The 72,089-nt window shown below is 39.1% G+C and overlaps 2 protein-coding genes, 1 long non-coding RNA gene and 1 pseudogene across 3 annotated transcripts; all 4 read right to left on the reverse strand.

The window, feature by feature from the left end:
* Positions 1 to 7,952: 7,952 nt before the first annotated feature.
* On the reverse strand, positions 7,953 to 34,678 carry LOC115735027 (annotated as a pseudogene).
* An 8,941-nt stretch (positions 34,679 to 43,619) lies between these two features.
* Positions 43,620 to 45,200, reverse strand: LOC125312629. Its single transcript, XR_007196700.1, has 2 exons — positions 45,041 to 45,200; positions 43,620 to 44,999 (listed from the first exon to the last, which is right to left on the reverse strand). It is a non-coding gene; the product is annotated as an uncharacterized LOC125312629 (long non-coding RNA).
* Positions 45,201 to 45,505: 305 nt separating this feature from the next.
* On the reverse strand, positions 45,506 to 48,254 carry LOC115735060. The gene is made up of 2 exons (XM_030666107.2): positions 47,957 to 48,254; positions 45,506 to 47,924 (listed from the first exon to the last, which is right to left on the reverse strand). Exon 2 carries the CDS (start codon positions 47,841 to 47,843, stop codon positions 46,440 to 46,442), a length of 1,404 nt encoding a protein of 467 aa, XP_030521967.2. The 5' UTR covers positions 47,844 to 47,924; positions 47,957 to 48,254; the 3' UTR covers positions 45,506 to 46,439.
* Positions 48,255 to 50,054: 1,800 nt separating this feature from the next.
* On the reverse strand, positions 50,055 to 55,232 carry LOC115735061 (isocitrate dehydrogenase [NAD] catalytic subunit 5, mitochondrial). The gene is made up of 7 exons (XM_030666108.2): positions 54,946 to 55,232; positions 53,775 to 54,095; positions 53,534 to 53,695; positions 53,364 to 53,438; positions 52,751 to 52,860; positions 52,601 to 52,673; positions 50,055 to 50,543 (listed from the first exon to the last, which is right to left on the reverse strand). The coding sequence occupies exons 1-7, from the start codon at positions 55,147 to 55,149 to the stop codon at positions 50,352 to 50,354; spliced, it is 1,137 nt and encodes a 378-aa protein (XP_030521968.1). The 5' UTR covers positions 55,150 to 55,232; the 3' UTR covers positions 50,055 to 50,351.
* Between the last annotated feature and the right edge of the window lie 16,857 nt (positions 55,233 to 72,089).

Below are 72,089 nucleotides of genomic sequence, written 5' to 3' on the forward strand. Positions count from 1 at the left end.
TTTCCCGAAAAGGACTTCAAAACCTGGGTCATGAACCTCATGAATGTCGATGGTGCATTCAACAATCCGAATGGCATGACTAGCCATTCATACAGCCTATCTTTCGTCTTGAATGATGTCATCCATTCATCTCCGGGCTTGATTTTGATTTGATGATATCCACTTTTCAAATCCAGCTGTGAGAAGATAATCGCACCAGAAAGTTAATCCAAGAGATCATCAAGGCGAGGAATAGGAAATCGGTACTTGATGGTGATCTTGTTGATCGCCCTACTGTTGACACACATCCTCCAAGAATCATTCTTATTAGGTACCAAGAGAGCTGGAACGGCACATGGACTGAGGCTTTCTTGTATAAAACCCTTATTCAGGAGTTCTATAACATGTTGATACAATTCCTCATGTTTAGTCGGACTCATTCGGTAATAAGCTAAATTCGGTAGGGAGGCTCCGGGCATCAAATCGATTTGATAGTGAATGTCTCTTATAGGAGGGAGACCTACTGGTAAGTCCATCGGGAAAATATCTTGGAACTCTTCCAAAAGTGGCTAAACTTGTTGGGGGCATGGAAGAAACAACGTCATTCTCCACACCTATTTTATGAAGTAAAATATACATAATGCGAACCCCTTTCAAAGCACCTTTCACATCCTTCATCGTAAGCAACGTAGGGGATGAAGAATTTTCAACCGTAGGAGTTTTTAGAGGCTCCTTACTAGGTGCTAATGTAATTCTCTTCCCTCCAAACTCAAAAGAGTACGTGTTACGATAATCGTCATGAGTAGTTCTCCTATCAAATTGCCATGGTCGTCCAAGAATAACATGACTAGCATCCATCGGTAGAACATCGCACCATATTTTGTCATAATAAATAGAACCAATGGACAGATTAACAAGGCAACGTTTGGAAACGGTTACCTCAGTACTTTTTGTCAACCACGACATTTTGTAAGGCGTGGGGTGCGCCTTCAATTCCAACTTCAGCTTGTTTGCCACTACCTCAGAAATTATATTCTCACAACAACCAGAGTCAATCATTAATTGACATACCTTCCCCTTTATTGTGCGGGCAGAATGAAAGATATTAGTGCTCAGCCACCTCTCTTCGATATCATCACGAGGAGTGAGGAAAATTTTTCTCACCATGAGAAGCTTGCTGGAATTAGCATACACTATTTGTTCGTCAATCGCAGCTTCTTCGTCATCATTCAACTCTTCTTCGAGCGGATCCTCCGCATGCTCATCAGAATCATTATCCATCAAGAGGGCTCCGTCGGCTAGTCGATTCTTGTTAACTCGACAATTGCTAGCATGATGACCCAACTCCCTACAAGAATAGCAACGTATATCGGACGTTGTTGGTTGCTTCGAAATGTTGGGCTGAGTGGAAGACTTGCTAGTGGTTTGCGCCGTAGCCTCAACAACTTTGGTTGTATCGGTGGTACTCCTAGCGGTTCGACTCGACATGGTTGAGAACTGTTGCCTCCTAGAGCGAGAACGCTCCACTTTGAGTGCTCGTTGGTGTGCATCTCCTAAGTCTCAAATGTCGAGGAGTTCCAAGGCATCTTGAATGTGAAGTTGAAAACCATTCAAGTACTTGTTCACAAGCACCTCCTCCGGATCCTAGATGTTGTTGCGAATCACCAATTCGTTGAATTCGTTGGTGTACTGGTCCACTGTTCGCGTACCTTGTCTCGGATTTTGGTACTGTCGGTAGAGCTCCCTTTTGTATCCTTTAGGTAGAAAATATTTTCAGATCTTGTCCTCCATTTTTCTCCATGAAATGATTGGCACTTTGCCAATGGATTGGCGGGTTTGCTTTTCACGCCTCCACCAAGTGATGGCCTCGCCTCGGAATCGCATAGCGATGATTCCGACTCGGCAATCTCCAAAATACTCCGATGCTCAAAAACTTCATTCACAAGTGTCAGCCAGTCAACAATTTCATTAGAAGAATCATTACCTGAAAATTCTGGGACATCTTTTTTAACTTCCTTTTCCCACTCCGGTTTGCGAACGTTACGTACGCGATGTTGAGCATTCCTCCTACTGCGAAAAGATTGAACACTCTCTAAAGATGAAGAGTCACCATAGGAATCTTCGATCCTGGAATGGGGTGGAGGATTGTTTGCTTCCGCCCTCGGACGCTGAACTTCACGCGTCAACTCGTCAATTTGTTGTTTCATGTGTTGCTGTAAATTGTCGGCGAGCGTGTGCACTTCATCTAGTGGGATGGTTACGCCACCATGACGTCTTGCTTGTCTTGGGGGCATTATTCTCTCCTGCAAAGCTATGATACCAAATGATGCAGCTTAGGATAGGCTACTCGAACAAAAGGATTAGGAGAGGAACTTGCACATGCGGACCAAAACAAACAGTAATTACAGTCTTCGATGGTTGCTCTTCTAGGCATCCAAGGAAGTTGATAGGACAACGATTCTTCTAGATCGATGACTGCAACTCTTCAAGGATGTAGATTTTTAAAAAACCTCCAACTCTTCAAGGATGGAGTGAAAACTCCTCTAGGTTTTCGGGGGAGGTATGAACTCTTTAAGGTTCGGGATAATTGCATAAAGCAAATTTTCATTAATCAAGATTGTTTGTCGTCTACAGCAATTAGATGGCATTTTATAGCCAAAGAGACGCAAATGAAAATACTAAACACAAATCTAGAAATTGGAGAACATTAAGAACGTAGAAACCATAAAACATTAAAGTTCTTAGAAACTAGAAACCATTAAGAGCGAGATATTTCCCAACGTCTTCCTAACTATCCCAAGGTGTCTTCAAGCTTCCGATGCATAGGAAATGACAAAGCCTTTATTACGGGGTGGACTCGCGGATGCGGTTTCTGATTTGTGTTCTTTCGATATCGGTAGGTCTTATCAAGCTTGAATGCGGGTTGATCTCCTTAATCGAGTGAGCTCGTCTTCGATGCGGGCTGCATCATATTCTTCGATGATATTCGTGTTTATTGCAAGGAATTGGCCCCTCATCTTGGTCTTCTTCGCCAAGTATATGCTACTACGTGTCACCACCACCTGGCGGTCAAACACTCGAAGTGCAGCTTTGCCACGCCCACTATTTAATTCCTTGGACATATTGTTTCAGCGCATGGTGTCTCCGCTGTTCCTACAAAGCTTGAAATGGTTCAAAACTGGCCAATCCTAACAACACTCAAGCAGGTGCATGGTTTCTTGGGGTTAATCAGCTATTATCGTCGTTTCATCCCCACTTTGCGACGATAGGCACCCCCCTCACGGACCTTCTCACCAAGGACGGGTTCGCTTGGTGCGTATAAGCCGAGCACGCCTTCATCTCCCTCAAAGACGCTTTGAGTCATGCCCCGATATTGGCACCGCCCGATTTTTCCATTCTCTTTATTGTGGAGACCGACCCCAGCAGCGTAGGAATTGGAGCAGTATTGATGCGGTTCGAGCATCCGCTGGCCTTCTATAGCTGCAAACTTTCACCCTCATGCGCAGCAAGTCAACTTATGTGCGTGAGTTGTTCGTAATACAATGCGCCGTCCAAAAGTAGCGTCAATATTTGCTTGGGGCTCACTTCATTATTCGGACGAATCGTAGGCCGTTGCACCATCTTCTTAAGCAAACCACTAGACACTAGAACAACAATAATTCCTCTCGAAATTGGTCGGCTTTGACTACCCTATTGAATACAAGTTGGGCAAGAAAAATGCAACGGCGGATGCCTTGTCAAGGGTTTATGACGACGTCAACTAGGAAAGTGCACTTTTGACATTATCATGTCCTGTGAATGCTAACCTTGACACCCTTTGTGCCGAGCTACTGCTAGACCAGCATACAAAGAGCATCATCGATGGCCTCCGGCATGCACCTAACTCCCACCTTGGGTGGTCTTACTCATCAGTTCCGCTCCGCCACTATGGCTGCTTGTTCTTACCAGCAAACTCTTGCCTTGTGCCCTTCCTTCTATCAAATTATCACTTAAGCTTACACGGTGGTCACTCTAGGGTACAACGGACCTTACAACGCATCTCCGCATATTTTCGGTGGGACAGCATGCGCAAGGACATCGCCAAGTTTGTCCAAGCATGCGATGTTTGCCAAAAGTGCAAACCAACCAACCATCACCTCTACGGGTTACTTCAGCTCATTGCTCCACCCGACTCATTATGGATCGATCTCTCTATGGACTTCATCACACATTTACTATCCGCCGGGTATATAGCCATATTAGTGGTCATTGATCATTTTTCCAAGGAGGCCCACCTCGCTTCACCGCCGCTTCGCTACACCGCCACCAAGGTGGCCCAAGTTTTCTAGACTATAGTAGGAAAACTACACAGCATACCTCACTCCATTATTTCCGACCGTGACCCAATTTTTCATAGTGCCTTTTAGAAGGAGTTGTTTAAACTCTAGGGAACAAAGCTGCACTTCTCATCCACTTACCACCCGCAATCAAACGGACAAATGGAGCATGTCAATCATTGCATTGAATAATTCCTTCATTCATTTGTTCATGATAACCCTCCAAATGGTCCAAGATACTTAGCTAGGCAGAGTACCACTACAACACCACATTCCAGGCTTCTACCGATATGACGCCCTTCGAGGTGACATTCGACCGAAAACCTCCCTCCCTCTTGGCCTATTGTGTGGGCACCAATGCCGTCGAAGCGGTCGATCATGACTTGCACTCACGTGATATAATCTTGTCTCGGTTACATGCCAATTTATCCAAAGCTTAGGTGGTCATGAAAACCCAGGCAAATAAGCACCATATTGATATTTCTTTCAAACCAAGCGATATGGTGCTTCTTTGCCTTCATCCTTATTGCCAGCTGTATGTTCGCAAAAACTCAGCCCACAAGCTTGGGCTTCCCTACTATGGTCCGTTCCCTGTGGAGGAACGCCAAGGACAAGTGGCTTCTCAACTTTCCCCGCCAGCTTCTAGTCACATACACTCGGTTTTCCTCTGTTCACTACTCAAATCATATACGGCTTCACAATCCAATAGGGTACACCCACTCCCAAATGCAGCTGTTGATCACAAACCCATTCACAAGCCACTAGCATTTTTGGGTTAACAAGTTATTATGAAGGACTCTAAGCCGGTCTCATAGGTGTTAGTTCAATGGCGGGTTCTCACGCCCGAAGACTCCAGTTGGGAGGATGAGCATCTCTTGGATAATACTTGACTTAAGGGCAAGTCGTCTCTCTATGGGGGAAGGAATGTTACATCCTAAGGACTGCAAGTATATTCACGACACAAAAACATGCCTAAACAAGGCTAAGGAGGATCGCATTCCATTTATAATGAGGATAGTAATCAGCATTAATAAGGATAGCTATCAATCGGTTTCTATCTATAAGGATAGCCATCAATCGGTTTCCATTTATCAATTAGTTTCTATCTATAATTGATATCCATATGTGTACTCGGCTATTTAAGGGGGCCATTAGGTTATACTAAAGAATCAAGCAATTACAATTCTATTCCTACCTCTCTTCCTTCTTTCTCCTTCTCTTTTCTATTCCTGCTATATCAACTATTCTCTTAAATGCAGCCCTCCCTCCACCGGTCCACCGTTGCTGCACGCCACCATCCCGATGGTCCCGTGCAGCTTCCCGACACCATCAATGTCTACAGAAGCTCCAGCATGTCACCACAGTAGCCTGATGTCCAACCGCACGTCCGCCGTCTCGATGCCATCCTACCGTCCTACTATACCCCGCTCGCCCGTGGCACCAGGTGCCGATCAACCACTGTTTGGTGGTTGATCAACCCCATTTTATCTTTAAAACGATATCTAACCTAGCTGCTACTTTGTACTAGACTTCTTTGCTAGTTTGGAGTTCATTTTTGCTGCAAGATCAAGCTAAAAGGAGCTATTTTTTGGGCGAATTCACAGCTAGCGCATGTGCAGACTTTTAAGTAATACAAGGTAATTTTCTTTACTTTGATTTGCAAATATGTGATCGATTGATTTGAGTTTGTACATATTTATGATTTTTTTGTGATTCGACATATTTTTGTCATCAAAAGTTGAAATATAAACTCTTCTTGCTAAACAAGTATCGAATCCCGAGTTTGATAATCGAAAGGAGCAATCTTTGCAAGTTTGACCACAAAGTCTCAATTTTTATCATAATATTCGGAAACAAGATGCTTTAATTGAATTGATTCATGTCTTTAGGCATAATTTTTTGAATAAAAAAACCCTAAATCTAAATTAGGAAAGTCTCTTTCCTAATGGGCAACGGTTTTCCTAAATTGGACATGTCCTATCTGTGACTATTAGGATACGATCCTCCGATTTAGTGAAAAACGGGAATTTAGCCAATCCAATCTATGTCCATTTAGATCCAACTCTCTATTTTCGATAAGTCGACTTTGGATTTATGCCATAATTTTTTGAAAAAATACAAAAGGTGGATATTCATGTTGATCTTGATTGCTATCTTGCTTTACTTGGAATTTCGGACCCCTCTTGATTGATAGTGTTTTGATTTTAATTCCATGTATCTAAGATTCCTAAAAGATTTAGAAAGATATGGTTTCCTAAAAAACGTATCTAAATAAAATTTTTAGGAAGATTTGGTTTCTTAGAAACCTCATCTCATTGGAAAATTTGGAATATAATTAAGATAATGAAATCTTCATGCTTATCTTCAAATGGCTGAAAATTCACATAAAAAGTGCAAAAAAGCTCAGCTCATCTTGTGTAATCTCATGCATATCTCAAGTCGATAAAAAATTTTGGAGAGGAAGTGCAAAATTTTGTCATCTTGCCATATCTTATGTTATATTCTTGCACATCTTATGTCATCCATACATATCTTGAGTATTTCATGTCATCTTTGCATCATCTCATTGCATATCTTATGTTATCCATGTTTGCATTATTATATTTTGCATATTCCACATATTCCAACGCATAACATTTTTGTGTATCACCCTTCTCCCACACCATATTTTTCGAAAAAAATCATTTATGCATGTCATATTTTTGTGCCACATCGTATTTCCATTTATCACATAACACACCTTGTCATGCTATATTTGTTCTTCTTTATATCATGTCATGACATGTTATGCAGTATGGAAAGTAGTGCTTAGTCTTTTTGTGTCTTAGGACAGTTAATTACACTTGCATGCTTAATCTATTTTGCTTGCATAATTGTTTTGCATGCTACTCATATTAATTGCATGATAGGTTGGAGTAAATTGTCTTGCATTTTGTGCCATGTTTCGTATTTATCTTGCATGTTTTAAATTGATTAGTTAATCTTAAAAATATGGAAATATGGTTTAATTTTGCATGACCTTGCATATCATCCCATCATCTAAGTAGAACTCTCATTGTGTTCATACCATTCATACATTACATTTAAATAAGTGAAAACATAAAATCACCTTATTTGATCTTAAACTAAAATCGATCGATTGAGTTGCCAAAATTAGGATTTTTCATGAAATTTAAAATATTGAAAGGGCATTAGTTTTAATTAACTAGTGTAACCAAGTCTCAAAACTTAAAATCTTTAGTTTGTAGAATTAAAATAATTCTCCTTCTATTTTATTTAAGTTCCTAATCAACCTACCAAAAGACGATTAGTGGCGGTTTCAAACTTTAAATCATCTATATAAATCAAAGTTGCGAATTGGTAGGGTTTGGGAGAGTCCGTAATAGGCTAATCATCTAATTTATGTAATAATACATTAGCCTAAATTTTTAGTTCGTGACAAAGATGAGAGGAAGAAGAGAGAACAAGCGTGACTAGTTGGAAAAGATGCTCAGACTGTTGTCATGATAAATCAAATCAACCATACTTTAGGAAACGGTAAAAATCCAAACTCCATCTCACCAAAAACCACAAGGAGCTTTTACATGTGTTTTTTGGGCTATAATTGCCCTTGTCTATCTCTTAAGTAACCAATAAGCATACAAATTTATTTTATCCTCAAAACTTCCACCAAACGTCGAAGACTCCACATAGCCGATCGATTAGTTTGTTGAGCGAATCATGGCTCGAGCCACCTTCCTTCACCGCGCGCCTGGCCATTCTTCCTAGGGCTTGGGCCCTTTCCCTAGCCCTCCTCCCTTCTTCTCCACCCATCAACTCCCTCACACCGTGGCAAACTTCTTCCCAAGGAACACACAACCTTCGACCCGACCCGTCTGCCCAATTTAATTCGATTCCTGCCCCAAGCCCATTTATGACTTGCTTCACGTTCAACGGTTGTTCGCTACCATGGGCCAAGCCAAGATCGGCACGTCTGCCGATATGCTCTCGAGAACCGAGTTCCAGCTACAGTGGCTCAGGAACCCCCTATTGACTTGTGACCCAATATCTGCCGCTGGTCAACCCATTCCCTTTGCTATCAACCCCTTGCTTGATTCAAGCCCTCCTCCACACCTTTGGGTACACACCAGGTCGCTGACCGGATGACCCTTATGAACCGAACGCCCGATTCCTTCAACCCGAATGCAATTTCGTCCAATTGTGTGTCCGTAACATCGGCCTGCATCCCGAATGAGACGTACAATACGGACGCTGGGGTGACTTGGTCGTTGAGCCATTCCATTGCACTAGTACTGTCCTTTATTTGACTAGAGTTGGGCTTTTCACAATCTTTGAGCTTCTTATCATCACCACACAGGAAAAGAGGACCTACACACTAAGCATTGGCTCCTTTACGATAGAAGGACTCAAAAGATGAGATGTGGCTTCTTTCTAGTTCCTCGAAGCTGTTGACAACCACCCCCAACTATTCACATCAGCCTTGGCAACTTTCCACAAGAATCGAGAAGCTGGATTGTTTGGATCCAAGTTCCTTATCAACTCCGGGACGTCCAATATGGCCAGGTCGAACGGGACCCTCATGCTTGGGAGATCTAGGGAACTAGGGTCCTGGGAAGCCGAAGGCTTCAAGTGAGGCACGTATTGGCATAAGTATTTAGAAATGGCCATGGTGAGGACACTCATCCCATGGAACACCAGCCTAGGGACACCGAAGGCTTGGCACGACTCGAGGGTCCAACCGAGGAAGAAATTGGAGATGACGCATAGAGGAAGGCCGGCCTCCGAAGCCGACATCGACGCCAGGACATCCTCGAAAGGATTCTTGAGCTGCCTGGTAGCGTTGAGGAAGGCAAAGTGCAGGCCCATCAACGAAAGTTGGGAGGTGTTTTTGCAGCCTTCTAGGAGGCCATAACCCTCGGATGGGAATGGGATTTCGACGGCATGTATTGTAGGGGAATTTGGTAGGTGTTGGGTGATTGATTTTGCATTTGAAGGGAAAAGTACACTAGAAGTGCCATAACTTTTGTACGGCATTCACTTGAGTGCCATAACTTTCACAACGTTCACTTAAGTGCCATAACTTTTAAAAATTGTTCACTTGAGTGCCATGTTGACGTGGCAGCCGGAAAAGTTATTGTAGACGCTGGAAAGATGATGTAGTATGCCGAAAAGCTGACGTGGCACGCGCAGAAAAATTACTGTAGTACTCAAGTGAACGATTTTTGAAAGTTATGGCACTTAAGTGAACGTTTTGAAAGTTATGACACTCAAGTGAATGCCGTACACAAGTTATGACACTTCTAGTGTACTTTTCCCGCATTTGAAGGAGTTGTGATAATGGTCACTTTGATATTCCTGCGAAAGAGTGCTTTGGAGAGGTCTAGTATGGGCAGTGTATGGCCTTGGGCCATGAAAGGGAAGATCACAACATGGGGTTGTCGTTGCTAGATGGACATTAGAGAAGGCATTTGCTTTATGTTGGATCTGATGTTTTGAGGGGATTAACGTTCGAGGGGTGTTCTTGTTTTTGGTCTTTGTGGAAGGCGTATGGGTTTATGCATGCATATATAGAGAACCATGCACTACCGAGCGACCATATTCAATTTATAGTTTATTTTTTCTCTCATAGGAATGTGGGTCAATATTAGCCCGTGGTTAGCAAACTAGAATAAATTGGTACGCCGACCAAGGAATTATTTTTGCACGAGAGCTTTCGTCTCTTTCTGTTTCTGCTCTATTCTCGTCCCACCAAATGTCCTTCATGGATCAGATCTACAGTTAGAATTACTAAAAAAGTATCAAAATATTTGTAATGATTCCAATTGTAGACCAGATCCATGATGGACATAAAACTCGTTCCTTTAATTTTGAAACCTTTGGGTGCGCATGATAACACTTCTACTTCTTAATTTATTTGCCGGAAGTCAATCTGGCAGAGAAATCCGTTTGGTAAAAATACTTCCGAAGTAGAAATCTGTTTGGTAAAAAAATTGACTTATGGTAGGATTTTTCACTTATAATAGGATTTTTTGCCAATTTTGAGAAGTAAAAAATTTTCACTTCTGGTCCAACTTCTCGACTCCGGAATCACTTCTTGGACCACACTCGCCTCCGTCAACCACCACTCGCCCACCGCCGCCACGGCCACCCGCCGGCCCGACCCCCGCTACCGCCGTCGCCCACCTACTGCTGCCGCCGCCTCCGACCTCCAGCCACCGCTGCCGCCACCCGCTCGCCAACCGTCGAAGATTTTTTTTAATAATATTTCAAAAATAGAAATTTTCAATACTTACAAAACAAATTTCTCTTAGCAGAAGTCAATCTACAGCGGAAGTAGAAAAATCAACTTCTAGTCAACAGTTAATTTCTAGTAGAGAGAAGTGTTACCATGCTCGCCCTTTGATTCCGGCGAGTCACGAGGCATATATGCCCACATGGGATTGGCGTCTCGTCCAATACAATATGTCCGTATGCAGTTAATGTAGCAGTAAATAAAAAGAGTCAATGGTTTTCAGTGAATTGTGCCATTCGGCTAGTTACGACAAGATGTTTTATTTATTTATTTGGTCAAGGAAGCATTTCTTTCATTACTAAGTAGGAAATATACCAAAATAGTGTTCAAAATCATAACATAACAAAGACCAAACAAAGAAAAATGGTTTAGACGGCCTATTCGAGTCGAGAGGGTCGGCCCAACGAGCCTTTGCCACCCAATCCGCAGCCCGATTTGCTTCTCAAGGACAAAAAGCTAAGAAAACGCCATTCAATCGGCCCAGGCAAATCTTGCATTGCATCACCACAGACCGAGCAGCCCAGGCAGTTTCTGTCTTCAAAAGAAATGCAAGATAAGAATAATTGAGAAAAGACGAAAAAAAAGAGAGATTAAAAAGGTCAAAGATTATTAAAAAGAAATGCAAGATAAATAAGAATAATTGAGTTAAGAAAATGATATCAGATATCAACAATTACGGGAAGAAGAAAGCACACTGGAATAGTGAATAAAAAGATGAAAATGAGACGCACAAAATCAAAGCGCAAAAGAGTACTTAGTATTTAAACTAGTATAACATATGTCTGAGAAGCGCCCAATATACTCCACTATGAGGATTGGAGTCAATGACCATTTCTAAAATAAAATTCAACTTACTAGTCAAAAATGGTGTATGAATTATAGTTTTTTTTTTTCTAGTAAACATCAGCATATATATGAAACATTGTTAAGCAAAATTTAAAAATATAACGATGTAAAAATTTGCAAATGAGTATTGAAATAAACATTACAAGTTATTTATATGAACAAACATCGGCGTTGTAATAGTACCCACTGTAATTCATCTCACGACGAAATGTCTTTCACCGAAATTAGTTCTTCGGCTTTTAAACGTAGGAAGATGGTCTTGTAGCAAATCCAAATAAGAGTCATCCAGAAATTCAGGAAATCAACGCGTAGAAACTTCAATAAAATTATATAAACGTAAATTGAACTGGAGTTTGACTCAACGGAACAATCTAGAAAGGACGATTCTACAAACAGACCAACGCATACAAACTTTGTTGGAGTTTGACTCGACGATAAAGTCTTAACACGCTTCAACACTACACTAGAGTTTAACTTGACGACAGAGTGACTAGGATGAAGATAAATTCCAAAGTTTGCCTTGACAACGAGATTTCGAAAGCCATCAAAGAAATTTAAAGTACAATGCAGAAAGTAAAGATAAAGATAAAGTGGTTTGATTTGCTCAGGGGCTGTCTTGATGGATGCTTGGTGGTACTTACAATGGTTGAATGGCTAACTACTCTTCGACAATTATAACTTTTGAAGCGCCCTTATCGATTGCTTCCTCATTTGCTGTTCTTCACGAACCGCTTGACCAAGTCCTCGAGCAGTTATTTCTAGCCCAAGCCATGAACCATGTAGTTCTTCAATGACTTTCAGCGGTTTGATCCTTCTCTCCTTCATCCCCATCGATCGTGCCCACGTTCTTTACTCATCATGAATCTCATGACTGAGTATTCATGTGGTTGTACTAAGGCTTGAGTAACTATAGATGGCCATTCTCCTGCCGAATGTTTAAATCGTGACTATCTACTAAATCTGGCGCGTATACCAAAAGATACTTCAAATTATTGGCGGTATTTATCATCTGTTGCTAGCGTCGAAATCTGCAACTATTTCACTTCCCTCATCGTGTTTTGTTAGTTGGACACATGGCATTAATTTATGTCATTACCAATAAGCAATCCGACATTTTATGGCAAATCGATAATAGTGGTAATCCTCACGTGTTGTGCGCATGATCTTCTCATATCCTCGTATTCTACTTTCAATCTTCTCCTCAAGCTTCAGGCACGTGTACTGATAGGTGAGCTATTTTTAGTGTCAACATATGCCACTTTTAAAAGAATTAAAAAAATTAATTCATTTAAAGAATACATCGACTTCGCGCGATTTTCATTGCGGCCAGATTTAGAGTGTAACCTACAACCTGACGCTTCGTACTCCACGCACAACCAGCCAGGCTGTAATTCCTATAATATTCTGACACATTTCCTGATCGCTCGTGGATATCAATTCCTATGATCATATTTTCCTCGAATCTCTAGCCCTTTTGAAACTCGGCTACGAAAGGTAAAAATTGAGCCATTTTGTTTATTCTTTCTTGCATCTTTAAACCCTAAACCCCAGTCTACACTTCTTCAAGTGTTTTACCGATTCGAATGGTGTCAAGTTCATCTCAACCTTCCTCTGCAAAGACCATCGCAAATGTTGATGATCTGAAATGAGACGAATATTCCAATAACTGCCGTTTCCGTCTTCTAAATTTACTTGATGAGTACTCAGACCAGCTGGTTCTCGGTCCCTGTTCCCTTAATCATCAACACATTCCAACTTCCCTTCGGTATTGCTTCCCTACGAAGCTCGATGAGTTACTTCCCATTCAAAGACCTTTCATAATGGACATCTGGGCAACAGAAACATCTCCATTTCAAGGTTTCCCCTCGTTTGAACCAGATTTCCATGGGTGGCACATTCGGCTAAACGAGGATACTCTTACATTGCTTTCCTGGAGAAAATCCGGTGTGAGTACTGCTTTGGAGGTCAGTATGTTATCTTATGATTTGAACCTTGGGCTTCTTGGTGCTGCTGTTAGTTTTTGGTCACCATCGACTAATTGTTTCTTCTTCCCATAGGATCCCATGTCGATCACTCTACCATGACTGGTTTCTTTACATATGGTATTCCTTTTGAAGAAGCTGAGTCTCTAGAAATTCCTCTTATCCCTGGTAGTGCTCTTGCTTATGAAAGATTTATCGATCGCTTCCATTCTTCTTCTACCCAGTTAGCCTTAATGAACATACAAATTTCCTGCTTTACTGGCTCTCCAAATACTTCTTCCTCAACTCGTCACTTAAGATATTCAAGGACTTAACGCAGATAGCTTTGAACCTCGCAGGAGGCAACCGGATTGCCTTAGGTCCACTTGTTCTAGCTGCATTATACGGGGGATTTTATCCCGCATCCCATGCAATGAGGTCTACATCCTTAGCGTTGAAGTCTACGGGAAAGGGAGATGGGACCTTATTTGGGCCGTTCTGGATCCCGCAATGTTAAATGAATCTTCTTTCACATCCCCTTTCCATCGACGGGTCTCGGGAGTTCTGCCTGTGGGCCTCTCTAGAATTCAGACCAAACTCCCCTGTGGATGCTAGCTACAAAGTTGTCCTCCATTAGATGTTCCTAATGTTGTCTCTACTTTCGCTTTTCATTTCCAATTACTTCTCGAAATGGACCATGCCAAAGTCGAATTTTTCGGATATGACGACGAGGCATTTAACTTTCTTTTTTACTTCACCGCTCAAAAGAGTCTTTCTGATCTTTGGGCATGTTTACTCACCCAAGTCGATCTGCCATTAAGGTTGTCCACCAAAGGGATTGCTTTATTCTGGCTTTGAAATTTACTCCCCTCAGTATTGTGCCAGACAATTTGGATTAGCTTAAGCAGCCCCATGCCTATTCCATATTCTCTTGAGTTTCCCTATATGTCTAAGAGAAAGTATAGTTTGGCCTCCTGAATGGACCACTTGGTGGCTTTCCTTTGCCCTCAAGAGTCCATAGGAATCTGCTTCGAGGACTGCTGTAACGAGGATTAAATGGGGTACTTCCAAGGATAAGCCAAAGGGTAGTGACAAGAAGGGAAAGAAACTCATTGATTCTGAGGACTGTACAGGGTCCCCTGCTCGGATTGAAACTCGGAAAGTTAAGAAAGACCAAGCAACAAGCTGAGGGTATTAAAACTCGATCTTCTAAGTTGGGTGCATCGACACAGGTGAAGGGCAAGGAAAAAGTTGTAGAGGCCAAAACCAAAAGAAAGGGTAAACCTCTAACTGTGCATCTTCCATCTCCGTCCTTTTGTAATTCTGTCCTCTGATGAATTTTCTTCATAACAGGTCTAAAGACTCTTTCTATTCCTAAAAATCCCCATGCACCCGAGTAATCTTAACTTTCTCCAGATGAAGAACAAATCCACAGCGATGAGCCTTTATCCGAGAGGATTAGAAGGAAGTCTAAAAACGCCAGACGACCTTACTCAAAATGAGAACTCGCCCCGTCCTGCTTCACCTACCGTTGGTATTACGAAACTTCAGACTATCTCTGAAGATCATTCCGCTTCTCCGAGTGGCTCTTTTCATCCACCTGTTCTTTCAAGCATATCCCTTATTGCTGCTCCGACTCTTTTAGCAAATTATGGAGAGCATATTTTGGTACTCATATGTACACCGATTTCTTTCTATATATCGTATCACCATAATCATTGGGACTCACTTTTGTATGTGGTTAAAGTTCGCAAAACATACCTATCGATTCATCCCAGCGGTCTTCAGTGGCTGAACCAGCTGTCTTACTCCTTACAGCTCCAGGACAAGGTACCTTTTCGACCTTGTTTTCTTATTTGTCACAATAATTGGACAATTGGCCTTGCTCTCGCGATTGCCCCAGACATCTTACCAGCATCGACGTCAGAATCACCACTTTTTGGGTTGAATATAACAGACGATACACTGCCTAGTTCGTCAGTTCCTGAAGTTGAAACTAGCCCCGTGCTGCTAAACCACCTTCCAGCACAGAATTTTGCCTGACCTCATCAATCGATTCAAGCTGAAGATTCTCCGCATTATCTGGCTAACGCCAAACAAATCCTAGAGGAGGCCTCCTGCGTTTTGGCTGTCAATCCAGATACTCTAGTCTCTTGGATCCCAACCTCTCTAAAGGATACTAAATCCTTGTTTCTAAACGAAACACGTGCGGAAAACGTACTATAACATGCCCAATGAATCACTAATTTGTACCATCGATCGGAGTACGATCACATGAGGGAACGTATTCATAGTTGACAAATTAAGAGCTTCCGACGAACAGCCTTGCAAGAATCAATCATCCAAAAATCGAATGCGAGAGAGGTTTTGGAGCGTTACTGTTCTTGAGAGAGTTTTATTTAAGTAAAAACTGTCGTGAGGGAGAAGCGTTGGTTCCCACTCTCTCCACTTATCTTTTTTATTCAAATAAGATATCTCCCTTTTTTTTTGTAACCTCCGATAACCGATATAGGTTATCAGCGTCCATCATGATCATGGGATCACAGGCATCAATCAACGGTGACGGATTAATTAATTCAAATCCATTAATTCTAATATCTTCCACTCGCACATTATGGGCTATACATGATACCCTTTTCTCTGCAAGTTTCATATCGGCAAATAATTCGTGCGACTAGCATACATTGAGAGCTCATTGCCATACATCCGTTAGGAGTACATAGCAGCTCAAAAAATGGACATAATCAATAGTAAATTTTTGTATGTCGTACCCTAGATCGATCGGTCACATTTACATCTTTCTCGATCTTTTTGAAGTATGATACGTTGCATTCACAATTATGATCACACAAAATGATTATAATTAACCGATCTGTGAATACACAACTATCATGTAACTCAAAGTCTAAATCGGTCTTCCTCTTCCTTTAAACCTCTCAATCTCGGTTCAATGTACTTTTCTAAAAATGTCCCATTAAATCGAATCAATCTCATGACCATTGGCAACACTCTAAGATAGCAAATACTGAATAGAAAGCTTGAGAATAAGTCAGAGTCGTGAAGGTACGAAATGAAGAATCCCAATCCTCGAGAGGTTCACACTGCTTGAAAGTTGCGATCAAAATTTTTGCCAATTCTCATTAGTCATCTCTTACATACGTAGTATGAAATATGTATTACGATATTCTCTCCTTCCTCATGGAGCGTATGTCTTTCCACTTAATGTTGTACAGATGATAATTCAAACATACTCAATGTCTAACTTGAGTTCATATATCTACTATGCTCAAAAGTATCCATCAGCACTCACATCCGGCAAATGGAGACATTACATTCAAGGCAAGAATATTCCTATACACAGCCAAAGGAGAGGTTTACGATGGAAGAGCACAACTTTGAGAGAACAAGAAATTATATATATATATATATATATATATATATATAGAGAGAGAGAGAGAGAGAGAGAGAGAGAGAGAGAGAGAGAGAGAGAGAGAGAGAGAGAGAGATCAAAGGGAGAAGGCAACCACAAGGAGACAAGTCAGAGAAATCTAGAAGGAAGATAACCCGGACAAAAGCTTTTCCCGCAAGAAATTTGTTGTTTCGAAGCTTCCATGATTGACAACGCTGCAACCCTAACAACGTGCTGCCTGCGTCTCCGGGTTGTACCGAAAGTAGCCTAAGTCCCTCCCCGACCCACTGTACATCACCGTCCAAGTGACCTTGCTACAAGCCCTAATCTGGAACCCGTATATGGAGATGACTCGTTACATGGTGTTCTCTACTTTGCAGGTTGTTTGAGCAAACCACCACCATCCGTGGATCTATCACGGAGAATTAGCCGAGAGCCCAAGGGTCTCTGTTACCGCAAGCCGCCACAACTCCAACGCTTCGGCGATTCGTTGCACTACATGTTGATATATCTATGCCTAACAAAGCCATTATCCAGTCCAAGAAATATCTTCGATTGGTGATCACGACCTCATCGTGCCCAGTCCGCAAGATAACTTCTATCATTGTTCTTTGCCGAGTGAAGGGAAACAATCCCATATCTATAACAGCGGGTTACACGGAACTCATATGCCAAAAACTATACTTGAATCACTAATCGTAAAAGTATATCACGTAACGGACATACTATGACGTACCGGGGCGTTACAATGCTAGCAAGCTCTATTTTAATATGATATTATAGATAATAAAAGGTGCATGCGGAAGCTAAATAAACTAAAAAAATAATCAATGGCCATACAACATACATACAAGTGCATGTATACAAACGGTAGACACAATGCCTAAAAGGGTATGCCCTTCCTTAGGGTTCCCTACTTGTATAGTCACACACAAACATACATAACGTAAACATCCAAGTTTATACATACATACATACATACATACATACATACATACATACATACATACATACTAGTTAGTTACAGTATCTTTTCATTAAACGAAATCACAAAATATATTGGGAGTATTTGAAAGGAAATAGCTCTACTCCAAAGTACTATCCAAAACCACCTTCAACGAGCTTTAACGCCATCGTTATCTTCCATGGTCTCACCTCTGTTTTGTCCTCGTTTTTGCTTTGAAAAAGGGTTACATCAATGAGAGTGAACTAAAACTCATCTAGTAGGAACTTTCTAAACCAATCAACTAAACTATATATTTGTCACTTGATCGGACAAACTCCACAATAGCAGTCACTACCCAAATCACATAGAATCACCGTGCAATCCACACGCACAACATCAGAGACAAGCGGATATGAGGCTTGACTACGACACCACACATTGTGCAACACGACTCTCACATGCATGAGCATGAACGTGACTCCTTATTTAGTTTTCCCTTCCAATTCATAACTATTTTTCATGGGACACAGGCCATGGTTACTTGAGGGACACATGCCTCAATTTTGTCTCCGAGAGACACAGACCTCAATTCTAAGAGATAAACACCTTAGCTTTTCGTCCATGTAACACCGGTCATGTTGGTGGCTAGTGATTTCACCTAGAGGGGGGTGAATAGGTGATAGAGTGTGATTTTAAGAATCTATTGCGGAATTTAGATCACACAGCGTAAAACAGAGATCTCGGATGATGGAGACAGAGTATATCGCAACGAGCAAGTAATTCGATTGATGCGGGATATGTAATATGATCAATACGCACTGTTCGTGTGCGGTTTAGCTATCACAAGATATCTAGAGTGATCAAAGTAAGAGATAAGGAAAACCGTACAGAGGATTTATAGTGGTTTGGCTTTGATTAAGCCTACGTCCACTTCTTCAACCGATGACCAATCGGCTGGATTCCACTAGTAAGCTACTCGGAAGTTACGGATTAGTGATCTCCTTGACACGCAGGACTTCACACCTAGCGCTCAACACTCTTGTGTACACCTCCTCACAGTTACAATGGATGGATCAAGAAGTGTGTTGGAAATAGAATTCGCTCTATCTAAGAATTATGAACACTTTTCCCCCTTAACGCCGATCTCTTTTTTCCCTTCGTTTTCGAGATGTCTTTTGTACTCTTCCGCCTCTAATCTAACCGTTGCAAGGCATCCATAAGAGATCTCTCCAAATCTACTCTTTTGGACGAGATGATTACCAAAAGAAGATCTCTTAGCCATTGGGGATCGCCAAAGAAAAGTCTTCCCCGCTTGAATCAAATCGCCCATACAATTATGATCCCGAGTTTCCATAGATGGTTTCTTCCATTTGGAAAGTCTTTGTTTGTCTCCTTGGTTCCGCATCCTTGATTGATCTCTGTCACCGAGAATCTTCAAGAATGATCCAACTGGATGGCGTCCGTTGATATGCATCAATTAAGCTTAATTTGTATTCCTCTTGAAGTTCTGATTCACGCTCGTGAAGTACTTCTCTCGGAGTTTGAGTGTCATTCCAACGCTCGAGTTATCCCCGCTCATCGTCCGAGCTCGAACCAGCATCTGAGACTCTCGTAAACAACATCTAAGCCAAATCATTTTGCCAGATTCAATCCTGTGCATCCCTGTACGAAAGGATAATTTGCAAAACAAGTAAATCACGGCATTATCTCAAAACACAAGAGTACTTGGATTGTTTTGTCAATTTCAAAACCATCTTGAGATTTTTCTCAATAGGTCATAGGTAGCTTGAGGGACACAGGCCTCAATTTCTCTTACTCCGGGGCTTCTAAGGGATATAGGGCTTATGCATTCCATTCCAACGGGATACAGGTCGTGGACTTCCCGATTTTCCTCCGACTTCCACGGGGTATCATTTGGATACAATCGAGTGTCATCTTGTCCTTGTAGGGGCATAGGCCGATGGGATCCCCGATTCATTCTTTCCATTTTCATGCACACCAACCATCGATCCCATACACAATCGACTTTCAATACACCAGGCAAAACAATCAATCACATGCACTCGACCACAACTTTTTAGGCCATAGACACAACTCATGCTTCGATACTTAGATGAAATGCAATTGACGCCACAACTTGACCATTCAGAATCGCGAGATCTCACTTCCCTAATCATTTCCAACAAGCATAACCCAAACATGTCACACACATTACACGGCCACAAGGTCAAGCGTTCATATGCAAACCACCACACGACAGATTGTTCGTCTGTTTGACATTGGGAGAGGATTGTGTCAGGTTTCTCTCACTGTTCTTCACTATTCTTCTCTATGATCTTCACCGAAGAAGAAAACGACATTCTCTCTATTGAACATGAGAACCGATATGAACATTATCGCCTTTGAAAGGAGTAATGCCTTTGGTAGTTAACTCTTGGATGGGCAATAGGCTGGGTTAGCCCATCTTGGGCGGCCCATCCATCTATATAACCCAACATCTCCCATTCGCCCATGGGGAGCTAAACATAACTCTATCTTCTCTACTATAAGAGCTCGTTGTAATACATCCATTGGGAGTATAGAGCAGCTCTACCGAGCTCATTGCCATACATCTGCTAGAAATATATAACAGCTCAAATTAGATACATTACCTCAGAGTAGATCCGACTTGCAGTACACTGGATCAATCGGTTACATTTACACCATATCTCTCTTGATCTCTTTGAGTTCTTGAATTCATCATATTCACAATCATGATTAAGCTCAAATAATCATAATTGGTCAACATGTGAATACAAAGATAGAATGTCACATCAAAATAAATTGATCTTCCTTACCTCTTAAATCTCTCAATTTCAGTTCAAATCGCTTTTCTAGAAATGCCCCATGAGATCGAATCAATTTCATGACCATTAGCAACACTCTAAGATAGCGAACGTTGAATAGAAATTTTGAGAATAAGTAAGAGTTGTATGGGGACTTATTTGAGGAAATCTTATCCTCACGAGTATCAAAAACGACATAAAAGTTAAGATCAAAACTTTTGCCAACTCTTATTGGTCGTCTCATGCATCGTAGTATGAAGTACGTATTATGGTATTCTCTCCTTTCCCATGAGCGTATGTCTTTTCACTTAATATCGTACAGATGTAGTTAAGACATATCTAATGTCTAACTTGAGTTCACAAATCTACTCTCTTGAAAGAATCTATTATAACTCATATTTGGTATTAAAGACAGATAAAGCGAAATATGTGGGTTATCTCACTTTCGACATAATAAATATTATGATCTCAACTTAACACTATGTTAAGGTGGCATCCATACTTTAAGCTTGAGCTCTCAATTATCACATAAATAATTAGTTTAAAATTGTCTTATCTCTATTTGTCACACAATAAACAGAGTCAATTATTCGTGCAAGTAAGCTAACCTCTTATCTCGCGGACATTCCTTCTCAGCATAATACGCCTAGCATTAATATGCATAAATATCGAATAATCTCAAGCATCAATAATAACGGTACATACCATTAACTATGAACTTTGGCAAAAACAAATATCCAAGATCGCAACTTCTATGCAGTCCTAGAGATTTCAATATAGGGAACTAATCCCTTTGTCAACACATGACCAAGGAAAACTCCTCTAGGAATTGACTTCATCTTAAGATCTGCAATCATTCTATGCATAGATACATACTGTATGTTCACATCTTATCGTATAATCATATCTTTTACAAAATTGTACTTCGAGTCTATATGTTTGGTCTTGCAATGGATCTTTAGTGTAAGCTATTACTGCTTGGTTATCGCAATTAACCTATAATTAAACCTGTAGTACTCTTAGCAACACCTCATTGATCCAAAATCTCTTAAGCCAAACACTCTCTCATATTGCTACTAATAATGTCACAAATTAAACTTTGATTGTGGATAAGGCTATACACGTTTGCTTCTTACTACTCCATGATATGGCACCATTATTAAGTAAGAAAGCAAATTCAAAGGTAGAATTTCTCTTATCTAAACCTCATCTTCCGTCAACATCAGTATAGCCTTTAAGGCACAGATCTCTACCTTGATTACTCAATTAATAATTAGCAGTACCATTCAGATACCTTAAAATTTTATTGACGGCAAGTCAAAGTAATTGACCTAGATTGGATTGGTATCTATTCACCATTCCAACTACATAACAAATATCGGGTCTTGTACACCCATGGCGTATATTAAGTTCCAATAGAACTTGCACATGAAACAATTTCCATTTGTTCCTTTTCTTGCGGAGTCTCAAGGCACATTTCGCGGCTCAGGCCTTTACCTCTTGCAATAGGAGTATCTATGGGTTTACAATCTTGTATGCAAAATTATTCAATGACTTTATCTATATAAGTCTCTTATGAAAGATATCACAATTTCTTTAAACGATATCTTGAAATCTTATTTTCAAGAATATATGTAGCTTCACCCATAGCCTTCATCTCAAAATGGGCACATTACTAGTTCTCAACTATATTGACAAACTTCATATTGCTTCTGATAATGTGTATGTCATCAATATATAATGATAAGATCACAAATTGATCTTTGGATCTTTTGATATATACACAATGATCCTCATCAATCATTACAAAATCATATGCCACTATGACATTATGAAAACGTATATACGGTAACTTGAAGACTCCTAAAGACCATATATCAACCTCAAAAGTCGACACACCTTTTGTTCTTGGTCTTCTATAACAAACCCAATGGGTTGTTCCATATAAATTTCTTCTTTTTATTCTCCATTGCGAAAGGTAGTCTTCACATCTATTTGATGCAATTCAAGATCCACACTAGCCACTATTGTCAGAATTAGGAGAATCGAGGTAAATCTCATCATAGGAGAAAAAACCTCTTCATAATCAATTCCTTCTTATTGATTATGCCATTTCGCTAAAAGGAAAACCTTATATCTTTCAATTAAGCTATCAGCTTTATACGCTTTATTTTGAGAACCCATCTGTTCACAATGGCTTTGTATCCATTTGGAGATCAACTAATTCCCAAACTTAGGTTGATTCATATTAACTGCAACATTTGTTCCATTATTTATATCCACTTTTCGTTGTCAAGGTAAGTCAGAGCCTCATTCACATTCCTTGGCTCATCCTCTTCTTGTGGAGTGACTATGAAAGCTTATCCCTCAATATCTAAACGTCAATGAGGAACGCTTTGCGACTTGTTCGCTGAATTAAAGATCTTACACTCAGCACATCACGCTCAATTACGCTCCCACTCAGATATTTGAGATGGTACACTTAGTACATCATGCTCACATTACACTAAAATTCGAATTAGATAATGACGGCATCTTCTCATCAAGTAGTTGCAATTGAGACTAGTTCGAAACAAATTCCTAACTTCTCACATTGCTCCCACTTGGATGAGATGCCCCAATAAAATCATTATCACTATCCAAGGTTTCAAACAAAGAGTAGTCTTCACCTATCTCGTCCTTTTTTCAAAAATTCACTCAATAAGAATGTGACATCTTGTAATTCAAATTCAGTTACACCCCCGCTTTCTTGCTCACCTATAATGCATATCCTTTCGAGTGCTCTCAATATCTCATGTAGATACTTTTTTGCCTCTAGGGCCCAATTTCCCATACTTTTGGGAAGACACGTGTGTATAGGCAGCACATCCCCAAGCTCTAAAAAAACTCAAATTTTATTTTTGATCTTTTCATAACATATATAAAATGGAAGTAACTGATTTAGAAAGCACACAGTTAACTATCTAGACAGCAATCAAAAAAGTATTACTTCAAAAGGTGATCAGCAAATTAGCTTGTGCCATCACAAACTTAACCATTTCCATTGGGGTCCTGTTTTTTCTCTCTACAATACTATTTTTTTTAGGAGTCGTTGAAATAGTCAACTGTATTTTTATTCCTTTTTCATCACATATATTTCTGAACTAATCGGACAAATACTGTCGACATTGATCGAATTTGAAAGTGTTGACACCTAAATTTTGGTTTTCCTTAAATCAGTCATATTTCATAAAAATGGGAATTAACTTTAGTTCTCGCCAAAAATAATTTTCATGCATAACAGATTTAATGTTTCTCATTCACAAATTTGCATTAGCATTTATCTGCATTGGTGGCGCGAGATTGATTTGATTTGATAGACAATTTGAACTTAGGCTAATGGGCAAACATTTTGCAATTCCTGAATATGTGTGCCGGAAAATCAATGGGGTTTCAACCTAATTCTGAATTCATTGGCCTATTTTTAGCACATTTAAATGTTCAAGGCTTCTATTTAATTAGTTCTTAATTGATTAAAGCCCATTTGAGTTCGCTTTCGCGCGATTGAGCCCAAATGTCTATGAAATTCAGCCAGCCCATGCTCCCCCTCTTGTGGCTGAAATTTTGAAGTATTTTGATAGTTTAGGACTCTTAATTATCACATTTTTTTCAAATCCTACGGCGGTGACTTGATCCTATTAGGGTTCTTAATCTGACGGCCTAGATTGAGTCCTAGTCATATTAGGTTTAGGAGACCCTAAGTTCTATAAATATAACACTACGCCTAGGGTTGCAAGGGGGACACACAAAAAAAAAAAGCATACTCTACTCACAATCTTGGAATTCACGTGAAAAAGGGAGAGAGCTCAACAACTTCTAAAGACCAAGACCACGTTGCTGTGACATTGTTCCCTTTGGTCCATCCGCTGTTGCTTCAACTCCCCGACGTGGCCGATCTTATCGTATCACCACTCGGTTGCTTGCCCGTGCTATTTTTCCCACTATTTTGCCTCTGTTTGGAGTTGCTCTACTACTGGATCGGTGCCCAAAATTCTCTACGGTTCAATCTAAAAAATTCTGCTGCCGTGCAAGGTTAAAACATTATTGTTTGCCCTTGGTTTTACTACCGATCACCGCTATTTTTGTCGTTGTTCAATGTTTGAATTCCTCCCTGTTTGGTACCGAAGTCTACTGCTGTTTGGCGCTAAGTTCGTTGCTGTTTGGTAGTCAAATTTGCCGCTCTTTGCCATGATTCTTGCTGATTTTTACTTCTAATCCGAAGCTGAATTAGTCTCTGTTCGGGTCCAAAACTGTGCTGCTCTTTGGGCGTTTAGTGCAGATTTTTTGCTGGGCATTCATAGGTTTGGATTACTATGCATTTGGGCGGTGACTTCCTTGATATCTCACGTCAACTTGGGTTCAAGTTTGCTGCTTCAAAATTTGTTTTGTCAAGCTTCAAATTGTCGCAATCCGAATCTCTTAGGCATATGTAAGTTCCTAACCGATTGGTCTAAGATTGTTTAGTCCTTGATTTTGCTTCAAAATCAAATTGAGTTTGGTGGCTATTCAAGTTTAGTTTTTGCTCCAAATTGGCTTAACTTTTCTGCTGATTCAGCCACAAAAGGGGAGGCACGAACAGATCTTATTGTGCTTTGGTTGCTAATTTGATCCCGAAGCTTTAGCTCGTGCAATTTTCACCAATTGGTCCCAGAAATTCAGATTTGGTCCGCAGTTTTCCTTCGAGTTCGAAGGAGGAGAGTACAAGTTTTGCAATCAAGGTAAATTATCAAGCTTGGATACTCTGATTTTTTGTTTGCTGATTTTCGATGGATTAGGCTGTTTGCCCCGAATTGATGCTCGCGTTATCATGAAATCGTTTGTCCTAGTTAATTTCTGAATTGGTTTGCATGATTCAAAAGTTAATTGGATAATTTTGAGCTTGGACAAAATAACACTCAATTAGAAAGAAGCATTGCGTTCTTCCGAAATTCATGAATAAATTGTTGGATTTGATATGTTCATAGACTAGATCGGGATTTATCCTAGTCTTTTGAAATCTTCATGAGATAAAGCTCCTCATCCAAAAAGGAAGTTGAATTTTGACACATTAGGCAAGATAATCTCTTTGAAATCCCCGAATATAGTCTCATGATTTTCGAAATTTTTTAGATAACTCTATGATAGATCTTGTCTTATGACTTTGTGGATAATCGCATATATCTTCAGCATATCTCTGGATTTGTGGTATATCTATGGATATTTGATTTATTTTATGGCTGAAATTTGAGATATCTAAAAAATCCTGAACATCATCTTAAAAAGGATAGTGCACAATTTTATTTTATTTTAGAATATCTAATTTATCTTGTGATCAAAATTTGAATTCATATGAGAATTATGAGCATATCGAATAAGATCCGTATTTCCGTTGGGAATTTCGAACATATCTTTAAAATTCAAGGAATTAGCTAAAAAAAAATTCCTCTCAAATCTCAAGAGATAATCCTTCCTATTTTAAAAGATATGAAATCCTTTGTGAATAGGAGCTTATCTCCTTGAAAATTTCAGAATCCCCTAAGGATTTTCGAAAATTCAATAAATATTTGCACATCTTTAAACAAAACCGCCTATAATATATGCTTCCCTGGTGCCTAGTCCCGTCGAAAAATTAAATCACACGCCACGCCCATGATCTTATGGGATGGGATGGTGATTTAAATATAGAAATTCGTATTCTACCCTTTGGCGAGAATAGACGTTGTATTTCTATATATTTATTCGTGTACCGGCTCGAATCCTCGAGGATGTAGCGGATAAAATCTCGCTCCGGCTTGAATCTTCGGGAATGAGAAGATTTATTTGAAAATTCGAAATATTCAGAATTAAAGGTATATTATGGGCATTCTTGTTTAATTTTGTTCAAATTCATTAAACAAATCGAATAAAAAGAAGGGAAACAAAAAAACAATCCAATTCATATAAACCAGTCAAAAAGACATTTTCATGAAATTGGTACCGAAAGGGCGTTAATTTTTAATTAAGGTAACCAAGTCCCCGAACTCAATTTCTCCGATTAGCAGAAAATAAAGTATTCTCCCGTACTTTATTTAGGTATCTAATCTACCTACCAAAAAAGATTAGTGGCGGCTCCTAAAAAAAAAATCAAACCTAAGTTGCGAATTGGTAGGGTTTGGGAGAGTCCGTATTAGGTTAGTTAATTCACCTAATTAACCTAATAATCCATTAACTTAAATTAATTTTTAGGTCATGAGAGAAATTTTTTATTTTTCTGTCTAATCGATTTTCCACTAAGGCCATAAACTTCTTAAAACAAGTCATGCCTCAAATTTATGAGAAATCAAATCGATATGTTCAAATCCAGTGTAATCATCTATAAATATGATGAAATAAATAGCCACATGCCTTGCTATCACATTCATTGAACCATATAAGTCCGAATGGATCAATTGCAACGAAAACTTGGCTCTTGTTCCTTTTCCAAATGGTTTCCTAGTTGTTTTGTTGGTAGGCAATGCTCATAAGCCCTCTTTGGCTTATCTAATCGTTCGTTGTTGGCCAATATGATCCGGTCTAACATGCCATATTTTCACATCATTATCACAAGGTTCTTTAGACGTGAATAAGGGAATGACAAACATTCACTTTATTGTACTCAACAATAGCACAATGAAACCACAATGAAAATTTCCAAAACTATAACAACTTGTTCTCAACTACAAGTCAACACCATCATTATAAAAGTTCAAGCTAAAATCAAGTTTAACCAATTCGATCACGAAAACTAAATTTCGTTGAATTTATGGAACATATAATACATCATACGGGAACAAGTGCGACCACCTCGCATATTCAATTTGGAAAGTGCCAATCCCCTTGACTTCCTCTCAGAAATTATTTTCCATATATTTCCGCTTTACTCCATGTGAAACTCATAGAAATTCCACTAAGGCATCTCTATCCTTTACTGCATGGTTTGTAACCCCTAAGTCTACAGTCCACAAAGGATAAGGTTCAAATGTGAAAACTAAACTTGAGACATTAGTAACACTCTCAAGTGTACAAATGGTTTCCAATTTCTTTGACTCACCAGTAAAGCACTTCATTTTTGAAATGTCATTCTTTAAAGGACGTTTTCACTTCCCTATAAGTTAAACTTTGATTTCATTCTTGAAGAATCTATTCCCCCGCCTTCCACTTTTTGAGCCCACCTTGATGCTTACGCTTGGAGCTTGAAGTCCTATATAAGCCAAAACCAGCATAACAAATGTTGATTTCTGGTCTAGCCATTAGAAGGTTGCCTACCTCTAGCTTAAGACGGTGTATAGCATCCCAAAAAAATCTTTACTTTTCATTGCAAATCAAGTGAATTTTCAAATGCACACAGCTATAAGGCAAAGAATAGATTGATGCTTGCATTTATTGTTCATCAGTCAAAATGTAGCTTGCATCTTATAGTTCACTTATCATGTTTGACATATGCCTCAAAAGTTGGTTCATATTATGCCCCATGAGGCATCATATAAACATCAAACCTTATAGCGATCTGTCTCAATTTTATGATAGATGTCTAACCAAAACTTCGCTTTTAATGATTCCCATATGACTTTGGCATTTTCAAAATCCTTGAACTCTCTCATTATATCATTTTCTATGCTACTTAGCAACTTAATGCGAGCAGTAGAGTTCTTCATTTTTCATGTAGCAAATGCCTCGATTTCCCTTTCTATATGGTGCAGTAATTCCATTTTCAAGTTTTTCCATAACTAGGTTAAGAGCTTCTAGTACTTCTTGCTTTTCTAGCACAAATTGGGTATACGTTCTGGATTTCACAATATTTGCCCTTCAAATTTCTCTCCCCCATTAAGCTCCGTTATGATATTCTTAGAAGTTGAAACCATTGTATCTGAATATGAAGTTCTATAGACATGTATTCACGAACTATTAATGCCTAACATTTATATGTCTATTTTACATCGACTAATTACATTAATGAATAATTTCACATAAGGTCTCAGATTCCAAAGTTCATTATATTCCCTATCATCGTATAAGAATCCTCATTTAAAATTACCATTAATATAATCTTTTATGTAAAATTGGGTTCATTAAAGTCACTAAAACCTTCTAGAACTCCCCACTCCAATAAAAGAAACATAAATCATACAATGATCCCCTTATCTTGTCATTAAAATAGCATGGCATGATTTTAGCTAATAAACAAATAATTCATTCATCAAATTATATTCAAATCGTGGAATACAAGATACAAATAGCAACTACTCAAAACTTTATACATGCTATCAGCAACCATGCTCTACACAATTTGCATATGATTATGTACATTTAAGCCATCCTTTATTAAAAAAACAAAGAATAGGCAAAAATACTCAAAAAAATGCCCTAAAACATGTGTATAATAGGTTTTGTACATATTTTTATAATTTTAAGTACATCAAACATGTCAAAATAACATACCAAAATTGAAGATAATTTCAAGACGAACACAACGGTACCTTGTATGCCCCAATTAGAGCTTGCACGTGCCCACGCGAGCCGATCAAAGCTTCGAGGCATGTGCTCCACATGCGGTCAATGGTCAGTGTTGACCCGTCAACAGTCAATGATTGACCATTTACTCGATCAATGGGTTAGGTCACAAATTGGGTCGGATCACGGCTAAGGTTCTAGGATCGCGAGTCCAGTCGTACCAATCTTGATGACATCATCATGACGTCATCTCCTCGTCAACTGCCACGTCACCACTTTAGCACACACGTTAGCACAACGTCAACAAGGAGGTTTCGTTAATTCGTGCATGTGCACTCTGCACGTGTGTGCATGAGTCCTACGCAAAGCAAGTCTCACCGGCATGTGTTGGTGCGTGCGGCCTCCTCCGACAATCTTTGACGACGGTCAACCCCTCAAAATGCTCGTATCAATGATACGAATCTAATGGTATGCTTAAAACCAAATTTTATTGAATGTAATTTCTCAAAAAGGAGACGTTTCGCCTCGGCCTCGATGGATTAGGTCCTGTCGCAGCGCGCGCTCGTGCGGGGCCTCTTAGCATCATCTCACGACTGGCGATCACTCAAATTCTTCACTCGTTGAGCCCGTTATGATTATACATTTGAAAATATTTTTTATTAAGCATAAAGATATCGAATGCCAGTGAACAGTACGCTCGAGAAAATGAATTTTTTGTGCCAATCTGACTACAAACTTCACAAAAAAACAAGAATAGCGCTCTGATACCAATGAAAGGAACCAATCCCATATGTATAACAATGGATTACACATAATTCATATACCCGAAACCATACTTGAATCACTTATCGTAAAAGTATATCACGTAACGGACATACCTCGTTTTCACAGATTAAGTGTTATCTATTGCAACTCACGAGAGATTGTTCATCCATTTGATGTTGGGAGAGGATCGCGTCAGTTTTCTCTTATTGTTCTTCATTGTTCTTCGCTTTGTTCTTCACGGTAGAAGAAAAAATCATTCTCTCTATTGAACGTGAGCATCGACGTGAACATTATCATGTTTGAAAGGGGTAACTGCCTTTGGCAGTTAACTCTTAGATGGGTAATAGGCTAGGTTAGCCCATCTTGGGTGGCCCACCCATCTATATAACACAACACCGAGCGTTCACCGATCTCTTATAGAGTCAAGCAATGGTTTTTGTTTCTTTACAGGTAGTCTGACCACTTGATCAAACATCCACTCAAAGATTCACACACAGAAAACTTCTTTGTGGGTGGTCAAAGAGAAAAAAGGAGAGAAAAAGAATCGTGAAAAGTGGACATCAACATGATCACCCCTGGGCAAGCATCATGAACAGCAATTGAGAATCAAGAAACCCCGGTAGCACCATGGTTCAGGGGCACCACTGGGCCAAGTCATTGCCAAGAGTTCCAGCCACCGCCCTATGCCGTCCTTCGCTCAACCGACCGATCCGCGAGTTCCCGAGCACCATCGAGATTCCGATCTAGTTCATTGCATTCGAGTTAGGAAACAGATAGTTGCATAATATGTAATTTCTATTAACTGATTGATTCTCTAGCTAATGTTGCCTATTTTTGAACATATTGATATCCATGTGAATATTTGATTATATTTCATAAATTGAGCAATCTCGTATTTTATGCATATTTTCCTAGATTTAGAAAATTAATTCAAAGTTTAGGAAAATTTCCTAAATGATAATGTGCTTTTATCGGACAATCCAACCCATAATCACTTGGGTATGATCCGCCGATTTCATATAAGCATGGGAAATCGGATAATGCGACCCATAATCACTTGGGTATGATCCATTGATTTCATATAAGCACGGGAAATCAAACGATCCAACCCATAACCCATAATCATTTGGGTACGATTTCTTTAGTCGATTTGGATTAAATGTTTCGTTTTTTTAAAAATAATCATGCATTATCCTCTCATATTCCGATTGCAAATTAACGTGATTTGTTTCCTCAATTTGAAAATCTAAAAAAGATTGAAGATATGGTTTCCTATATATCTTATCTAGCCACCTTTAAATGGCATTAGAAAGATAGGATTTGGTAGAAATCCTATCTCACATATTGCATTGCTTTTAGAAAGATCTTATCTAATAGATTAGGCTCATTTAAATTAATTTACATATTAAATGAGATTGCATCATCATTTAGGTATGCATATCTTAAAACACGTAGATTTAGGGTTAAAGATATACTAAATATTCTTAGGATTAAATTTAAATTAATTCCTGATGATTTAGGGTAATCTTCATTTAGGTTAGTTTTAGTAGTTTTAATTATAATTTCGAAATTCATAAAAAAATACAAAAAAAAATGACATTCATGTTACATATCATATAGTTTAGATTGCATAGTTGCCACATCATATTGCCATGTTATGTTAGCTACTTCATTATACCATGTCATTCACACGTGTGTCACATTTATGCTATTTCATTAGTATTGCCATGTCTCTAATGCCTTGTCATTAGTTACACGTCGTTTAGGATATATGTTTAGGTCCATTAATTGCTTAGGTTATTTAAAATTGCATGTCACTTAGGTTAGATTTATTTCGCATATCATATAGTTTTGCATGTTAGGTTAGTCTATTGCATAAGCATTTCCATAGGCTCTTTTAGATAATTTGCATGTTCATGTCGTTTAACTAGAACTACATGTCATTCTAATTAAAGCATGTTTCATATGTCATTAATTGCATGTCATTATTGCTAAGACTTTTAGTTAAATATTTTTGCATATAGTGTTAGGATAATTTATCATTTTCATACCCTTTACTTGCATTTTGGTCTAAGATTGCATATGCATTCCATTTCATTTGCATCATCACTTAGATAAGTGAAAACCCCCAAAAAAACATTGCCTTAGACTAAGTCTTATGCTTGGGAGATGAGCGTTAGGTTTTAGGGTTGCATCATCCAAGTATGTTCTATTTGTCTTATCTTGCAATTTATTCAAAGCTTTGATTATTGAGTGTTAAATAATGTCTGCGCAACCGCTTAATCACCTCGCCCGTTAGGAATTTAGATTAAAATTAATCCAATATGCCTGCTTAGATATTTTTCATAAATTGAATGGTACCGAAAGGGTGTTAATAAAAATATTAGCATAATCAAGTCCCCAAACTTATTAATCTTTGGTTCCTAGAAATAAAGTATTTATGTCGATACTTTATTTAGGTATCTAAGCAACCTACCATAAATCGATTAGTGGCAACTCCAAATTTAAAATCTTTTGCATGTCAATTCCTTGAACTTAAGTTGTGATTTGGTAGAGATTGGAAAAACTCAAACTAGGTTAGTTAATTTAATTAACTTAATAATCCATTAGCCAAATTTTAGGTTGCGATAATACCATTATCCGGAAACTCAAAAGTCATTTGTAATTGCAAACACTTAATTTCCCATCTCCAATAGTAAACCTTAGCTTTTTGCATTGCCCACTCTTCCTGGAGGGACCACTGTCGACTTCTCCCGAGGATGAATCACCGATAGCCTAGAGAGAATTACTAAAAAGGTCCTAAACCTTTTGCACTTATGACAATTCAAATCATCCAATCAAATTTGTTGGAAATCTCTTACATAAAACTGTCGGCACTCACATGCCAATTTTTCATTCGAATATTTCTATTTTTTTTTTACTTTCTTTTTTTTTCTATCCCTTTATTCTTCCTCTAGCTAGTCGTTGAGGACCAGTGAGGTTGATCTCATCGCCCTCTAGAGAAGCCCGCCCCTGCCAACTACTTGTGTGGGTGAGCTTCATCCACCCCTTGCCAAGCGCTACCTCGCTATCACTGGTGGTTGGGCGAGCCGATCTTGCCTAGCGATGGTGAGGTCATGCCTCACTAGGGACGTGCAAGGCTCGGTGTAACGAGCCCAAGATCATCCCGCTAGTTTACCCAATTAAGTACTACTAGTTTACTAAATTTGGACCTAAATCTTTTCTCTAACTTTTAAACTAGATTTTATCCACCCTTTTTTCTTTTTTTTAATCATGGAAACACATCGGTGAGTTCATGCGGTAATAGCAGACACAACAACTTTCAAGACGTACATAAACACACATAATATATATATATATATATATATATATATATATATATTACATCACATACGACCTCTCATTCACTATTTTACAAATAAAATTCAAGGGAGGTACTTACCTACTCTCATACTCTCTCTCTCTCTCTCTCTACTTGTGACAGCTTAATTTCTTTGCTAGATTAAATTAACAAATGAAATAGTTAATTGGGGACTTTGATTAATGGTGCAAGGTTATATTGACAGAGTGTGAGAGTGCCTATAGTTAGTTTCAGTCCCGTAGAGTTTATTGATGCCAAAAATTGGTACTACTAATGAAATTATAGCCTAGTGGGCTGTGGACACATGTAATTTTGCATAGATGACAAGTGGTACATGCCTCCTTGCCGAGTGGCAACCATGCCCAAGAAGTCCTTCCCTATTATAAAAGCTAAATTCTCTCTCTCTCTCTCTCTCTCTCTCTCTCTCTCTCTCTCTCTCTCTCTCTCTCTCTCTCTCTCTCTCTCTCTCATTTTTGTTGCAAGAGCCCCCAAGAGAACACTCTCTTCTCTTCCTCTCTTCGGCCGTAGCTTCCCCCTCCTCCCATCGACCCCATCTTCCTCTTCAATCTTTCTTGTTTGCTATTTTTTCCTTGTGAAGGCCCAAATTTTCTGTCCGTTTAATTAGCAAGTAAATCAAGTGTTGTAATGACAATTATGTGGAAAATGAGTAATTATATGAAGTTAAATGAAGTGTGAATTTGAAATTCGGTGGTTATGTCACATGAGATTATGAGTTATGTATGACATTACGAGGTTATGTTTTGATCCGGTTGAGTTTGTTCCGGAAATTGAGCGTGATTGGAATGCAAATTGAATTTAAAACCGAACCCACTTTAGTCCCTCACATAAATAGCCTTCTCTCTCTACCCTTACTTTCCCCCCTTCTTCATGTGATGCCCTCCCCTTTTCCCCTCCCCCTTGTAAAGTTTACCCAAGCAATCCACACCGCAGTTTCTTCACCCCGATGCCCCTACGCTGCCGGTTCTCACTTGAGCTCGAACTTGGCAATAATCTCGGCATGATGGCCTAAATTTCCGACATTAGATTTATTAAATAAAATGAAATTTGGTTTGATGAGCCAAAACTTTATTGAGGGGCGGTGGATACTCAAAGTCATGGTCCATTGATTGCCGATAAGTCTTCTGATCTTGTTTTAACCGATTCTCACAAAAATTCAACTAAATTGGTACTCAAACTTCTTCTACTTAATCGGCCACCTCAAAACATAAACCCTCGCCACAAAACCCCATCTTCCACTAACTCTGTCTTCCCCTTCTCTTCCCTTTCTCTTTCCCCATGAAACCCCACATCATCACTTCCTTCATGTGCTCTGCCACCTAAACCCCTCTTGATCATCTCTCTCTCCCTTACTACCACCCCGACGGCACCAAGATCCCCAATGCCATCGCTATCCTCATGAGCTTGAGCCCGACAACAACCATCCCACTTCTGTATAGTCCATTTCCCATCCCCATGCTCGCTATTTCTCATGGTTGCACAACATCGAAGAAAGAGGAGACCGGTCCATGCCCATTGTTCCATCGATTTTGCTTCCACTTTGTCATACATTGTTCTAAGGTACGTTAATATCTAAACCTTGCTCTATATGGTTTAAAAGTTGTTCGTTTAGTATGGATTGAGAGTTGAGGAAATGGCATACTAAGAGGGTCCGCGACTTGCATGAAAGGGAAGATACCCTTTTGTATTCGATCCGTTGCTCATTTCAATCTCTCTATATCCTGGCTAACTCAAAATTGTGGATAGATTGTGGGATTTGATGTTGGACTGATCGGAATAAGAGCTCTGTGGGCAAATAGGGTAGAGTGAAGGTGGGGGAAGTTTGTGAAATGGAGGTTGGCACTATCGGTGTCTCTGCTAATAGGTGATCTCAAAGTTGGGTGAAGGCCGAAACGGTCTACTTGACGAATAGATTGATTAGTTTAAGCCGAGTTAAGGAGGCATGTCGGTTTGGTCGAAATGGCAAATGGGGCTGTTATGTAAGTATAGCTCGATTACATCTGTAAACACACGTAGTATTAGAAGATATGGATTAATGGATAGTGTGGTTAAATAGTGCAAGGCCATGTAGGTAAGAGTCTTTGGCCCTCGCAATGTGGATTCCCGACTACAAGCTTTTTAAAAGTATTGCATATAGTGTAGTTTAAGTTGTTTGCTGGTTTTGCCTAGTCTAATGAATTGTTAAGCAATTTAGTAGTTTGATTAGATGTTATCTTCCTAAGGTCTTGCTCATTGTTGTTAGTGGATATCTTTTCTTCAGTTATAGGTATACCGTCTATTCCCTCGATTACACCCTCGACTCCTAGCCCCATCTATAGTGCTCCCTCATGCCTCTCTTCCGTTGTGGAAGACATTACCACCCTAGAAGGTTTAGCTACTTGTTTCGTGAATATGATAATGACGTTGGAGCTTGAAGTGGAGCCAAACAATTTTGTTACGTACCGGTTCATAGCGACCTTTAAGAGCCAAGATGATGGCAAACTGACCGAACCTATCCCATTCTTACCTGCGAGTATTGGCGGTTCAAGTTAGGCAAGTTAAGGTTGGCATCTGAAGAAGTATCAGTAAGCTTTGGAAGATTATAGTTGGTACGACAGTTACTTTTTCAGTGAAGGTCGCGAGATGGCTAGGTAGGATCGATGGCGGATAGTAGTAGCATTAACTACAAGGAGCTATATCTTGAAAGTCTCCCTATAGCTCGATCTAATTTCATCTTAGAGCGATGTATTAAACTGTTTATTATGTATGGAAATATCTATTTTGTCAAATGTGTCCAAGAATATTACTGTATGTTTGTTGCGGGTTTAGGGAGACCTTATTGATAAGGCCGTAACCCTTAAGCACCGTACTGCTGCCTATTTTTGCATGCGCTTGTATTTTTTCTCGGTCTTCCGCATGCGCCTCAGTATTACGTAATATAACATTAAAACAGAACGCGATTAGTGGAGGATCGAGGGGCCAATTCTAACAATGTGGTATCAAAGAAAGAGGATCATGAACCGGTCCTTACACCTAGCCCATCCACGAGTTCGGTCCCTCCATCGTTCGCATGAAGCCTCACCATCTTCCCACTCAACCATGCGACACCAATGAAGGAAGACGAGCGTCCGAGCTTCATTCGGACATGGATCAACTTTGTCTTCCCTCGATTTTGATCCCGAGGTAAGTGAAGCCTCTAACTCTTCTATTTACTTGTCGATTTGTCGGTCGATTGGCTGCAATATGGTATTTCAAAAATAGGTATCCGAAACTGAAATTTGTCTTGCGTGAGATAGAAAACAAGGTTAATTTGATGATCCATTGCTTAAATTATCGATTGTGAGTCATGAGTATGCTGATTGTGTGGGTGTCTGTTGATTAAGCTTCAATTTGAGTCCCATAACCCATAGGGGTTTGGCCGTGCGTGTGGTATAGGTATATGGTGTGTGGTTGTGGGTTTTGGATCTTGTTCTTGTCTGTGTGTGAGGCATGTGATGTCCTACTATGGTCGAGTTATTTTGTGACCGTGTCAAGTTGCATTGCATCTAAGTTATCAAGGCATAAGTTGTGTCCTGGTGTGAAAAAGTGGGTGTTCAAGCTTGTGTGGGATGGAAGTTTATGGATTGAATCCCCGGATATGATTGAATCTGTAATCCGAGAATCCCATCGGCTCGTGCCTCGAAGATGTTATATATCCGTCTATGTCTGGATAATTATCCCGTGGGAGCCTGAGTGGAAATCGGGAAGTCTGTAGCCTATGTCCTATAGGAATGGAGCCCCGAAGTAGGGAAAATCGAGGCATGCGTCCCTCGTGAGAAAATGAGGCTTGTGTCCCTCTTGATTCCCATGCCGGTGTCCTATAGATGAAAAGCTAAGGTAAAACTCATAATTGAGACCTGTATCCCTCGAAATAAATATGAGGCCCGTATCCCTCATGAACTTAGAAATGAAGTGATAACTAAAGAATGAACCTTGAGTTGTTTTTATGTTCACGTGCTCGTGAAGTCTAGTTGCATGAAATGTGTGGTGTCGTCCAGAGTTTCATGCCCGGATGTTCTGCATATTGAGTCTTGCTTGATTGAGTGATTGAATCGCTTGTTAGTTATTGAGTTATATGTTTCACTGCCGAGCTATAGGCTCACTCATGTGGTTAAACCATTTTTCGGATAAGTAGGTATGATGATTCCTCCTACCATCCCCACCTTTCGTTATGGTGCACTTATGAACTTTATACATACGTGGGAAGAGTACTACGATCTCGAGTTTGCTGCCGAACGGTTTCGTGTTTTGGTTTCGGTTTATGGATAGATGTGGGTTTATCTGAAGTGTTGATTCCACTTCATTTCGCATTTCTATTCTTGTTGGATTTGTCTGATCACTTATATGGCCCTCTACCGTTTATGCCATCCGATGACGACAACGATAATGATCATGGAATGGAGTAGCGGATGCGTTTGGCATCGTGGAGTATTTAGCTATATAGGCAAGTTTTTGGTGTTAGCATAGCAGCAGATACTTTTTGACATAACCACAAAGTAGTAAAGACTTTGATGAGGATCATGGCAATGGAGGTGGTCAGTGGATGGTAGTAGCGTTTTGTTATGTCTCGGATATTGTTAGTCACTCTAATCTAAACATAACACACACACACACACACACACACACACACACACACACACACACACACACACACACACACACACACACACACACACACACACACACACACACACACACACACTACTTAACCGGCTATATGTTGTATGCGATTATCCGATTGTTCGCTAGGTGTGCAAAATAAACCCTATTAAGATCGACCCTGGTTGTATGTATGCGTGCTTGTCCTCGATTCCTATGGTGCCCCTTCCTTAAGGCTTCCACAGCGTTTCGTGCATGCACCCCTGATTCGTATTTTATAATAAATTAGGTGAGAGTTTGTTAGTAATACGACGGTTTGGGATGTCACAAGGCCTTCTCAATATGATTGAGAGCGAGCTCGTCATAAATGTGGTATTAAAGTAATCATATTAAGGGTGAACCCTCACATGCCTAGACCGAGAGGAAGAAAGACGAGCTCGGCTACGGTGCAACAACACTCTTGCTCTTCCACCCCTCGCCGACTTGAGCTCCATCTCACCCAATCTCTCTTTTGCTCCTTACTCGCGCCAAGTAAAGGATGAAGAAAGCAGATTTATGTACAACGTGGTGGCGATTTCGTGGTTGTTTCGTGTTTGATTTTAGGCAAGTGAAGGTTTAACCCCTTAACCTTTGGATTGTTGGTTTTGATCTACATGTTGTCTATTGGTTTTGCATGTTGCTTTGATTTGTGAAATTACTATCTTTTAGTGTCATGATTGAGGAATTGAATGATGGATCGTTGAAAAAGAGTGGGGATTTGGGGTAACCGAATAAGTAAAGGTTCGATTTTGGGTTTGTGTGAGCCGAAAGGTTTGACATGTTAATAAATTGATGTGAGCAACATTGCCAAGAAAAGGATTAGCTGAACCAATGGTAGTTCGTTGAAATGGGGCAATGAAGTGGGATTGGCCGTGAAGTCCAAGTACAGCCAAGAGTATCCAGGAGGGATGAGACACTCTTGTGTTTCACTTGTTGATCTCTAAAGCTCAAAAGGGTCTCCTCGTGTTGGAATTGAGTGGCTTAATGGTTAATTCTAACACGATGAGCGTTGAACTCTAAATTGGACAAGGAATGAGAGAGGAGGCCGAGAACCCTAGAGGTGGTTATGGACTGCTTGTGGAAGCACTATTCGAAGATAATCCATTGTATGGCTTATATTGTGATATCTAGCATGTATGATAATGAGTGACATATCGAATCGTTGACATGCTAGATTTTCTACTTGCTGAGTTTCGGCTCACTCACATTGCTCTAACCCTTTTCAGATTTAGCTAGCCATAAGGATGATGGTGAAAAACACCGGACATGCCATGGTAGGGTCGATGGAGTACGTCGTTGGTTGCATAGTGATAGAGAGTTGTTCTCTTTTTGCTATGGCCTGTCGGTTGATTGATCTTGTTTTGTTTGGTATGATGTACTTAAACCCTTTGTGAATATATATATAAGTACCTATTTTCACAATTTGTTGAATAATCTTACTATGAGAATGTTACAAGTTAAAGAACCCTTAATATGGCCATCCCTTCTAAACGTTGTGCCCGCTGTTTATTTACATGCACTTGTGTTTTGTATGGCCGTCTGCTTGATTTGTAATTTAGGCTTCCGTATGTGCCCTATATCAAATAATATAAGATTAAAATAAAGAGCGATTAATGGGCATGTTGCGGGTTCTAGCATCGAAAAGGAGACATCACATCCATGTTGGTACCAGAGCCCAAGATTCGTTACACTACTACCACCACATTCATGACTCCACACCTACATGACAATACTCCATTCCCAAAATGTCACGATATACATATGCATATAGATAGGCTGGCCGAATGGAGAAGCTCGCGATGGGTCCATCGGTTTCTTGAAAAATGAAGGGATGAGTGAATAGCCCAATAAATGAAATTACTAAGCCTAAAATAAGAATGTCGCCTAAATACTCAACAAAGCCATCCCGTAATGCAATGTAAAAATGTGCATGAATTCTTGATTTGCAAATTATCAAAAGCGTAAAGTCCACCACATAACTTTTGTTCAAATGCCATGAATACATCAATTCATTCAATTCACCTCAAACGGCTTTTCCTAGCTTGTCAATTTGTGCCTATCCGGGCCATAAATATTTGCCAATCCATGCCATAAGTAATTTCCAATCCAAGCCATAAGTAATTGTTAGTCTAGGCCATAGTTAGTAAGTCGTATCCCGGGAATGCTCACTCGTGGATTCAACGTCACCAAACGGTAAACGTCTCGTATAATCACCTTCATGAGTACGACGACTCAATATACCCACAATACTAACCTTTGAGACTTGGAACAATTGCCTATCTAGGCCATAATAATTGCCTATCTGGGCCATACATTGTTCCTCGGATGATTTGCACAAATACATTCTTGCAAGCGTATGAATCAAATCATTTTAATACAATAAATTATCATTGTCGCACGATTCAAATCATTTTAATACAAGAAAATATCGTTGTGGCTTAATGCAATAACACTCATATCGTAGACAAAATGCACACAATTCATGTCAATCTAATGCAATACTTCACTTAAGTAACAAACAGACGTTACCGCATTAGATCTAGTAATTTCATTTACCTTTACCGAATTGTCGGAACTTAAAATTATACGTGCAACATGGTGCAGTGTGGGGGTGACGCACGGCGGTAGCTGGACGGAACGAAAGGTAGGCGGTACACAATATGGCGCGATGTGGACGGCAGGCCGAGGCGACATAGATAGCAGATGGCGTGAGGGAGGGACAGAGAGAGGATCGGTGGATCTCGAAAAGGAAGAAACCATACCCCTATTTATAGTAGGTTTTTTAGCTTCTCTCACAAGTTACTTCATTGATGACCTTGCTTTGGTTTGTTAGGGCGCCTATGGTAATACTTCTACTTCAGAAATCAACTTCTGACCAAAAGTTGATTTTTACATCTCCTCGTAGGCAGAAGTTGATTTCTGATCAAATAAATTCGTTTGTTAACTGTTGAAAATTTATACTTGTGGAATAGTATTAACGCAAAATCTTCTAAGATGAATTATTGTCGGTGGCCAAAAAATTTCTACTTCATTTTTAATTTTTCAAAATTTCTTTAAAAAATATATTTTAAAAAAATAAAAAAAATATATTTATTTATTTTTTACTTCGGTGGCCGGAGATGGCGACTCGATGACGGTAGAGATGGCAGCCGTCAACAATTAGAGGCAAGGGTGGTGGTTACTCGCAGGGGGTGGCGAACCGTGGTCTACAGCGGGCGGGCAGGGGACAACGGCGGTCGGGGGGGGGCGGTGGTCGACGACCGTCGCCGAGGAGGGACGGTGGTCGATGGTGGGCGGTGGGTAGCGACCGAGGGCAGCGGTGGTTGGTGGTGGTCCGTGGCCGGCAACGGTAGTCAATGGTTGACTGTGCCGGGCGGCGACGGCGAAGGCGTGATTAGGTGAGAGAGGCGGATTGAAAAGAGGGTGAGGGCATTATGAAAAAAATGGTGAAGTAGGAAGTACTTCTTAAGTTGAGAATAAATTTTTTTAAACTTCTCAAATTGGGGGAAAAATTACTTCAGAATTGAAAATTCACTTTAGAAGTAGAAATTTTTTTACCAAACAAATTTCTGCTTCAAAAGTTGCATTACCAAACGGATTTCTGCTCCAGAAGTGATTCTATAGCAGAAATTCACTTCCGTAAGTGTTATCATTCGCACCCTTAATCCCATTGGTCCACCTAAAAGCCTATCTTTCTTAGATTTGTAGACTAGTTACTTATCGGCGTTTGATTGGTCTACTTATTTAAGCTATTAATCTTAGGTTTCTAGAGTAGCTATGTATCCTCATTTAGTTGGCCCATTTGTATGGTCATTAACGAACCTTATCTTATCGGTTAATGCTTGAAAATGACATTTCTATTTGTCATTTGCCTCTTGACTTCGTATTGACTTATTGAAAATGATATTTATTCTATCTTGACTTGTTATTGACTATCAAAAATGACATTTTACATTCACCGGTGTCGGGACAAGAGAATGGAAGTATAACGATGGTGGAATCGGGCGACGATGGCAATGACCTACTGCACGCCAACCCACTCAATGGCCAGCATAGCCTAACCGGGCGTGCTTAGCCCCGGCCGAGCTAGCATTCGGCGCTCTCCGGCGCTTCCCGTGCTTGTCCGGGGTCTTTCGAAGGCGGCCGGGAGGTCTTGCACCTCCGATTGTCGCTCGATGGTCCCGTCTTAACATTCACATCCTTATTTATCTATCATTTAACTTTCAAAAAATTCAAAGGTTAATTCTAATTTCTTAATATGAGAATTTTCGGGTCGTCACACTCGGCCTTGCCACTGGCCGGTTGGGGCAAGCTTCACTAGAGTCCGATCGTCAAGGTACAATGACTAGCTAGAGGAAGAAAAAAGGGTAAAAAAAGGACAAAATAATAAATAAATAAATTTAAAAAATATTAAAATACTATTAAATATTACCATATTAGTGATTTCCGACCAAAATTGACGAGGTGGACTGAATTGACATAATCGCAAAAAGTTTATGACTCAATTGACCAAAAAAAAAGTTGAGGAATCAATTAGCATAATTACAATAGATTTAGGAATTTTTTGATAATTTTAAAATAACTACACATTACTAACATATGTAGATACAAGACCAGCAATCCAAAAACTCAAGTCATTATAATAGTGAACACTCGGGTTTCCGTCCCTATCGGTGAACCTTAACTTTTTTTCATTGCCTCAAAAGTGTCAACTTCTAGCGGAGGGACCACCGCCGGCTTCTTCCGAGGATGAATCGCCGATAGCCAAAGAAGACGGAGGACTTTTCGAAGAAGAAGGGCAAGAATCTGGAGATGTTCATTTTCACTTTCTATCCATTCATTCCCATCGACTCTCACTCATTCTTTTCCTCATAATGTTATAGAAAATGTAGAAATACAACAATCGTCTTTTCATTTCGTCATTTCAATCAACCAAACAGTATCCAGAATGGGGATAGAACTTCCATTCCTATTCCAATGACTTCATTCCTACAGCTAAACTTATGCCCACAACCACAACACACACAGAGAAGTGAGCATAATTAGAGTCCAACTAACCAGATTGTGGCATATTTGCAACCTGAACGAATGGTGAGTTTATTATGCGAATAATTAAATGACTTGAAAATTATTTTTCCGAAATGATCTCTTACATAACATATAACAATGAAGGAAGTAAAAGCATTTTCATGATGAAACGAAAATGTTTATAATAAATAAATGTTGACAGTGAAAAGCTCTTTAATTAACTAATTTTTCTAAGCAATGCAAATCATCAATCTTAGGAAAAGTTTTACCAAATCATTCATTTTTTACCAAATAAATAATCCCCGACCAAAATGGGCGAGCTCACTTGCACATTAGCAAAAACAATTTAATGTGTTTGGAGTGACTTTTACTTCTTTATTATTAGAGATTTGACTTACATTTAACATCAAATACTTGATGTATATATGAATGCTCAAGGTCGCTTCCGATTATGTAAAATCTTTTCATAATTTAATTCGTTTAGAAAATCGTAACTGGTAGTGTAAAGAGCGGAGCCTCTGATGTTGACTCGTGTTCCTTTTGAAGTTTCGTTCTTTATCATCTCTGAATTATGGTTAGGCTGTATCCTTCACCTGCTTTGGTGCACTTGACGAAGCCCACTTTCTCAATCACATCACATTCCGAACCATCCACGCCAAGACCAAGGAATTAAAAAAGGATCCCCACCTCTGAGGTCTGCTTGTGGATGCTGTAGAGGAGCCGCCACGGAGAAAACCAAAGAGATATGGACATCGCCCTCCTCCACCACGATCTGGATGGCACTGTATCAACGGGGATGGAGCAGCTGATGAGGATTGGGAATGGCGGAGAAATGACTGACGACACATTGCCAATCAAATGAGGATCGACCGAGCGAGTTAATCCCCTCGCCCTGCCAGCGCGTCACAAAGGACAGAACACTAAAGACCATGTGAAGAACATTTGGATTTGCAGTCGTGAACTTTCGTGAGGATATGGTGTAACAAGTAACCAATTCGAGGATTCTTCAGTGTTCCATACTGTCCTGTCTAGTTCATCACCGACAGGAAACGCCTTTATAGAAGCACAGCATCTATCAGCTCCCTATCTTCCAAAATCATCTTGACCACCCTCAGTTTTGCCATGAGAAGCGACGGTACTTTGGAGCACAGAGTAGGGCACGACAAGTACAGTAACTCACCCCGAGTCAGTCCCGCGTTGTACCACCTTGGAGAGTCTCCCTCCGCAGGCTTTTGCACATGCCGTGCACTAAAACAAGATCATAGCTCGTGACTCCAGTGCGCTAGACTTTCTTCCTGCCATCTTTGAAGCAACTGTGACCTCAAAAGTCCAGCGTCCTACCATCAAGATTCTATCATACCCATCACACCAAAAGCATCATTTTTATACCTGGCGTAGCTATTGACCTAGCATTCCTTACACGTTTCGAGTAGCAATCAGGTGATCTTGAAATCGAAAATATAACCGTGGATTAATCCACATTGCAATTTCACTCCATCAGTGTATAAACTGTCGACTGCAGAATTCCAATAAGCAATGAGAAGTAACCTTTTAATGGTTTTCTCCAGGGACAGAAAAAGTAACATGCAATAGCCAGACGGCACGAATAGCTCTAAATCATTATATAAGGTTCCAATCCAGTAACCAAAATGTAATATCACACTTTATCCGTGACAAATAACTCAATTGGCAAAAGAAAAAAAGTTCCCACTAATTCAAAAACAAAGTACGTAAAGAGATTGCTCACGTTTCCTGTACTGCTGTCAGTCTGCTACTTTATCCAGCCTCATCTGAATCACCTAAACACAACCTAATTATGTAATTAAAAACTACTAGTTTCATACAAAGTCCTAAAGCTGTGGGTCTCGGGGGTGGAGATATGATTTTCATTGCCAGCAACCAAACCATCATTTACACCACTTGGAGATGGCATTGTGCGAACGATACGCAAATCATACCTGGTGGGATTTAGCATATTGAAATGGCAGCCAAGGCATCGTGTGCCTCTGCAAAATGGCTGAGGTATATCGAGGGCCAATCCTAGTGATTTCTCTAACTAAATCTGAGAATATGGAACCAATTATTACTTGTCCCAAAGCCAGCCCTAAACCTGAATTATTATTATTATTATTTTTTGGTCAATAAGTAAACCTGAATTCACTAGCTAATAGGTACACTGCCCAGGTGCCACCTTGCCAAGGGACCCCTATCCTTACACAGGTTTTCAACATAAAGTAGTCTACAAGTTCGTCCCAACTCTCAGCACATCAGCATTAAGTTTTTCTGTCGCTGAAGCATCAGCATTTGTCCTTTCATGATGACGGAATTCCACATAACATAGGACCAAATTGATGGTTCTGTGTATGTGTCTAAAGCTCACCACAAAACTTAACCATCTAATCTCGCAGTCTTCCACAGTTGAGATACAACCGTGTCCTGCCTCTGGATGATATTTCCTCCCGTATCAAGTAGAAGTCATCTGTTGTACATAAACCTAAATTTATTAGTTTTGAGTAGTCAAGAAAGGGATAATTCAAAATCTCAACTGCCCTCTAAGCAACATTTTGAGGACCTATCTCATGTCCAGAGAAAATCCGACTGCGTTCGTACTTTTTCCTGAGAAATACAAAATAATTCCCTCCACAAAAATGGAAAAACCATCTACATCTCCCAGGAAAACAAGAACCATGAAAAGATTTACCAAATTTTGACACTTGACTAAATCTATTTTTCAGACAGCCTTTTAACTAGCCATTCACTCTTAAAAACTAATGATACAAACTCAAAACAATTTTTATTATAAAAAGCCCAGTAACACAACTATATTAGCACATAAGCAAAACAGAGAATAAGACTTCCTAAAAGCCAAATAAACCTTCTTCAGATCCTCAAGTGTCCTGAAGTGAACAATGGTCTGCCCAGAAGTACAATTAATTGCCATGAAGAACTTCCTGTGACTAAACTACACCAGATGAATCATGCCACTGTCAACAAAGGTACCTACTACAAAAAGGATATCCCACTAATTGCCTAGATTTTAGTTATCATTATGAGGGAATAATATTAATAACCACGAAACAGTTTTGGCGAATAAAGTTCGGATTTCTGGCAATATTTACAGGTTACTATACTGTTCCAAGAGCACACTATCAGAGAAATCTCCAATTGAGTTATATCCACAGTTCCAGCAAAGGACTGCAGCGACAGTAAGAAAGATCATATAGAAGCAACATGCTTGCCAATTCAACCACACAAGAAATCCATCCAGGAAAAATTACATGACATAGAACCATGAGAACCACCATCACAACAGGCATAAGCAATGATTGCAAGTAATACACCAATGAAGCATTCTGGTGGACATATACATTGGTAAGTTTGGCCTCTTGATTGAGAATATCAACACATCGCCAGTATACCAAAACCAATCACAGCGCTTGATTCCTTTGTATGGTAAATGAGTACACAAAGCACTGTCAGGTAGTTACCGCAATTTGGCAATAGGAAACTGAGGCATGCAAGTAAAGTCTCCACAGATTACCACAAGATATCATCTAAGACCTTGCACCACTGTTTCCAATTCTCTAATTTCGAAACGCCTTCCCATTGGATTAGCATCCCTACATCTTGTCGCAAGATAAAAGAACAGCCACGCAACCATGAAGAATACCTCCATAGTTGACTGGAAAACTGAAGCAAGCACCTTTCCTCCAACTCGTCCCAGAGCCCATCTCACAAAAGTCCCGCAAACTATCGCTTCCAAACACTTCAATTGAATAGCCTGATTCCACATTGTCAATACCAAGTAACAACCTTCCTTAACAATCTCCTTCCCGCTCTTCCTCGAATCAACAATGGCAATCCAAGCATCCACCACAAACACCAAAGCAATAAATGTATCAAACAAGAACCATACAAACAAGAATGCCGAGATTTCCTTCTCAAAACCCCTAGTCCATGGCAACATAACTGAGAATGGCATCAACTTCAACCTCACAAAAAGCTTGAAGAACGAGTACTGATCCTCAATTTCACCAAAATACCACAAACCAAGCATCTGAGTCAACGCATCTCTCACTGCCCACCTCATTAAAATGAACCCAGAAAGCCTCCTGAGTCCCAATCTCGATCCCTGCCACAGTACTCCGATGAGCGAGCTAAACCGCCCCAAAACATCGTTAACCACGGCAACAAACACAGAACCAAAAACCCATGAATATGTAACCAGAAACCCTAGGATCACCCAACCATAAGCTGCAGACAAGAAGCTCACAAGGAAAAAGAAAGCAGCAGCATCATGGCGGCCCAGCTCTAGACCCTTGATAAAGAACTGCAAATCAACAATCCTATCAAATTCCTTCTCACCTCTCATCTCCTCCTCTTGCTCTTCACCACCACCATCTCCTTTCTCACTAACATCCTCATCAGACCTAAACAGCCGATCATCCACTCTGAATTGGACCCCAGGACGCACAATCTCAGGATACCGTAGGCCGTTATCCACCAAGTTGGGCGAGAACCCCGAGCCGGGCCTGGACACAGAGAGGATCACGAGCGTACCGTTAGGCTGATCCCTGCTATGGTGGCTAAAGGGGGACCGATTGGGGTCATCGTCCCCAGAGAAGAAGTCGTCGTCGAGGGTGCCGACGCGGGTGAGGTGGAGGAAGGGTCGGTGGCGGCGGCGGAGGTGGGCCGGTTGCTGGCCGCGGAGGCGGTTGTGGGGTTGGGGGTAGCTCCCGGCGAGGTCGAGGCGGGAGAGGAGGGATTTGAGAGAAGGGTCGCGGTCGATGTAGGAGGTGAGGAGGAAGGACCCGTTCTCGACGAGGGTACGGAAGGAGAAGAGGAGGAAGGAGAGGAAGAGGAAGGAGATGGGGTTGGAGTTGAAGGTCGAAGCCGTCTGCTTCAAGATTTGGGTGGTGGTCCGGAGGTTGCTCAGCCGCGGGTGGTCGCTCATCGCCGCCGGTTCTTGAAAAGTGAGACGGAGAAATCCTGGGGGGTGGAAATCAAGAAAAGGGCTTTGCGATTGTTGGGTCGACCTTGATTTTCCTGGCGGTGGGGGGCGGGCGGTGGTTTCTCGGCGAGGGAGGGTTGAGATTTTCCAGAGAGAGCGCAACTGAAAAACTGATCTTTTGAGCTGTTGTGGGGTCCGTTGGGGCTTTCGATCTCCACGCAGCTTTCGAATTGGGAGCTACAGCTAAAAGGGTCGACAGATTTGGGAATTGCACGCAAGAAATGAAGAGGAAGATGTGATGCTCGATCGTTGATGGGGCGGAGTGATCATCGAGGGGTTGAAGATGGATGGGGACTGATGGAAACAGAAGAGGAAGACGGGTGGAAAATGGGAGTGGGGGAGGTGAGGAACATATTCTGCTGCTCTTTTGTTTTTAAGGGGTCAAAAAGGCAAAATATTTGTTTTATGAGTTGCTTTTTGTGCAGGGACCCAAAAAGCCCGGATCTTTCAACACCAGAAATTGTTGGCAATAGAGAGATATTAAGAGCCGATTTGGAGGTTCAATTGGGGCCATTTGTTCAAACAGTGTGGCCGCAGCAACATCGGTGATGTGATTCGTTTTCTACGATGTGTTTGACAGATTTATCATGCGTAAATTGCTACATACATCGAATTTGTCATTTTTTATATAAGTTGTTTCGAAAATGTTACATACTTGCAATACCAACGCGTGAAAAGATAACATGAGACGATCATTGATTTAAGAAGTGTCTTGCGATAATAATAACTCGATCTCGATAAGTATAGACTTCGAAGCTTAATCCCGCTCATCTATGTTCTCATTATGGTCTTTGTTGCATGTTTGAAGATTTTACAAGAATACAGTTTGCAATTTTTTTAGAAAGCATTATGATTTTAGGAATTTTATGATCAAATCTCCTCTATACAATCTCATCCACTAACTATTTGATAATTTTCGAGCAAGAGAATGAAAGTCTATTGAATCTATCTTTCTACTAGTCAACTTTCTTCTTGGACTTTTGGTGACCAAAAAAGAAAAAACTTCATCCTTGGACTAGGGCAACCTGTTCGTTGACTACATTTGCTTAACAAAACTCTTGGTCTCGATATCATCAATTACTTCCTTTTGCCATTGGGGGTAATAGAACAAGACTGGAAGCCCGAAAGCGTAGATTTTTCTTGCCTAAATAGGCTGGGATCACGATTTTGGATGGCGCTTTTTTAACATTTGGGCCGTCCTTTATAAATGTTAAATATGACAATTTGAATAATAGAAAATACATTATTTACTGGACCTGAACAAAGTCCTCACACTATTTCGTCTAAACTCTGAGACTTAAAATTTAAGAATATTCTCTGAGATAAATAAAAGAAAAATATTTCCTCTAAACTTAGTGAGTGATGATGGGAAAAATAAACTCCACGTCAAGTAGAATCGTATAGTAACATCCCACCTCCGGGGTGAATCATCAAAACTTCGACTCTTGCTTCGTCGACTGTCTTTGAACCGACTTATCGGTGACGTACCCCGGTTCAAAGATATTGTGCGAACACTATAATAAATTCAAAAATTTAGCTAAAAAATCCAATACTTAAAAGAAGTGATTTTTCCTATGCTCGGCCACAGCCACACAGAATCACATCAACATTAACAGGAGGCGGAGAGTTCTTCCCTGACTCAGGAATGGAATGAATGAACACGAGAATGAACCTAACTGCTGACTAGACAATCTTGAGTAGGTATACAAGTGACCCTTTTAAGTGCAGACAGTCCTGCAACCAACGAAAGTACATTAGTAAATCTCCAGTCACGAAATTCCCAGCCAAAAATTCTGTGTTCAATTGCACATGAAATGTGCATTTTCCACTCTCAGGACTGACAAATTTTCAAGCATGTAAAGACGCGGAAAATTGTCAATCTGCATAGCACGCATCGTAACAGGAAGTTGCATATTCACTTATCCAGCAATGCAGCGTGACAAATGGGGGAAAAAAAAAAGTCCAACAGAGGATTGGTGGACTTCAGAGAACGAATCCCCAGCATCACAAGGAACACCGTACTCGATGTATTGGCAGAAGAACATAACTGGAAAACTACACAGAGAACAATATCGACATAACTTTCCTTTGTCAACATCATCCATCTGAAAACAATTATAAGGAAAATCACAATTATAAGAAAGATGGGAGTCGTCGCACCACATTGTGAGGTTTTATTTCGTAAAATTACGAGCATATAGTAAAAGAATAACAAGCAGTTGAGGCTACCAAGCATGTTTCCCTCTGACATGCCAAATTGATAGTTCATATCCTGTTCATGTAAAGTGTAACCAAAAGGCCGGTGACAAGGGAATGCCGTAGGTTCTTGCAAATGCCTTTCCATTTCTCTGCAGCTTAGAAGCAAACTGAAGAATGAGTCATTCATGAGTTGTGGTCTTATTCCCATAACATCCGACTTTGTCGAGGAACAACAATTCCTGCTGCACTTGTTCAAAGATGATCACAAATAGCTTTTGTAAATTCGGTGGTTGTTGACGTGCCACCAAGGTCAGCGGTTCGGTACTTCCCCTCAGCAATGGTGTTAAGTATGGCATCTTGGATTCTATCAGCTTTATCATGAAGCTTCAAGTGGCGTAGCATTGTGACAGAACTCAACAGCAGGGCAGTTGGATTTGCTAAATCCTACACAAAAGGACCAATTGGATAAAATTTCATTACTGATGAAAAAAAAAAGGTGATCATCTAGCATGAGTTCAATGTGAAAGATGCAGCAAGGAGATTAAGGATCATTTTGGAATGGCTTTCTCTTTACTTTTATGTTTTCCTTATCTTGTAGCATTTGAAATGTTAAAGGTCGAAGACTAGAACTTTCAAAGGATAAAAATATTGATGTGTAGTCATCAAAAGAATTCATAATGTCTTAAAATCGCACACACATTCAAATGTCAGATTTCAAAGGGAAAGCAGAAGGTACTTTTTAAAAGGCCCTAATTGAATTGTAAATGACTTCAACATGCACAGTACCATGCCTGATCACCAAATTGATCAAGCAAAATTCTTCCTATATTTCTGATACACTTCCCAACTGCCAACCAAGGTTTTAAATAGCAGTTGCGGCCACCGTCAATATTGTTCTCGGTCACATCTAGTGCTATTGCAGTGATAATGCCTAATAACACCTCTCTCAATGTTATCACCATTATCCATTCAAGCCTCCGAAAAGAAGCTACAGTTGCAATACAACTCATCTTCATTGAAAATGGCCACTGTTTGCAGAGAGAAGAGAGTCCTTGAGGAGGAAGGAGGAAGAAAATGAAACCTGAAGACATAACAAAAACCAAGATCTGGGATTGGCCTCATCTTATGTATTTTTCTCTTTCTTTTTGTTTTTTGTTTTCTGTTTTTTGCCTTCTGAATGCGTGCTGGCTCTCATCCAGACAAAAACATGCAAATCAGACAGGAAAGGCAAGGAAATTAAAGGCCCGGTGAAATGTAAAAGGCCCCCGTTCAACAGTAATTGCCGAAACTGTGTATAAAAACTAAAAGTTCCGACGAAAATATAATCTTTAGAACTACAGCTTAGGGAGTATAACAGCTTTTCACCACTAATAGCAATGGAACAAGCCAAAAATATATTTCCCCTCCACAACAATCAGATTCAGTCATCAATCCATACAATCAAACATTTTGGCACCCTTTAATATAGTGAAAAGTCCTCCAATATTCCTATAAAATCGCACCTAAATACATATCCCCAAAAAAAATTCTCACCAATCTACCACATGTTGTGTGGACATTCTACAAAGTCATCCTCCTACAACCTATCCCTTATTTGGCGGTCACCATGCCCACATAAGCAACTACAGCAGTCCACAATGCAACTGCTCCCACAACCGCTATCTAAAACCTTGCTGCCGATAATGCATCGCTATCTGCATACTTTAGAGAGGAAAACCAAGAACATTGATTGACGAGTGTATCCCTCTGTTGAGTTTCAAAGCCTAGCAAGTGAGGATTCTCATTAACTACGAGCAAAGTCGCTCTAGCTTAGTTAACACGAAAAATAAATGTTCCAGCTACTTCACCAGATTCTACAACGAGTGGCTTCTATGGTCCATTCTCCAATCAATATACCAGTATGTTTGAGTTATCTTAATGGAACCAGGATCTAGGTAGAATTAATTGTCTTAAACGGAACTAACCTAACTATGATGAAAGAAGCAAAAGAAGTACCCACAGCTTCCAAGTGTTTCTCACTCGATCTTCGCCGAAAGGCCGGGTAAAATAAGTGCTTTGGGAAGCTCACATCAGGGAAAGGAGAAGCTCCCTCCTCCAACAATATCTCTCTAGAATTCCAAGCACTCTCCCAGATATCAACAATCCTCTTATGCAATGGTATATGCTAGACCTGCAAGTCTTAACTTCTGACAGAAACCAATCACCTGGAACTTTTCCTTTTTTAGTGGTTAAGACCCAGCATCCAGACATATTATACCAAGTTCCATGCAAAAGCTTCATTATCTTGACCACTGAAGAAGCAAGACTTCAGCATTGTTATCACGTTTCATCTATACATCAGTGTTACTCGACATGATCAGTTCAAAACTAGCACATAAGTTAAATTAGAAAACAGAGACCCCGACAAAGTACATAGCAATGGAAGAGGAAAATAAACCCTGCATAAGATAATTTGCAATGCGATCAAATAGTTACAAAGTGCAAGTCAATTTAAAGCTAACCTTTCCAGCAATATCAGGAGCTGAGCCATGTACCGCTTCTGCGAGAGCGATACCTCCCTCCCCAATATTGCAGCTTTACAGAACGCCACACTAGTCAGATACTGCAGATGCACATTAGAACATAACGGAAAATTCAAAATGTTAAAATACCTGGGGGTCAGACCCAACCCTCCTATCAATCCAGCGCACAGATCGCTAATTATATCTCCATAAAGGTTGGGCATCACTAGCACATCAAAGAGTGCTGGATTCTTAACAAGCTGTACCCAACAGGACAAAGTTTCAGCTTAATCCAATTGTTTCCACCTTTGACAAACATGCATGATGTATTTATTTACTCAAAACACATCCACAAAAACAAATAAACACATAAAAACTTAGTCATATTATTAGCACATTTGAAAAGTTAACTAACTAAAGATTCTCTCGCACCCAACGAAACAACAGCTGATATAATAAAGAAAAATCAAACAGAAGCATAGTTATCTTATACACAAAATGACATGTATAAAGATGAATAAACACAATTATTGGACAAAGAAAACTGCCTAAACATATTAACCAAGAGGGCTAATCTCGTCAGGATAGTAGATCAAATATCAATCCTCAAATGATAATTAGAATGATATTTATGCTAGAAATCTGGTTATGCTTGATCTCAACCTTCCATTCTAGTTTTTCATCCACTCACAACTTAATGCCTCACTTTTTTTCTCTCAATGAGTAACTTAACCCCTCTCTGAAGAAAGAATCGTGCATTTACCATCATACAGCAGTTGTCAATCACAACTTCTTCATATGTTATCTCAGGATACTTCTCCGCAACCTCACGGCAACACTGCCATAAAGACAAATCAAAATTAAGTCACAGTGATACAATGTAACCCTGAAAATGAAGGCGCCTACAAATTAACTCTTTCATTACTGACGAACCTTCAGAAAAAGACCATCAGTTTTTTGCATGATATTGGCTTTGTGTATTGCTGAGACTCTCTCTCTTCCATGGGTCTTAGCATAGTGAAAAGCATATTCAGCCACCCTCAGACTTGCTTGTCGAGTAATAATTTTAAGGCTTTCAACAACGCCTCTTACAACCTACAACCAGAGATGATCTCTTAAAATAACAACCAAAAAGGTGGTTCACAAGAACTTGTTTATCATGAAACATACTTACTTGATGTTCAAGTCCACTATATTCCCCTTCAGTATTCTCCCGGATGGTGATGAGATCGACATTGTCATATCGAGTCTTATAGCCTCGAAGACTGTAGCAAGGCCTAACATTTGCATATAAGTTAAGTTCTTTCCTCAATGTGAGGTTTAAAGAGCGATGACCTTTTCCAATTGGAGTGGCCATTGGTCCTTTTAGACCTACACCATTTTGACGGACAGATTCCAAACTTTCCCATGTGAGGAAACTTTGGGTTCTAGGATCTATTTCTTTTGAAACATAATGCTCTTCCCACTCAATTGGCACCTCAGCCTCCCGGAAAACCTACATTCGTGAAAACAGAAAAAACTAAAACTAAGCAAGACCGCTACTCAGCTGCTTCAAGAAGATTAAGGGAAGCTAAGGAGATAGTGAGAACATCTAACTAGAGGTTAAACTGCATGACAAGATGAGAAAAAGATGAAAACAAAAAGAAAAGAAACTTAAAACTAAAGAATGTACAATCCATCTCTGCTCTCAGGGAAATTATGATTGCAAACTTATGCCAGTTAGTGCCCTCATATCAGCATAAAGCTAACTTAAGAAAAGAGTAGTTCCTAGTGTACGGCCTGAATCTGCAATTAGCCGAGCATGTCCATCAAAGATCCTTCATGGCGAATGGAAATAGGAAATTTATAGACAAGAACCAGCAATGGCTAATAAGGAAAGAACAGAAAAATCAATTCGCTGCCCACACACGAGAAGAATTTCTCTCTAAACAACATGAATTTCTTTTGTATGCACCTCAAACTCCAAGTTCCACCAGGCAGTTTACCCGGTCATGTCAACGATCATGTTTAACCACTATAAGACTGCTAGAATTTAGCAAGCAAGACAACAAAGTGCCGTCCGTTCGTTCTCCATCTGTCCAAGAGAAAGAAGCTCAGACAAACGACAGAACGAATATTCACGAAGACACGCGATACGCCCTAACAGCACGCAATTCACAACCCAAAAGAAGAAAATAAACAGAAGTACGTTTCTAGCACAACAAAGAACAATACGATGAGCTAGAAGGCTGCGAGTGGATCAACCGCCACAAGGCTCGGGACCAGAGCTGTATTACGAATAAGCACAGACAACTAACAGAGCGAAGAACGGAACAAGAATCGAGCGCGGAGAGAAGAGAGAGAACCTTCTTGACAGATTCGGCGATCTCGGGGCCGATGCCGTCGCCGGGGAAGAGAGTGGCGCGGATCGGAGCCTGGGAACAGAAAGCTCTGGCTATGGACGACAGGAGAGAGCCGGAGCTAGAGCTAAAATTAGGGTTGAGGTGGCCCGACGAGAGGATCGGGCTCGAGCGGCTTCCAATCGCGCGTTTCAGGATTTGGGAAGCCATTCGATTCTTCTCTTTCTGTTTGAACAACAGAGAACGAGGAAGAAGGAGAAGAAGATGACCTTGAAAGCAAAACGCAGATGGAAATAAAGAAAGAAAAGTCGTTTTGAGCAACAGAACACGAATATCGCCAAGGGCGTCGCGGAGGGGGTAGCTTGGTAAATTCACTCTAAAGTCACATGGTTTCGCGTTTGACTTTTTCCCTTTGACTTGTCTGTTTATTTATTCTATTGTGAGAAATAAAAAATGGCAAACGCTGAAAAAAGGTATATAGAGATAAAAGCATTTTTCCTAATTTATAGGCGAGAAATGCTGCAGATTAAAGAAGAATTTATTCTAGTCTAATCTAATAAACTGATCTCCCTAATCCCTATATAATAAATAATTTTAGTAAATTTTATTTTTAGAAAAAAATCGGATCATGTTTTTTTTCCTTATCTCTCGCACAAACATTTTCATGTTTGCGCACCCATAAGCGCGTGCTGCTTTGCTAGCATAACAGCAAATATAACATATAAAGTTGAGTATCGCTATTGCAATTAGACCCATGTGCATGTCTATTTTTCATGGGGATAATATTATTACAAAAATTCAAACTAGTACTTAAACGAGATATTTACTCCATGTTAACTTTCATCTTGTTGGAATAAATTGCGGCTATAAAGGAAATTATCTTTATTCTATTATTACTGCAAAGTTCTTATGGGAAAATAATCCATGTGATCAGCAGACTCGGAAAGGTCATTGCCATACATATGTTAGGAATATACAGCAGCTCACATTGGGCATTATAATTTAGAGTAGATTCAATATGCGGTACCCTAGATCAATCAGTCACATTTATGTCTCTTATGATCTCTTCAAAAGTTCGATATGTATTCACAATTACGATTACACTCATCTAATCATAACTGGTTGACTTGTGAATACAAAATCATAATATGACATCAACTACAAATTGATCTTCTTCTTTCCTTAAAATATGTCTATTTCAACTCAATTCGTTTTTTCGGAAATATCCCACTAGATCGAATCATCCATGATCATTGGCAACACTCTAGGACAGCAAACATTAAATCAAAATTTCAAGGAAAAGTTAGAGTCATGAGGGCACAAAGTTGAAGAGCTCATATCCTAAAGAGTCTCTCATGGTTGTAAAGTTGATATCAATACTCTTGCTAGCTCTTCTTGATCGTCTTATGCATACATAATATGAAGTATATATTACAGTATTCTTTCCTTTCTCATGGAGCGTATATCTCTATATTTAATACCGTACAGATGATAGTTTATACATTCCAAATTTCTAATTTGAGCACAAAATCTACTCTCTTCAAAGAATTCATTAGAACTCACATATGGCATCAAAGACGGATAAAGTGAAATACGCAGGTTACTTCACTTTCGGGTGTAACTTATTATAACCTCATCTTAATACTCATGTTAATGCAATATCAAAATTTCAAGCTTGAACTCTCAATTATCAACTAGATAATAAGCTTGAAATCATCTCATCTCTATTTATCACACAGTAAATAGAGGCGATTACTCATGTGAGTAGACTAATCTCTTATCTATCCGACATACTTTCTCAATATAATGTACTAAATATTTTATTTTTATTTTTTTGGTAAAGGACTGCACTAAGCATTGATATGCATAAATGTCAAACAAAATCATAGGCTTCAATAATAATAACAAATACCATTGATTGTGAACTTTGGGAAAAATACAAATACCCAGTATTTCAACTTTTATGTAGTCCCGAAAACTTTACATGGCCAAAGAAAACATTTCTAGGAATCGGCTTGGTCAAATGATATGCTATTATACTATGTGTAGATATATACCGGACATTCACAACCTTTTGTGCTACCATGTCTTTCACAAAATTATACTTGGTATCTGTATGTTTGGTCTTGTAATGAAATTTGAGATCCTTGGTGTAAGTTATTGCTGGTCGGCTATCACAATTAACCAATAAATGACTAATAGCATCCTTAGTAACACTCAAATTATCCAAAAATCTATTAAGCTAAACACCCTTTTGTATGGCTATTGACAGAGCTACGAACTCAACTTCCAAGGTCGATAATGCTATACGGGTTTGTTTCTTGTTACTCTAATGTATTGCGCCACCGCACAGTAAGAACAAACCTAGAGGTGGATTTCCTTTCATCAAAATTTCCTCCCCAATCGGCGTCAGTATAGCTTTTAAGGCCTATATCTCCTCCATGATAAGTCAACGAATAATCTATAGTACCCTTCGGATACATGAGAATCCATTTGACCATAATCCAATGTGTTTGACTTGGATTAGATTAGTATCTACCCACCATTCCAACAACATGACAAATGCCAGGTCTTGTACACATGATAGTGTATATTAAGCTCCCGACAACATTAGCATATGGAACATTTTCCATTTGTTCTTGTTCTTGCGGAATCTTAGGACACGATTTGTGGCTCAAACTTTCACATTTTGCAATAGGAGTGTCAATGGATTTACAATTTTACATATGAAAACGTTCAAGGACTTTATTTACATACATCTCTTGCGAGAGAGATAACAATCTTTTTTAGCGATCTCTTGAAATCTTAACTTTAAGGTTATATACGGCTTCACCCCTATCTTTCATTTCAAAATTGGACAATAACCAAGTCTTAACTGTTTGGACAATCTCCGTATTACTTCCGACAATCGGGATATCATGCACATACAATGATATGATCACAAAATGATCTTTGGATCTTTTGATATATACGCAATGGCCCTCATCAATCATTACAAAATCATATCCTATTATAGAATTATGAAAACGTATATACTATAGTCTCGAAGACCGCTTAAGGCCATATATCAATCTTAGAAGTCAACACACCTTTTGTTCTTAGCCTTCCGTAACAAACCCAATAGGTTGTTTCATGTATATTTCTTCTTCTAATTCTCCATTAAGAAAAGCAGTCTTTAAAAACCTAATGAGTTCTCTAAGAATGTGACATCTCGTGATTGCAGTTACACTCTCACTCTCCTATTCACTTATAAATATATATCATTTTGAGTGTTCTGAGTATCTTATGAAGATGCTCTTCTTGCCTCTATGACCCAATTTCTCATACTTCTAGGGCGACTCGTTAGTATAGGATGCATAACTCCAAAATTTCATGAAACTCAAATCGGATTTTTTCACTCATCCATAATTCATATGGAGTGGAGATAACTGATTTAGAAGACACTCGGTTAAGTGTATAGGTAGCTATTAACAAAGCATCACCCCAAAAAGTGATTGGCGTATTAGTCCGCGCTATCATAGACCTAACCATTTTCAATAGGGTTCTATTTTTTATCTCAGCGACACCGTTTTGTTGAGGAGTATACTGAATAAATATGTCTTTCTATTCCTTTTTCATCACACAAATTTCTGAACTAATCGGACGGACATTATGGTTGATAATGTAGCGGTAGACACTTTATGACTTGGCCGCAAGGTGGTAAGGATATGGATGAGGGTCATGGCGGTAGAGGTGGAGGTGGATGATGGATGGTAGTTGTTTAGTGTTATGTTCCAAATGTTTGTAAATAACGTGGATGTAAATAGTAAACACACACATACACATACATATCGACTTAACCGGTTGTTTGTTACTTGCCCGATTGCATGGCGGGTGTGCGAGATAAACCCTATTAAAACCAACCCTTGATGTGTATGCATGCATGTCCTCCTTCCTATGGTGCCTCCTCCCTAAGGCTTCAATAGCATTTCTCGCATGCGTCCCTAATTTATATTTTATAACAAATTATTTGTGAGAGTCCGTAGCATGTGATCGTCTAGGATGTTGCAAGGCTTTCTCCATAAGATTAGGGAAGAACCCCTACAAAGATGATATTAGAGTGTAGACGGAGGCCACGGGCCCCAACAAACAAGGGAGAGAAACTTAACGGCGAAAATATGAGATATAGAGTATGAAATTCATTATGTGCTAGAGGAACAGAAAGCATTAGCAACCCCGAACAAGTTAAGGATAAACTCGAAGAGGATACCACCGCACAACATCGGAGAGATAGAGATGCTTTTATCGCTTGGAAAAGAAAGAACTCTCTTGCTTGCATCACATTGCTAAGCAATATGGAAAATGACATAATGAGAGAGTTCGGGTGGTTTGACAACGCCAAAGATATATGGGATGTATTGAAGGCCAGGTTTAGTCAAACATCGATGCCAAACTAAAATAGCTCACTATAAGGTTCAACTCATATAAGATGATGCCTCATGACCAAAATATGAAGCAACATCTAACGCGGATGTCGAATATGATAAGCGAATTATTTGATGCATGACATGTATTGACTGGCGAGTAACAGGTGCAAGCGGTTATAAGCTCTTTGCCTCATAGCTAGGAGAATATAAAAATTTACTTAACTCATAACGATAATGTGAAAACCTTTGAGGATGAGATGTGGCATCTTGAGTTGGAAGAGGACCTTCTCTTGGCGGCTTAACCACAAGTAGATATTTATTATGCTGCTTTTGTCTCACATGGAGTTGTGGGCTCCATGTGCAAGACTATCAAGAGCCAGAACTCAAAACCACACATCGTACGCACATGTCTCACACAGGGCCAAACCCTCCTTGGGTCAGACATTACAAATTCAAGCACAATCCACAGAAATTCCACAATCGGACTACGCAATCATCATACCCATGACCTACAGTCAACAATTCAAGCAATGAATTGTTAGATCCACCTCGTTTCCTAGTTCATGCAAGACAAACTTCAGTTTCAAAAATCCATTTCCAAAATATTGTATCGCGGCCAATTGAAAGATAAATCGGCAAGTAAGTAGAGGAGTTAGAAGCTTCACTTGCCAATCGAAGCTAAACCGTTGCCAAACGAAGCTCGGGTCCTCTTCGGGTTGCACAGCACCTAGAGTTAGAGAGAGCGAGATGAAAGCGCCAAGGCAAGGGAAGCTAGAGCCGAGGTCGTGGAGGTATTGTTGAGGAGAGGTGATCGACACCGTCGCCGTTAATGGCTTCAAAACAAACGAGGGGTCGGTGAGGGGTATCTCACGAAGGGGGAGGGGAAATGACAGTAGAGAGAGAGAGAGAGCGCTATTTATAGGGGTGTGCTTTAGTGGGTTCGGTCTCACGTTCAATCCATATCCAAATCGCGCTCAATTTTCGACGTAGACTCTCATTTCATCGTCCATAATTCATAACATCTCAATCATAATATTGAGCTTCAATTTCACATTTCATTAACTTCACATACCTTCTCATTTACCACTTTATTGTCATTACAATACCCGTTTTATTCGCTAATTAAACAGACAAGAAATTTGGGTCCTCACAGTTCAACTCGGTTATGATATTCTTTGTTGTTGAAGTCATTCTATAAGATCACAAAGTTCTTTAGACACTATTTGCACGAAACTTTTAATGCCTAACATTTATGCATAAAGATTTATACTTACCGATTATGTTAATTAATAGTTTCACGAAAGGCCTTAAAATTTGAAAGTTCACTATGTTCACATTCATCATCCAAATAGCCCAATTTGAAATTACAGTCAACATAATCATTTATATAAATTGAGTTCATTTAATAGTTACACAAACTAATCGAACTCCACACTTGAACATTTGTTTATAAAAGATGAATAACTATGACAACAAAAGTAATATATAATCAATGAAAGCTGCCATTTATTATTCAGTACCGAAAAATCCATAAACAAGTTCAAGTACTTAAGATGAAAACATCATGGGAGTAAACAATTCTCAAAACAGAAAAAGAGGGTCCCAAACCGCACGTAATAAACAGAAAGAACAGTTCAACCACTAAGCTTTTTCTTATAAATTGGTAAAGACTCGTAAAATCATTTTGGAAGCTCTCTATTTGAAATTTTCCATATTGCAATGACCCGAGCAAATCCCTTTGACTTGTGCCAAGGCGCACTCATGCGCCAGGTGGTGTTCATGGAAAGAGTTGACGTTCTTAACGTCTTGATCTTCTTGTCCTCCCTAATAAAGGCTTCAAGAAGCACATTCTAATCCGGACGACCTTTTTGCTCTTAGAGAGTATGAAGAAAGTTCATATGACTTTCTGGTAGATTGTCCTGAAAGCAACAATCTTTTGAAATACTTTCAAATAACCACTTGCCCGGATGACATCTTGTAATTTCTCGTTGAAATTGATAACATGGTCAATCAATCCGATGCTTTCATTGCATGTTATGGCTCTAATTTCACGTCGCAAACCCTCAAGGTTTGCTTTCTAAGCTCTTGTTCTCGAAGATTGGGGAGTACGCCACAATTGTACCATTATTTATGTACCGAATACGGAAACAATAAGAGGATTACTCATAATCCATGACACCACTATCAACGTGGGCTATAATTTACAAGATGTTTGGAATATAATGAGGTCAAAATGTAATTTTCAGAAAATTCAGGGACCTTTTTGCGATTTTCAGAAAATTCAAGCACCAAATTGTAATTTTCAAAAAGTTCGTGGATCAAATTGCAATTTTCAGAAAGTTTGGGGATCAAATTGTAATTTCAGAAAGTTCAAGACCAAAATGCAATTTTCAACAAGTTCAAGGATAGAATTGCAATTTTCAAAAAAATTAGGGAGCAAATTGCAATTTTCAAAAAATTTAGAGATTAAAATGTAATTTTCAGTCCTTACCAAAAAAAAAAAAATGTAATTTTCAGTCGGATTTGAGACTGGGTCACGAATCGTACGAGCTAACATCACCATGACGTCAGCTCCACGCATGGGGAGCGTGCACCGCACATGGAGCACGTAGCGCGTGAAGCTCACATGCGGCAGCTTTCACTGGCGCATGCGGCGCCATCCGGCCTCCTCCGACGGCCGCCGACCCCTCAAAATTCTTGTCTCGCGGAGCCCGTTACATTAGTGAATTCAAAATCAAGTTTTATTGTACGAAACAAAAAAGCTTGTCCCAGAACAGAACATACAAAAAAAATGAGTTTTTCACGCTAATTGCGATTACAGAACAACAACACATGATCAGGAAACAACAAAAACACTGCTCTGTTGTTGTTATGCCCGATCATTTTTCTTTCGAGCTGCATAAAACTAGCAATGCCCTTTTCCTTGAGAGGGCTGGGAGGATAATCGCCAAATGAGGAGGCTTAATGACACTTCCCGCAGCAAGATGTTGGCCTGCTCAAAATGTGTTTGTACGGCTGCTTAGTTTTTACATAGAAAAGTAGATTGTTTACAGAAAAATATTGGGGTTTCCTATGGTGTCTCGACAAACCAATAGTGTTTATTCTATGTTATCAGTTACCATATAGAAGAAAACATAATAAAGGCAAGTCTTTATTGGTTAGAATCATGGAATATTTAATTTCCTACCTATTCCAAGAAAGTGCAGATTATATAGTCTTTTGGACAGAATGTACCTAAGTTCTATTCTATTGTTAGAGCAACTCTCTCTAAAAACTCTATGTGATTTTCTCTTGAAGAACGAGAAAATGGCAGATCCGAATTCTTTCTTACCCGTGACTAGAGCTCTTAATATGTGGCTGTCGAGGAATGTTCGTTATACGTAGTATACTTCTCCGATCGGTGATTCAAGTAAGACTTGGGGCACGTTATTCCTCTATAATCCGCTAGTTATATATGTGTATGAAGATCTATATTTTTTCTGTTGCGTTTATATATATGGATTGGGGTATATGTGATTTATCCAACATATCTCACTAAAAAGCTCATACCGGTTGACTTGTTCCAAGCTAACTTTTGTCTCACAAGAAAATCCAGGTACCCTGAAATTTACCCTCCAATAGAAAACCTTCAATAACTCGTTAAAACGCGTACGATAGACGATTGCAAGACAGATCTAATATGAGAATGACAAATCCGACATGAAAAATTTATGTGTAGATTAAGTTTAAGGGTATTGGCTCTAGGTAAATGGGTCACGATAATAACAAAATGAAATGTTTTGTAAGATGAAAGTTACTATTAGGTAAAAATGTCATGGATCTTTTCCTACATGTCTATACTCTCACATTCATCTACACTTGATGGAAATTGTGCGATGCAAAGAAGATATCAAATTTCTGTGGAATATACTTATTTGTTGAATATCGTCACTTTTTATTTTCGAAAAAAGATAAGCTTCATGTAGTTTTATTAGTGAAGGCAACACCACATGCCTTTTCGTATTATACGTTCCGATTAGATGGTGAACCAACACCATGTGATGAAATTTTAGCTTCATGGATCCTGAAAACTGAAAAACCTTCCAAAACTTTTGATGATAGAACAAGGTAGTAGGGATATATACATATGTCAATATATATATATATATATATATATATATATGTTTATGTTAGGATTCCACCATCGCAAAAGACTTTTTTAAGAAGAATGAAGCGATTGTTTTTTTAAAAATATTTTTCAAATTCTAAATTTTGCGTGAAACAAACTTATCCTAACTATAAGGGCAGACCAAACGAAGTAATACTGGTTTTATTGCCTCCTAAATGAAATAGTGATAACAATTATACCGTTCTACCCGCATAAATTTATTTGCAAAAATATCAATTAAGAGGAAAAAAAAAAAAAGAGGTCATCGGTTCGAATGATTCAAACTGGTGCCAATTGTTCGGGCATCTAAGTAGCCAGGTTTGTATGTTTGAGCCTCCAAATTAGAGATGTCAATATGGGTTGAAAACTCATATTTTAACCCATATTCAATTTTGATGGAAAAAAAATCCATATTCAATAAAATGAGACAAATATGTGTTACTCAATATTTAATAAATGAGTTGTTACTAGATGTGAATTTTAAGTCTAATTAATCATTATATGTAGGTTGTAAATGGATTCAACACATTTACAATTCACTTAGGTTGTAAATTTTATTAATTTTATAATTTCAATTTTTAATATTTGATTTTATTTTTTTTTATAAGTAAAAGAACGAAATAAATTATAAAATTATAAAAACCGTTCAAAGAAGTAGAATGCATGTCGGCCACCGCCATTTGCCGTCGATCACTGCCATACGTGGGAACCTTCATTAAGGGAGATTTTGTGGGATATGGGTTCGACGACCTGGAGAACTGGTTGGACGAGAACCGACAAAAATGGCGGACGATGGAGGAGTGGGAGTGGGAGTGGGAGTGGGAGTGGGGCGGGGACGCCGTGGGGTTGAGCGCCGGCATGGAATGGAACGAGGTCACGATCGAGGGAGTCGTGGGATGGGCCCTGGACATAATAGACGGGTCGGCGCGGGATCGGCTGGGCGACCAAGGGGCGATGCTGGCGACTTCGGAATCTGTCTTGCCTTGCATTTTGGGAGCTGTCGCGTCAGTGGACTGTCTCAGAACGAAGCTCTCTCTCTAGAGTTCAGGCTCAGTGTGACGACAGGGATTGACGGTGATGACTTTTTTTTTTTTTTTTTTTTTGGAAGAAGGTGGTGACTTTAACGGGGTAAGGATGCGTGATTTTACTGGCAAAGAAAATATAATTTGCTAATTCTAAGGGGTCGTCTTTGTCAGCTGGGGTTGGGATTAAAATAGTTGAAACTAAGAATTGAGGAAATTTTACATAATTCATTTTATGATGATGAAATTGCACCAGCCTATTTATAGAATTTATTGCATAACTATCTAAGGTAATAAGATAAACAGAAATAGCAAATATAATCAATCAAGTATATACAATATCAAATGAAATATATGCATAATCTCGAGTGATATGCAGAATCATATAAAATATCATAAATATTTCTAGAATATATCTAATTATCCTTAACGAAAATGATGGGGATGTTAGTTTGAGAGGGAATAATGGTGGCTTTGAGCGGTGGAGATAGCAAAATAAAATTTGCTAATTCCCTGCGACCGCCACCTACCATGGCCCCCATCATTGATCCCCCCCGCCCCCAAACAAAAAAATCGATCGCTGTCCGCTGCAGGTAGTAGCCTGTTTCCATCTCGGATCATTGGAAAAAGGAAAATAAAATAAAAATAAAATGAAAATGAAAATAACTTTTTAAAAAAATAAGAAAAAAATTGAAATAAAAAGATTGTAAATTTTTTTACTAGATTTGTATTGCATAAGAAAGTATTTAAGTAATATCATTTTTCTTAACAAACTACAAGAAACAAATATTCAATAATTTGTTAAATATAAAAGTGTTTAAGTAATATGGGTTGGTCGGGTATGGGCTTGTACTCCATGAAAATGGCTCAAAACATATTAATGACTCACATTACAAAAAAAACCGATTTAGCCACGAAAATTAGAGACAGAAAAAACTTGTCGCAAATTTGCGACAAATTAAGTTTTCATCACAAATTTGAGACGAAAATAGTGACAACAAAATTTCATTGCTAATTTGTGACGATTTTTTTTTTGTCACAAATTTAGCGACGAAAACTCAATTTCGTCACCGATTTAGCGAGGAAAACTAAACTCGTCGCAAATTTAACAACGAAAACTCAATTCGTCGCAAATTTAGCGACGAGAACTAAATTTCGTCGCAACTTACGTGTTGTTGTTTTGTGACAAAGACACGTTTTGGTCGCAAAATGCGCGACGAATATTATTTTCGTCGCAAATTGTACGACGAAAATTGAATTTCGTTGCAACATGCGCTCGGTTATTTTGTGACGAAATTTAGTTTTCGTCGCAAAATTTCCCACGAATTAATGTTCGTGGCAAATGTAGCAACGAAAATGAAATTTCGTTGCAAATTTTGCGACGAAAACTAAATTTCGTCGCAATTGGGGTTGATTGTTTTGTGACGAAAACATGTTTTCGTCGCTAAAAATCATCTCTAAACTGCACCGACACTTTTTCGTCGCAAATTTCAATATTTCATGGCTAAATTCGTGGCTGATTAAAGTTTCCCCCTTTAAAATCCCGTGACCTTCTCACTCACCGCACTCTTCTCTCTCTCTCTCTCTCTCTCTCTCTCTCTCTCTCTCTCTCTCTCTCTCTCTCTCCAGTCCGCACTCTTGTTGTTCGACCGCTCTCTCCTTTCTTCATTTTGCCTTTTGTCTTCTCGCTTCTCCATTTTTATTTGTGTCTTATGGTAATCATAGAATAAATTATTATTTATTTCATCATTTTCTTCTATCAAATGCTACAAGCTTCATGAATCTTAAGTGATTTTTGTTTGTCTTTTTTTAGATACGTGCCTATTTGAAGATCTCGCAATCCAAGCGAATGTTGCGATTTTCATCAAATTGACCACTTTCTCCTACAAAATATTCAATCAGATACTTGGGTAAGCATTGTTGACATTGTAACTTTTTTTTTTTAAATTGCGAAGTAAAGTGGAGCTCATAAGTTAAGGTGTATGTGTAGTAATGCAAGATTAGCGATAATATTTGTGACATTTTTCCAAAAAAAGGTTCATATAGGGTCGCGGACTTGCGGTGAATTTCGTCTTTTGTAGGTGCTGGCTGAAAAATTGTCCACGAATTTGCTACGAAAAGGGCATGTTCGTCGCAAAATTTGGGACGAAAACTGAATTTCGTCACAAACTACGCTTTGTTGTTTTGTGACGAAAATAGATTTTCGTCGCAAAATTTGTGACGAAACAGTGCTCGTCCCAAATTTCCAATGAAAATTGTATGCCATCGCAAAATTTGCGACGAAAATTGTGTTTCATTGCAAAATTTGCGATGAAAAATGTATTTCGTCGCAATATTTTGCGACGAAAATAAAATTCGTCGCAAATTTCGTGACGAGCACCGTTTGTCATTGCAAACTACGCTTGGTTTGTTTTGGGACGAAAGTTGAATGTCGTCACAACATAGAGACGAACACATTTTTTCGTCGCTAATTGGCTATGAATCACTTGTTTCGTCGCTAATTAGCAACAAATAATCTTCGTCACTAAATTCGCGCCTTACGGTAATCATAGAATAAATTATTATTTATTTCGCCATTTTCTTCTATCAATTGTCATAAGCTTCATGAATCTTAAGTAATTTATTTTTTAAGATACGTATCCATTTGAAGGTCTCACAATCAAAGTGGACCTTGCAATTCTCATCAAATTGATCGCTTATATTATAAATATTTCAGTCACTTCTTGAAATGGTGGTTTTTTTTCATTTTTTTCAATTTGAAAGTAATTGTTCATGACTAAGTGTATTTTAATTTTTACAATTTGGAGATTTTAATTAAGAGTATTAAATAGTAGATATGATATTTTAATATTTTAAGAGATGTTTTAATTTTTATATAGACACAATGCAAAGAGAGAGGGCTTGGATGTATAATAAGAACTTACCTGGATGTCGAGGATTGACCGATGAGTTTTGTACTGGGTTGAAATAGTTTTTGGACTTTGCTAGCGGTAAATTTGAGTTGAAGGATGGAAATAAGTTAAGGTGTTCGTGTAAAAGGAGCAGTAATAGTAAATTTCATTCATGTGACAAAGTTAGAGAACATCTTTGTAGATTTAGGTTCACTCCGAGCTATTATAATTGGACTTGCCATGGTGAATAATTTATATCCGATGAAGGATATGGAACAAGTGACCAATTTTCAGTTAGGGAGGAATGTAGCTATTATAATCAATTGAACCCATATCGGAGGATGGTGATTGATGCAACTGGTCATAATTTCATTTCGGAATCGAACCATGCGAGTACTAGTTTTGCTCCTACATTTGAACAAGTGGATAATAGCTATGCATCAAAAATGGAAGAGGGAGGAGTAACAGGTTTTGATGAGAATGTGCACAATGAAAATTTTACATCTAATTAGTTTTGGGAAGTGTTGAAAGTAGCAGATGAACCTCTATAGGTAGGTTGTGACGACCACACTAGGTTATCGATGATAGTAAGACCGTTAAACATCAAGGTAGAGGATAATGTATCCGAGAATTGCTTCAACTCTTTTGTTGACGTAATGTAGGAAGCAATGCCTTGCGATAATATCATGCCAGGTGATTTTTATGACATGAAGAAGCCGATGGATGACTTAAGTCTTCCAGTAGTAGGGATTGATGTATGTAGTACGGGTTATATGTTATATTGGGGGAAAGATGAAAATGCCGAATCTTGCAAATTTTGTGGCTAACCGAGGTACAAGAGTAGCATAAGGTAGGGTCATTATCAGAAGCGTAGACCATGTAAGCAATTGTTTTGTTTGCTCTTAATCCCCGGATTGCAATGGCTTTATGCGTCTAAAGCCACTATTGAACACATGAATTGGCATACAAATCATGAAACCGATGAGGGTTTGATGTGTCATCCTTTAGATGCAGAGGCAAGAAAATATTTTAATAAAACATACCTTGAGTTTACGATGGAGCCTCGAAACATCGGGTGAGGTTTCTGTGCTAATGCATTTGCCCCATTTGGAAAATCAGGAAAAAGTTATTCATGTTGACTAGTTATTCTAACTCCGTACAATCCGCCACTTGGTATATGCATGAGGACATCTTATATGTTTTTGACATTGATCGTACCTAGCCCGCAAAATCTGAAAAAATTGATTGATGTTTATATGTAACCATTGATTGCGGAGTTACAACAGCTATGGGATGAAGGTGTTATTACGTATGATGTTTCTACCGATCAAACATTTGTAATGGATTTGCCCCATTTGGAAAATCTGGAAAAAGTTATTCATGTTGGCCAGTTATCCTAACTCCATACAATCTGTCACCTGGTATGTGCATGAGGACATCTTATATGTTTTTGACATTGATCGTACCTGGCCCGCAAAATCTGAAAAAATTGATAGATGTTTATATGCAACCATTGATTGCGAAGTTACAACAATTGTGGGATGAAGGTGTTATTACGTATGATGTTTCTACTGATCAAACATTTGTAATGAAGGTTGTACTTCTTTGGACGATAAATGACTTTCCAGCTTATAGGATGTTATCCGGATGGAGTACAGTTGGGATCTTAGGATGTCCGATATGTATGGAGAGATCAAAGTCATTCAGATTAAAACACGGTAAGAAGGCTAGCTATTTTGATTGCCACAAACAATTTTTACCGATAAATCATACATTCCGAAGAAATAAAAAAGAGTTCATCAAGAATTGGATTGAAAGAACACCCCCACCATTAAAGTTGATTGGTGATCAAATTTGGGAGCGAGTGCATGACTTTCCGATCGTTGTTGAAAACCCTTGTGGCACGACTATTGCGTACGAAAGCACACATAAGTGGACTAAGCACAGTATATTTTGGGATTTACCATATTTGAAAACCTATCTTATTGGTCATAATCTTGATGTCATGCACATAAAAAAGAATGTTTTCGATAATGTCATTAATACTCTGATGGATGTCGCTAGAAAAATGAAAGACAGCTTGAATGCAAGAAAAGATATGAGAGTTATTTATGATCGGCCAGCACTAGATGTGGACACAAACAGTAGGGGACCAAAACCAAAAACAATTTACACATTGGACGGGGAGCAGAGATGGGTTGTTTATCGGTGGTTGAAATCTGTACAATTTCCCGATGGATACGCTTCGAACATTAGTAGATGTATTGATTTAAATGAATGTAAGTTGAAGGTCTAAAGAGCCATAATTGTCACATATTTATGGAAAGACTAATTTTAATAGCTTTCAAGGAACTTCTATCGAACTTTGTATAGGGCGCCATCACAAAGTTAAGTAAATTTTTTCATGATATTTGATCGACAGTGTTAAAAGCATCACACATGGAGAAGCTGGAGGGAGATATTCCAATCATTCTTTGCAACTTAAAAAGGATATTTCCTCCATCGTTCTTTGATTCAATGGAGCATTTCTTAGTTCACTTGCCTTTTGAGGCCAAAGTTGCAGGTCCCGTCCAATTTCGTTGGATGTATCCATTTGAGAGGTAAAATATATTTTTTAATAAATTTGAAATTACTTTATTACTTGTTATGTTCTGATGAACTTTTCCCTATTACAACTAGGTTCTTATATCATTTGAAGAGAAAAGCAAAGAACAAGGCATGTGTTGAAGCTTCAATTTGTAATGTATATATTATGAAAGAAGTGACAATATTTGCACCATACTATTTTGAGTCGCACATGCAGGTAAAAAGGCGGAGGGCAAGAAGAAATGATAAGGGGCCCATTAATCCCAATTGCAAATCATTCTCTATTTTCAATTATCTTGGTTGAGCAAGCGGCGCATGTAAATCTCGTTACTTAACAGACGAAGAATGGCGGGTAGCCCATACATATATTTTGCTGAATTGTCTAGAAGAGGAGCTATACTTTGAGTAAGTGTACTTTTGTAAATATATTTATTTTGTATCAAACATTCGCTAATATATAAATGGTATTTGTTAATAGGATTTTTCGAACTTCAATGTATGGACTACCACCAAATGAGTTCAACCGTGTATGTGACAAACAATTTGTAGAATGGTTCAAAATAAATATAAGTTGCCTATGGACGAAAAGCAAGTTATTAATATTTTATAAATCAGTATTAAAAAAATATTATTGATTTTGTGTGCGTGACTTCAGGTTCACAGTACACATGATCAAGTCGAAGAGCAAAGATTGCTATATCATCTATCATGGGGTCCAAAAAGAATGATACGAACTTAGCCAACGTATTTCATAAATGGATACAATTTTCATACTTGGGAGTACGGAATGGAAAGAGCCATAATGAATAGTGGTGTGTGTGTTCGGTCATCTAATGGTGTTAGTGCGAAATATGATTTTTATGACTTGCTGGATGAAATCATAGAGATAGAGTACCCTGGACCATTAATGCGAGTTGTGTTATTTAAGTTCATGTGGTTCGATCCCATCAAAGGAATGAAGGTGCATATGAAGTTTAATTTGGTTGAAGTAAATCACAAGAAAAATGTATATGAAATATGAACCATTTATCTTGGCACAACAAACAATTCAAGTATATTATATATCGTATCCTAATTTGAAACGCAACAAAGCTGATTGATAGACCGTATGTCAAACCAAAGCACGAAGAAAAATCGAGGAACACCGGAAGGATACATCGTATCAATAAGAGGAAGTTTGTAACACGGTTGAAATTGAAGAATATAACATTCCGACTTTACGAGATCCATGCAAAGCTGTGATAGATGTGAATCCAAATGAAATTCGCCAATCAAATGTAGAAGGCGTTGAAGAATCTGATTTCGAGACGGAGGCTGAATATAATACTCTTGAAGAAGATGAAGATGAAGATGAAGATGATGATTATGATGATGATGATGACGAAGATGAAGATGATGATGAAGACGAAGACTAGGATTTTTTACACTTTCACTAATAGGACATTCGTCGCTAAATTCAATGATTTTGCATTGGATAGGACATTCATTACACATTTGTGATGACTTTTTATTCTTGTTGTTATAATTATAAATTATTATAGTTATTGTTAAATATGTCTTGGATTTTATGTACTCGATTTGGTCCATCACCTGACCCGACATATTTTTGTGTGGCCCAAAAGTGGAGAAAAATTGAGATTTAATTCGTGACGCAAAGAGTTTGGCTGACTAGGGTTTTTTTCATATACTACACCGTATTCGACTAGGGCTTTTTTTTTTTTTTTCGTTCGTCGCAAATTTGTCCATGAGAACTACACTTCATCACAAAAATTTGCGACAAAATGCTATTCGTCGCAAATTTTGCGAGGAGAACCGAACTTCATCGCAAAGTTTTGCGACGAAATCTTGTTCGTCGCAAATTTTGCAACGAGATCTGAATTTCGTGGAAAAAAATTTGCGACAAAATTCCCTTCGTCGCAAATTTTTCAACGATAACTGAATTTCGTTGCAAAAAAATTACGAAGAAAAGGATTATTCGTCATAGTAAATTTGCAACGAAATGATGTTCGTCGCATCTTGCGACGAACGTCATTTTCGTCGCAACATTGAAAACGAAAATTTTTTTCGTTGCAAAATTTCCGACGAAAACTCTATCTCG

This window comes from Rhodamnia argentea, chromosome 10 (assembly GCF_020921035.1).
Source record: "Rhodamnia argentea isolate NSW1041297 chromosome 10, ASM2092103v1, whole genome shotgun sequence".
Taxonomy (NCBI): Eukaryota; Viridiplantae; Streptophyta; class Magnoliopsida; order Myrtales; family Myrtaceae; genus Rhodamnia; species Rhodamnia argentea.

Bases quoted from the DNA above. Each gene is read 5' to 3' on its own strand.
- LOC115735060 (XM_030666107.2), bottom strand. From the start codon at position 47,843: ATGAGCGACCACCCGCGGCTGAGCAACCTCCGGACCACCACCCAAATC.
- LOC115735061 (XM_030666108.2), bottom strand. From the start codon at position 55,149: ATGGCTTCCCAAATCCTGAAACGCGCGATTGGAAGCCGCTCGAGCCCG. The intron at 53,696-53,774 runs GTAAGTATGTTT...CTCTGGTTGTAG, and splicing joins ATAGTGGACTTGAACATCAA to GTTGTAAGAGGCGTTGTTGA. The intron at 50,544-52,600 runs GTTAGCTTTAAA...CCTTTTGTGTAG, and splicing joins CTCCTGATATTGCTGGAAAG to GATTTAGCAAATCCAACTGC.